Consider the following 61,544-nt stretch of genomic DNA (forward strand, 5'->3'; position numbering starts at 1 on the left):
ATGGGCTGTGTTTGAACAGCACAACTTAGGGACCACACTAGGCCTCTCTGTGACAATGGTCCCTGTCTTATCATAACGTTTGCCTGCCTTACAGCTGAGTCTTGTCACACCTGGGGATGTATGCCCTGAAGATCTCTAACTGGGTGTGGTTTTCTTTGGGCGGCAATGGTTTGTCATGATTACATAGACAGACACCCATTCACACCTGTTCGATTGATAGTTGCGTTGATTGGGGTGTCAACAGTGACACTCAAAAGCCAAACAGCTGTTTCTCTGACCCCGTATATTTAAATAACACTACTAAAAGTGGCTCTAAATCGACATATCGCATGTCTCAAGTACATTTACTTCAATAACTATTCGATCATCCCATCTGAAATAAACTTGTATGGACTAACACAGTGTCTATTAGGGTCTCTAAATGTAGTACAGTATCTGGTATAGATAGCTCTCTGTTGGTGGTAACCTAGGAACATACAGTAACAGCTCACAGATCTAGCCGTTGGCTGTGGTGGAGCTCCCTGGAGAACATGCAGGAGGAATATGCATCCAAGAATAGCACCTTAACCCAGTTAGCCTGCAGGCCATCTGGAACGCATGTGGATCATGATGCATCCTCATTGGGTCACCGGCCTGGAGAGGGAAGCCCTCTAATAAGACCAACTCTATGGATTTATCTTTTTGATTTCTCTCTCACACAATATATCTGTCCTAATTGTCTCTCTCTCTCTGTTTCTCATCTACTTCTCTCATTCCAGTTACAGCAACACAGAGAGAGAAAGAGTAGGGAAAACAAAAAACAACATTTTAAGTGATAAGTAGTCATTGGTCTGGAAATTCACATGAGCATCACAATGCCTACTCTACCCATGGTCTATCAGGGTTTCCCAGCACACAGCATTGAACTGTGGACAATATAGGAATAAGGTGGAGTCATGCTACACAGGCTCTGACATCCTCCCCATGTGGCAGGGGCTACAGTCCATTACGGATTACAAAGGAAGATCCAGACATGATCTGTTCCAGACGAACTCAATGCATTTTATGCACTCTTCGACAATAACAACACCATACTGTGCGTGAGTGCTGGGTGATCCAGAGGACTGGGTGATCTCGCTCTCCGAGGCCGACGTGAGTAAGGTCTTTAGTCAGGTCAACACTCGCAAGGTCGCGGGAACGGACGGTATTACAGGCCGCGTACTCAGAGCATGAGCAGATCATCTGGCAGGCATTTTCACTGTAACTCCTTCTTGTCCCAGTCGGTAATCCCCACATGTTTAAGGTGACCACCACCATTCCTGTTCCCAAGGAACATTCCTCTAAGGCTTCATGCCACAATGCAACCATGAAATGCCTTGAAACGCTGGTTATGGCACACATAATCTCAGACACCCTAGACCCATTCCAATTTGCATACCACCCCAACAGATCCATAGATGATGCAATAGCAATTGCGATCCACACTGCCCCCACCCACCTAGATAAGAGAAATACCTATGTGAGAATGCTTTTTATTGACTACAGGTCAGCATTCAACACCATTGTCCCCTCCACTCTTGTCACCAAGCTTAGGACCCTGGGACTGAACACCTCCCTCTGCAACTGGATCCTGGACTTCCTGAAGGGCCAACCCAAGGTGGTGAGGAAGGCAACATCCCCTCTGCCACGCTGACCCTCAACACAGGGGCCCCACAGGGGTGTGTGCTTAGTCCCCTCCTGTACTCACTGTTCACCCACGACTCTAACACCATCATCAACTTTGGTGACGAACCGACGGTGGTAGGCCTGATCACCGGCAATGATGAGACTGCCTACAGGGAGGAGGTCAGTGACCTGGCTGTGTGGTGCCGGGACAACAACCTCTCCCTCAACGTCAGTCAGACCAAGGAGCTGATCGTGGACTACAGAAAACGGGGTGGCGAGCACACCTCAGTCCACATCAAAAGGGCTGCAGTGGAGAAGTTTGAGAGCTTTGAGTTCCTCATGTCCAAATCACTAAGGACTTAAAATGGTCTACTCACACATCCCCAGTCAAGAAGAAGACATGACAGAGCCTCTTACCTCTCAGGAAGTTGAAAAGGTTTGGCATGGGACCTAAAATCCTCAAAAAGTTCTACAGCTGCAGCATTGGTATGGCAAACACCACCGCCTTCGATCACATGGCGCTACAGAGGATGGTGTGGACAGCCCAATATATCACTGGCCCGGTAAAGCTTTAAAGACTCCAATCACCCAAGTCATAGACTGTTCTCTCTGCTTCTGTGTGGCAAATGGTACTGGTGCACCAAAACTGACACCAACAGGATCCTGAACAGCTTCTATCTCCAAGCCATAAGACTGCTAAACAGCTAACAGAATGGCTACACAGACTATCTGAGTGGACCGTTTAAATATAAATTATATTTGTCCACTGTCTCTATGCACAGTCACAGGACTCTTCACACTCACGCACACTGACACTCCAACACACACATTTATACTGACTCTACACACACAAGAGCACACTCATGTACAAGCCTGCCTGTCCAAACAATGTTTCTCCCCCCCCCTGGCTGGACCATCGACACCACCTTCACTCAAGCTACTCCTGTACTGAACGCCATCATCATCCAGCTGTGGAAGACCATCTCCCATGAACTGACAGCTCCCTGAATTTGTTTGTTTGTTTTTCTAAAGCGATTTTGAGATGCTGTTTGCAAAGCACTATATGAAATAAAGCAATTATTATTATAGAATAATGTGTTAATAGAACATGACAGGGGATACATATGATCCTTGCATGGTATAATATGTCAAATGGTTCTATAGAACATGAACTCCTCAACCCAGGATTATTTTTTTTATTAGTCTGCAAGACATGAAAATAATGTTGTCATTCCCTTTACAAAATGAGAATTGCAGATCTGTAGTCTCTAGCTGTCTCGGTGTCCTGTCTTCCATCTTCTCTCTGGTAAATAGCCGTCTACTGTATGAATGACAGCTGCCTTTCAACTCCCCTGTTTCACTCAAAGGCCCTATGGGTACCAGCTGAGTCCCTGCCCTCCCAGTATGATCACAAGTCAGTCCCTCCATTCTGCCCAAGGCCCTCTGCTACTGGAATCTCACTGGAGACCAGTAAATAATGGTGGATTTACATTTGAAGTCGATGATATAAAGATCCAACACAGTCTTTGATCTGTGATCCCCCCCAGTCCAGCTAGAATCCTAGACTTATATTAATAAAGGCTTGGTGGGACATCCATCATATTGAAAACGTTGGTGGAGACATGCATCCCCGCTGTTGTCCAATATTGTGCATAGTGGCTGTTTAATGAAGGATAGGTGCTTTGGGGAATCTTTCAGGGAGAAGGAATAGCGTATTGTCTTGGGGTGGGAATGGGATTAGGACCACATTCTTTTAGGACATGTGAATGGATTCTTTTAAAATGGCCATATTCTCCTCTCAGACAGAGCCCAGTGAATGGAGAAGAAATTCCAGGAAAGAATAATGAAAAAGAATCTCCCAAAGAAACACCTGGATGTTCAAGATATTAAAGCACGCTAGAAATTATTAAAATGCATCAAGCAAAAACATTGTAAAGTGAATAAGGACTTTGCATTTCACATTATTGCATTGATGGTAACATATTAATGCCTACCTCTTCACCATTTTTTATCTTTATGTCCTGAATTTAAAAAAACACAAATATGAATACAACTTGTGACAGATTTTATTGAGCTACAGTTAACATAAGGACATTCATTTGTCCCTAATCTATGGATTTCACATGACTGGGAATACAGATATGCATCTGTTTGTCACAGATACCATAAAAACATAGGTAGTGGCACGAATTAGAAAACCAGTCAGCATCTGTTGTGAGCACCATTTGCCTCATGCAGCACGACACACCTCATTCACATTGAGTTGATCAGGCTGTTGATTGTGGCCTGTGGAATGTTGTCTCACTCCTCTTCAATGGCTGTGCAAAGTTGTTGGATATTGGAGGTAACTGGAACACGCTGTCGTACACGTCGATTCAGAACATCCCAAACCCGCTCAATGGGTGACATGTCTGTTTAGTATGCAGGCCATGGAAAAACTGGGCCACAACAAATTGCAATTTGTAGCACATCATACGTTTTGCAAATTGGTAACATATTGTACAAATAGCAAATCTTAACATTTCGAACAAATTGAAATTTGTAACTTAACATATGAATTGTAATTCATAACATATCATACTAAATGGATGATGGACATCCTCAAATTAATACACACCATACAAAACGTAACATATCATGCTAATTGGAGTCCTGGATTTAACTTTACCACGTATCCAGGTTCATCTCTCAGGATGCTCCACTGCAGGCTAAATTGGGCTGCAGGCTCCTCTGCCTCTGTCTGGGAAACTGGAGTTTAATCAGACTGCACCCGCAGAGATGTGTCACGACTTCTGCCGATGTCGTTGCCTCTCCTTGTTCGGGCGATGCTCGGCGTTCGACGTCACCGGTCTTCTAGCCATCATTGATCCATTTTTCATTTTCCATTGGTTTTGTCTTGTCTTCCCACACACCTGTTTTCAATCCCATTCATTGCCTGTTGTGTATTTAACCCTCTGTTTCCCCTCATGTCTTTGTCAGAGATTGTTTATCGTCAGTGTAGTGTTTTTGTATAGGTGCGCGTCGGGTCTTCGCATCCATATTTATTTTATTATTCATTTGTCTATTTAGTGTTATGGAGCATGTTACTTGGACTTTATTAAATGACTCCATTTTACACTCTGTTTGACTCTCCTGTTCCTGACTTCCCTGCCACCTATACACATATGCCTGACAAGATGCTACAAATCTAAATGCACAGACAGAAACATATACTCACCCCTGTGTAAAAGGGGAACAATGTTTGCCGTATTAGAGGTGATGTGTAACCAGAAATAAGGGATGTTTATGCCATATTTAAATGTGAAGTATTACATTTCCTTTCATCACTTATGAGCAAACCCACTCACATATTCTGCATATTACCACCATGACACATTGTTATAAACATTTGAATGTGGAATCTTTTTTTGACAAATGGGGTGGTTGAACAGTTAACTCAATAGCAGGTAATCATTCTTAGAAAATGTAATTCTCCATTTCTCCATATCTGGTGGTTTGACGGGTCCTCACAGGATGTGAGTTAGAGGTCAGGCTCGTTTAAAGGCAATCTGTTTTGTATGAAGGTTGTAGTGGAAAGTGGGAATAGTACTAGAGAAACTCTCCTGACCCGGTCAAGTCCTTAGACAGGACAGCGCGGCATATCCCATATTCTCCAGGGCTAGGTGGGTCCTCTGGCACTAGACTCACTCTGGCAGATAGAGGAGCTCTGGTCTGGAGCCCAGTCAAGTCATGTCATATAATGTCCTGCATTATGCAGACAAAGCAGTTATGTAAGGTATGTTAGATATGGAGTGAGATAATGGAGTGAGATAATGAGTCCATTGCAGCTGTGAGGGCCTGAAGGGTATTGTAAACCATGAAGAACTCTGAGGAATACACACAGATTCACTGAGTCAGCAGATACCACTAGTTGAGTTAGCCAAGTATGTCCAGAGGTTAAAGAGAAGGCAAGCGAGATGTGTTTACACACAGCCACAAAGTATTCATGTTTTAGTGTATGGCCCCTGATGACAGCAGTACTGCTGCCTTCTTTTAAATGTAATTTTCTTTGAAATGTTCACTCAAAGTACTTTACTTTTAATGAAGACTGTCAGGGAATCCTAACAGATTCCTAATGGTTTCGCTAAAAGAGTGGGGAGGGGGTAAAAGAGAGGAAAGAAAAGCAAAAAAACATTCAAAGAGGGGAAATTGGTTATTTCTATATTTCAAAACAAGCTGTGGACAGAAAGAGAACATTTTTCTTGGAGCAGCATCACTCAACTGAAAATATGACATCTGTAATCGGTCTTTTTAGTATGTTGAAAATTGCAGCCTGTATGAGTACTGTATGTGTGTTGATCTGGAAACAATCTATTCAACTTTTAACTAAATGCTAATTATTACAGTAGTATTTCATTACTAAATTCTTAATTAGTGTAAAGGTCCCAATGGCTAAAATTAAAGATTAAACTTTTTACTCCTAGGAAAAATTACTTTTCTCGTTTTCATATAAATGGAAATATAGAAGGTTTTCAAAGATCAAAGACAGCAGACACACATCAGCATTTCCTGAGGCCAAAAGGTTACTAATATCCCCTGAGAGGTGGACATTAATATTTCAAGGTTCACAACGCTCTCACTACCTGATGCTCTGTAGTGTATGCTTCCTGTATTTTGCCTGGAAGACCAATGGCACACTCTAATTTCCCATGAGCCTTAGCAGCCCTCAGACAGACTCCTGTCTTGCTCTCGGCCAATCCTCTACACATGATCTAGAGGATGCCTCAGAGAGGTTCACAAAGATCAACACACACGCACACTCACACACACACACACACACGCACACGCACACGCACATGCACACGCACACACACACACACACACACACGCACACACACACACACACACACACTGATGGAGGAACAGGACTAATTGGCTTATAATGTAACTGCAGTTAATGTGTTCCCTCTTCCTTTGAATAATTAAAGGAATATGCAGATAAGAGCCAAACTGATTATGGAGATTTCTTCTTCTGGTCTGTTGGTCACAAATTAACCTTATTTAGATAATGGCACACTATACACACATGCTGATAACTTCATTGGGCACACATCAACTAACGCAGTCTGAGGAATGTGACATGGCTGCACATTTTTTGTAACTCAGATAAGGCCCTAGGGAGCTGAAATGATTATATTACTCAAGCAATGATATGAATCAATCCTTAGATTGAATTTGGGTTTAATTATGCTGACTATTGTCCATGTCAATACTTCCAATCTACACACGTTAGATTGAACATGGCCTCGCTAGAGATGTTGCTCATAAGACTGATGAACCTGTTTGTCCCATGGAGGAAAGCCGTGATCGTCATTTGACAGTGGTGGTGAGCGATGTCATCACAGTGGTCCTGATGGAAAAAGCCCATTGTCTTGTCTTGCTTCCTAATGTAACAGCACAGAGGATGTTCTTATTGTCCTCTGTGGGACATGAATCAAACCATCGAAGTGCAGATCAGATGTCCCCAATGTCTCCCTGATAGTAGATAGTTGACGGAACAATAGGATACTTCATAACATGGGAAGCTATTCGCGTCTAACCTTCAACCCCCACCCTGCAATTGACCCTCTTAATTCTTGATTTTTCTCTTGGTGTTGCCATTGAGTATCTGTTTCCTGGTACGACATATAGATGCTATGGTATTGGAATAAATAGCTTGTATAAGCCAAATGTCTTGTCAAATACATTACAACGTGCTATGCACAGGAATTAAATGCCTTTTGAAATGGTTGTTCATCCAACAATTAATTCAAACACATAGGCTATTTATTTGTCGTTTTATATAGTCAAAACACACAATCTCACTCTGAGTAATTGTTGTGATGGTGGAAGGGCGTTATGTTACAGTAACCTCGTATTGGATTTCACTATTGATGCCATAAAACATTTGACCTTATGGAAAATGTCACAGCTCTGCTCTGTAGAAATTCACAGTTGACTGCCCCTATCTATTTACTCAGCCTGAATAGATCATGTAGGGGAATGTTGATTTCTCTACCATAATTGCCTCCTCCCCCTCTCAATAAACATTAAATTGGTACTTTTGTGGGTGGGCGTGTGCTTGACATGTGCAGTTTGAACACCCCTTTCCGCCAAATGTGTTTTCTTGAATCAATGCACAACATGCCATGATAACACTATAATTGCAATGCATATTTACTTTCGATAGCATCTGTGTGCTGTCATGTATTGAAAATCCATAATGCTGTGCACCATTGTCTGAGAGTGGACAAGGGGTTATGGGATTAATGAATCAATAGTCTTTCTCTGGGGTTAATCCCTGATTTGATGAACCTATTATACAAGCTGTGTGTTTTAAATGTAGCTGTCGACCTCTAAAAGTGTCACTGACTCGTTTATATTTAAGGATGCAATTTAGAATGGCAGTCTAGGGAAGAATCAAAAGCAAACATGTTACTGTAGGTCTCTGTTTAAGGATGGTGTTAGTCAATGTTTAGTCTGAAATCATACACCGGCTCCAACGCTCGTCGGATGTGGCTGGGCTTGCAAACTATTACAGACTACAAAGGGAAGCACAGCCGCGAGCTGCCCATTGACACGAGCCTACCAGACGAGATAAATCGCTTCTATGCTCTCTTTGAGGCAAGCAACACTGAGGCATGCATGAGAGATCAGCTGTTCCGGACAACTTTTTGATCACACTCTCCATAGCCATTGTCAGTAAGACCTTTAAACAGGTCAACACACACAAGGCTGCGGGGCCAGACGGATTACCAGGACGTGTGCTCCGGGCATGTGCTGACCAACTGGCAGGTGTCTTCACTGACATTTTCAACATGTCCCTGATTGAGTTTGTAATACCAACATGCTACAAGCAGACCACCATAGTCCCTGTGCCCAAGAACACAAAGGAAACCTGCCTAAATGACTACAGACCCGTGGCACTCACGTCCGTAGCCATGAAGTGCTTTGAAAGGCTGGTAATGACTCACATCAACACCATTATCCCAGAAAAGCTAGACCGACTCCAATTTGCATACCGCCCAAACAGATCCACAGATGATGCAATCTCTATTGCACTCCACACTGCCCTTTCCCACCTGGACAAAAGGAACACCTATGTGAGAATGCTGTTCATTGACTACAGCTCAGCGTTCAACACTATAGTACCCTCAATGCTCATCACCAAGCTAAGGATCCTGGGACTAAACACCTCCCACTGCAACCTGATCCTGGACCTCCTGACAGGCCACCCCCAGGTGGTGAGGGTAGGTAGCAACACATCTGCTACACTGATCCTCAACACTGGAGCTCCCCATGGGTGTGTGCTCAGTCCTCTCCTGTACTCCCTGTTCCTACCACAACTGCATGGTCAGGCACAACTCCAACACCATCATTAAGTTTGCTGATGACACAACAATGGTAAGCCTGATCACCGACAACGATGAGACAGCATATAGGGAAGGGGTCAGAGACCTGGCAGGGTGGTGCCAGAATAACAACCTATCCCTCAACGTAACCAAGACTAAGGAGATGATTGTGGACTACAGGAAAAGGAGCACCGAGCACGTCCCCATTCTCATCAAGGGGGCTGTAGTGGAGCAGGTTGAGACCATCAAATTCCTTGGTGTCCACATCAACAACAAACTAGATTGGTCCAAACACACCAAGACAGTCGTGAAGAGGGCACGACAAAGACTATTCTCCCTCAAGAAATGAAGATGTGGCATGGGTCCTGAGATCCTCAAAAGGTTCTACAGCTGCAACATCAAGAGCATCCTGACCGGTTGTATCACTGCCTGGTACGGCAATTGCTCGGCCTCCGACCGCAAGGCACTTCAGAGGTTAGTGCATACGGCCCAGTACATCACGGGGGCAATGCTGCCTGCCATCCAGGACCTCTACACCAATCGGTGTCAGAGGAAGGCCCTAAAAATTGTCAAAGACCCCAGCCACCCCAGTCATGGACTGTTCTCTCTACTACCGCATGGCAAGCGGTACCGGAGTGACAAGTCTAGGGCAAAAAGGCTTCTCAACAGTTTTTACCCCCAAGCCATAAGATTCCACTGGACTATTTGCATTGTGTGCCCCCACGCTGCTGCTACTCTCTGTTAATCACATATACATAGTCACTTTAACTATACATTCATGTACATACTACCTAAATTGGCCCGACCAACCAGTGCTCCCGCACATTGGCTAACCGGGCTATCTGCATTGTCTCCCACCACCCACCAAACCCTCTTTTTACGCTTCTGCTACTCTCTGTTCATCATATATGCATAGTCACTTTAACGATACCTACATGTACATACTACCTCAATACGCCTGACTAACCGGTGTCTGTATATAGCCTTGCTACTCTCTTTTCATTTGTCTTTTAACTGTTGTTTTATTTCTTTACTTACCTACCCACACACACACACACACACACACACACACACACACACACACACACACACACACACACACACACACACACACACACACACACACACACACACACACACACACATACCTTTATTTTTCCCGCTCCATTGGTTTGAGCCTGTAAGTAACCATTTCACTGTAAGGTCTACACCTGTTGTATTCGGCGCACGTGACAAATAAACTTTGATTTGATTTGATTGATTTGATTCTTATCAAAACTGCCATGGCTTGATTTTGATAGAGAGATCTAGTTACATAATCTATGAAAATGTTGATGATAATCTTGCTTTTTCTTTTTTTAAGGGTTGATGTGTTAAGGATTTATTTTTAATATCTTTCACATCTGCAAAATAGGATCTTTTATCCACAAGTCTGTTAGATTCTCAATCTGAAGAGCCTTTCAACTATACCCATCTCAAACATCTTGTTTCACAGAATTGTGCACTGCTTTTGATCAAGCGAGATTTCTAGATCTTGTCTGTTGGAGAATAGGGCTGTCATGCACCCTAAACATCTGAGGGGCACAAAGTATCTGAGGATAGGTAGAGGGTGGTCTGTATTGTGGATTTTTCAAACCGCTTGAAACAGCTTTTCCCTGCAGTCTAGAGCCATAACCATTATGCTTAATTCTATGTACAAATATGTCTTTTTTCTTTTTTTTTTTACATATCTAAGCATATCTATTGACCTGTCCCGCTGACTGGTGGTTATTTTTGTTTTTTTATAAACTAAATATGCTTCTCTGCTAAAATCTGCATAAAAGATTGAAAGGAATGGAATTCTTATTCAGTACATTTAATAATAAGAATCATTTATTACATTCCCATAGCACTTTTTGTAGAATCTCAAAGCGCTTCAAGAGAAAATAAACTAACAAGCAATATATCATGACATGTCAACCAATAGAGGCCCAAACTTTTGAAAGCTGCGTCCTCCGAAGATGGAGAGGGTCAGTTCGTGGCTTGAGAGAAGGGAGCTGTTCAGAGGATGGTAGATGATGGTGATGGAGTCTGCTGATGATCTTATAGAGTCTTAAATCCACTGGACTTCTCCTCTTCCTCTCTGTGTAGCAGCCACTTGGGTGATGCCTCAGCAGCTCGGGGCATCAGAAAGCCCACCACACAAAGTTCAGAATAGTAGCCAGTCATCCTCTCTACGAGCCCTCTGACTCAGCACTGCTGTATCCTCCATCTGCCATTCCTCTCACGCTTCAGGCGACTCCTCAAATGATGTTTTGTAAAGATCTGGAATTGGCAGCCAGGTGAAACAAAAAAGATGGTACTGTGTCCAGATGCCAAAAATGGTTAATCTGTCAGTCAATCTTCAAATCCGTGGCTCAAAAACGTGAGAAGTATACAATATTAAGTAAATATAACCAAAAACAAAAGAGCTGATTAAAAAACAGCAATTGAAAACACCTCAAATATTACTGAATATGTACACATTTGCAGGAGCTCTGTGCTTAGGCTGCTACTTTTTTTAATTTAACTATGGAAGTCAATTCAAATTCTTATTTACAATGACGGCCTAGGAACAATGGGTTAACTGCCTTGTTCAATATTTTTACCTTGTTAGCTCAGGTATTTGATCTAGCAACCTTTCAGTTACTGGCCCAAAGCTCTAACCACTAGGCTGCCTGCCACCCCCTACTAGGGTGCCATGGAAACTATATAACTATTTAGTTATTGCTTGCTTTTCTAAAGTCTATCAACCTTGCCAGCAGGCATGCCAGCTAAGATAGTTAGACAAGCTAGTTACTCTAACTTGATATCCTGAAATTGCTTTTTGGTAGCTAGTTATAAGGTTGGGAGATTGGGAATCTATCTGGGCTAGCTAGAGCCAACTTCATAAAATTGCTATGTGACTAGCAGTATTTATTTTTCATTTTTTAAACAGGACAAATTTGAGGGGGCATGTGCTCCTCTGCCCCCTATGGGCATGATGCCTCTGTGGAGAGGCATGGGGTGCTCAATGAAAAATTAATGGCTCTTGACTGGCTTATGATTGTAGTGGGTATTATCATGGAGTGCAGCAGTAGCCTATAGCAAAGCTTTTCAAACAGACTGCTAATGACATGGGAATGGCAGGTTTTATTGTTTGAGAGGGGCGGGAGATCGTGACCAGAATTTCAACACCCTGTCTGTCAACACATATATTATTATACACTGAGTGTACAAAACATTAAGAACACCTGCTCTTTCCGTGACAGTCTGACCAGGTGAATATAGGTGAAAGCTATGATCCCTTCACTTTTTAAATCCACTTCAATCAGTGTAGATGATGGAGAGAAGGATGTTTAAGCCTTGAGACAATTCTTACATGGATTGTGTATGTGTGCCATTCAGAGGGTGACTGGGAAAGACAAAATATTTAAGTGCCTTTGAACGGGTATGGTAGTAGGTGCCAGGCGCACCGGTTTGAGTGTGTCAAGGACTGCAACGCTGTTGGGTTTTTCATGCTCAACGATTTACCTTATGCTTCAGGAATTGTCCACCACCCAAAGGACATCCAGCCAACTTGACATAACTGTGGGAAGCATTGGAGTAAACATGGGTCAGCATCAATGTTCCCTATAATTAATGTCAGGTCTGCTGAGCACAAACTTGAATGTTGTGAAAATTCAGTGTAGACTGTACCCGCTATAAGCTACAGTTTTAACAGTAGCCATGTAGGCTACTGTGGCTATTTGATCATATTGTAGGCCTACGAGAGTGGCCTACCATCAAAAACAATGGAGAAAATGCATCTCATAACATTTTAACAGGGAAATATATGTTCTCTCATTCAGCCTACAGTAGAAGCAAATGTATGGTGTTCAATGTAGACCTACATTTCATGAGACTTTTGTAAAAAAACATGCAGGGCTTGACATTGACCTGTTTAACCCCTGGTCTTTCAGACAAGGACGTGACTGAACATGTTGTGTTTGATGCAGAAAACCACTTTACAAAATAAAATGCATTATACCATTATTACAGAGAATCAGAAAAATTATTCTACCCTCTGCTTATTGTCTACTTAGATTATTCAAGCCTGTCTCAAAATACAACATTGCCCCTTTAAGACAAAACAAAGCTCTCTACCTGACTTGTTTTTCAGAGATGCATAGAAATGTACACATGTTGTGCTCTTGTAGGAATCAATCACTCTCCTATTGCTGACTACAAATGATCTATAACTGAGCTAATAACTCACTAACTAGCAAAGGATATGAACAAAATGTGCTCATGTGGCTGCATGCAGCTCTTGCTTTGATCTCAAAACAAGCACACATACTCAAGTCCACAGCTGTAAACACAGTCCAGTTCAAAGTAAATGGCGCAGATCCATATATGGCAATGGTCTATTTGCATATAGGCCTACTGCAGCTCTGATTGGTTATGCTGTGCTGGTCTGTGTAGAGTACGGGAGTCATGCAATAGAATCCTGCTCTGATGCCTTCTGCCTCCAACAAAATATCTTGCGTAGTTTGCTTTGTTTCGGTATGTTGCATTTAACATTTAAAGGGGCTAATATTGGGTTGATTCCATCACAATTACCACAGTAAAGGGAAACATTGATAGTGCTAACTAACAGGGAAAACTCTAAAAAGTTGAGTGATGTTCAGTCTTGTGCTTCTCTCCTTGGGCTGATATTTCTTCTGCGCTCTGCATGGCGGTCCTGGGGGCAGCTAAGCTACTGCTGTGCCCAGTTTAGAGGGAACATGGGATTGAGGCTGTAGAAAGGTTTTCCTAATGTTTTGTACACTCAGTGAATATAAACTTCATCCACACGGTTTAAAGATGATCAGATAAAGTTTGACATGATGATATTTGATTGTACTACATCAAATTAGTGAGTTATTAAAACGTACTTATCATGAAACATCATTCATTCATATGGCAACAATAGACACCATCCAATGATAAAATCCCCAAAGTAAAAAATATATATATTTCAGTCATTAGTACATAAAAACATACACAAACATACCTGTGTGTGGTTTATCCCAAGGTGCATTTCCATGTCACTGTGTTATTTATCTACACCTCCCAGGTCTCCTTTAGCCTGGTCCCAGACCTGTACTGTATGAGCTTTAGCCAACTCCCATAAATATTATTGTCGTGTCATACAGCACATACAGATCTGGGGCCAGGCTGGAAGACTTCAGAGAACCTCAGAGCATTCAGTAAAAGCTGAATGTCTTTATGTTACAGAATGTGACAAGCAATTAGACAGAGCACCAACCAGGGAGAAATGGCCTGTTACTGTGCTGGAATTCTAATGCTGTCCAGTCAGAAAAATCTTATTTTCTCCAACAGATCATGTTTATATGACATATCTGGGTCTCCACTGTGGAAAAATGTCAGAATCGTCAACCCCACTACATTGCTACTGCAAATCTTTATTATAAAACCACCAAACATCAACTCAATTGATGTACTTTGGGATGTTTTAAGTTTAGGCCTTTTTCACAGAGATTTAGTTATTGTGCTCATATTTTGATATACAAACAGTCAAAAGTTTAGTATTGACAAAAACAGTGAAAAGGATCATTTAAATAGGATCATTTAAAAAGATGTAACAGATTTTTCAGGTTCACAATATCCATATATATTATTATTCATTTTTCTGCCTGTATAAATGAACTACACAATTTTTTCATGCCAGTGAATCTCAATTTCCTCCTAGATCCTCCTAAGACATGTTGATGACGGCAAACAAACTAAGTGGCCATTGACTGTTTGCACTTAAAGATCAGGAACCAAGTGAGCCTACAATGGTTTCACTTAGTGACAGACAGGCAGCCCCATTTATTTTGCCAGGGTGAATGGTGATGGGATCTGGCTTGTCCTTTTGATCCCCCAAGCAAGCATTCCATTTCCCCTATAATAGGGTCAGTCATTATAGGCAAACAAAGGGTTACCTCCAATTTGGGTGGCGAGTCAGATAAAGAGAGTTCATTATTTTATGTCAACAGAGATGGGAAAACAACCTGCCTTGGTCAACGATTTCAGACAACCTATTTTATTTCAGTGTCTTGGCTCAATCTTTTAAACAAAGGAAATCAATATTTATGCATTCTGGCAAGGAATTTTGTGAGCTAACAAAGCCAATAATGGAGGATAGGGGGAGCAAGTTGGCAGGTTCTCTAGGCAATTGATTTAATTGTGTTGTCTCTAAATAGATGAGATAAAACACCTACTTACTTAAGATATCCTTTATTCCCCTCTTTGCATTCCAGACTGAATCATACAGAATAAATACTCACTGTATCAAAATTACTGCAACCATTTTTGCTGAATTGGCAAAAGAAAATTCCGACCTGTGACGGTTGGTGGTTGGACCCACATTGTCAACAATAGTTAGATACATTTTATCACTATCTAATTCACCAAAAGCATCCCAGACCATTAGCTTAGAGGAATGTGTTCTGTTCACCGTAGATGGAGGTCATTGCATTTGCCTGACCAAGCAAACGCACATTCAGGGCATGGATGGCAGCCAGCATTCTTTATCAGATGAAATGTCACTGGAGGGACTATTGAACTGGAATTTTCCTTGCTCTGTTCTAGATACATATTACAATATGTTACTTCAACTCTAACGTGCAATTGAGTACTAACTGAAAAAAAGTGCAGATATTATGCACAAAACATGCATATACAGGTCAATAATGTACACAAGTGTAAGAGGAAGTTACTCCAGGATCGTTGTAGCAGTTACCAGTAAAGCAACCGATAAACAACATACACTCTTAGAAAATAGGGTTCCAAAAGAGTTCTTCAGCTGTCCCCATAGGAGAACCCATTTTGGTTCCAGCAAGAACCCTTTTGGGTTCCATATAGAACCCCCTATAGAAAGGGCTCTACATGGAACCCAAAAGGGTTCTACCTGGAACAAAAAAGTCTTCTTCAAATTATTCTCCTATGGGGACAGCCGAAGTACCCCTTTAGGTTCTACATAGCATTTTTTTGTAAGAGTATAATACTGTAGCTTAATGTAACACTCATCCGTACTGGTGTTAACTTGACACAACATTCACTGAGAGCTATTATACAGTTCTTGAGGGTATTAGACAACTCGTATGGTATGTCCTGAAGCTGATGTCAGCTCTCACTGACAGTTAATATACACCCTCACTCGATTTACAGGTCAATAGAATACAGTACAATGTCCTGAACCCACACAAACACACTGTTTTATTTCAAGTTATGATAACTCATGTCTACCGGTTTTATACCGTCAGCAGAGCTGGTTTTCAGAAATGCCTCTTCGTTCAGGCAGTTATTATGGTCTTGTATGTCAGGTAGTTACTGTATGTTGTGAATATTTTTTTTTTTCTTTATTTTAACAGGGGGTCAAGCATTGATGTCACACCCTGACCATAGAGAGCCCTTGGTTCTCTATGGAGTGGTAAGTCAGGGCGTGACTAGGGGGTGTTCTAGTTCAATATTTCTATGTTGGTGTTTTGTATGGTTCCCAATTAGAGGCAGCTGGTAATCGTTGCCTCTAATTGGGGATCATATTTAGGTAGCCATTTTCCCACCTGTGTTTGTGGGATATTATTTGTGTATGTGCTTGTAGCACCACTGAGGTTACGTTTCGTTGTTGGTTTATTGTTTTTTTGAGAAGTTTCACTGCAAATAAAGATGTGGAACTCAACACACGCTGCACCTTGGTCCCATCCTTATTATGAACATGACAATTGAGACCATGGTCTCTTTTGCAAGGTAGCCTTGCACATATAAAACAAACATATTCCTCAGCAAATAGTTCCCCAATCAATATTTGAAATCCAATTGCAGTGTGTTATGGCTATCAAATGCATAGCAGCAAATGCATAACACCTGGGGGATCTATGTGTGTTTGCCCACTATTGACTTTCTCTCTTATTGATTATGACAGTCATTTCTGATTCATGCCACCTCTATGGTCAAGGCTTAGCTTGCTGGTCCAAAAATGCTGTAGCCAACTATTTTATTGTTGCTACTTGTCATGCCATACATGACAGCAAATGAACACAGAGAACAGTTCAAACAGGCTGAAGCACAAACAGACTGGACCACCAGGCTTGTCAAGGTTATCTGATGCCCGATTTTGTGATAGAATTAAATGTGCCTTAATAATAACAAAATAATAACACAGAATGATAATGTGTACCAGTAAGTAATATGCTATTAATTTATCTGAATGTTGATAATAATCTGTGTTGTCTATTGATGTCTGATCTGAGTTTGATTGGTTATACCTAGGAATTCCTAAAAGGGTGCACGGCTCACAAGACATTCTGATCTACGAACTGAAACCTAAACAAGGAAAAGGACAGTCCAGAAACTTGCATTTCAACCTGCTCTTACCGTGTGACCACCTGCCTCTGGAAGTTTAAACACAGCAAAACTCCAAGCCAAAGAAAAGAGGAACAAACCAAAGTAACAGACAAATGAAAGAACTTGAACAGGACAAGCTTGTCTGTATCTTGTGAGGTGTGGAAACACTTTGTTGCTTTTATGAATTTTGTCTTGCTGCTTTTTGTTCTATGTTGCTCTGTCTGTATGCTACGTCTTGCTTGTCCTATGTTGCTCTGTCTGTATACTATGTCTTGCTTGTCCTATGTTGCTATGTCTTGCTTGTTCTATGTTGCTATTGTCTATATTGTAATCGTTTTTAATAACCTGCCCAGGGACTGCGGTTGAAAATTAGCCGGCTGGCTAAAACCGGCACTTTTACTGAAACGTTGATTAATGTGCACTGTCCCTGTAAAAATAAAAATAAACTCAAATAAACTCACAACGACGACAACGATGATAAAAACTACAGTTATGAAATACCATCGGCGTACCCAGAAAGAAGCAATAGTACTGCTGTGGAACCTGGAGAACACGCAGTTGACCTGAACAGGACACACATGTGGACAACCCAATGCCTCTGCCAGAAGAGAATGATGAAGTGGAACAATCAATAGACTTACCTGTGGATGAAGAAATAACAGCTCCTTTGTCATAAACTCAAAGTGACCGCAACAGTGAAGTAGAGCAAAAGTCTCAGTTGCCTAGGAGAGAACGCAGAACGGCAAAGTTCTTCATGTATGACAAGCTTGGAACTCTAACCTATTACAATGAAGGGCAAAAAAACAATGTCCTGTAACTGTACCAGCCTGTGCACTATGCAATCCCACAAGCAATGGCCTCAGTGACAACTTCTGTTCAACCATACCATTACCAGCACTATATCTATAGAATCTAAAAGAGAAAAGTATTGGCTAATACAGAAATAGGCTGTTTAGTAAGTAAAGCATATGAAAGTGCTCATGGACTTATATTAGGGCCGAGTACAGAAACAAATATATGATATAGTTGAGTACTACTGTAACTCCTTTATGAAAAAGTTCCTGTTGCTATGCGAGAGAGAGAGAAAAAAGTTCCTGCTGATATGTTTGGTTACGAGCCATACAAGACATAAGCATGTCTAAAGAGGCATATATAAGGAAAAAAAATTAAAGAGCCATATACGGTCAAATACTTACAAAAGAGCCATTCAAAGAATGTCAAAAAATAGTTCCTGAATGTAACGCATTCAAACAGAACTTAAGGTCAATGGTGTCGTTATTGAGGCGATAGCTAATTTTGAAGGGGAGTGTGTGACAGAATGAAATGTGTCTTAATAATAACGGAATAATAATACAGAATCATAATGTGTACCAGTAAGTAATATACTATTCATTTATCGGATTGCTATAATACGATCTGTGTACTCTAATGATGTCTGATCTGAGTTTGATTAGTTAAACCTAGGAATTCCTAGGTATGACCTACTCACTACAAGTGACTTGAAGCTGAAGCTACTGTACATCTCTGTGTGATGCATTAATATATTTCCCCTTTTTCATGGTCATGTTATTTCCACAGTGTTTTGAACACAATTAGCAACTGTCAGTCTTTGTTTTGTTTGTTTCTTCCCTTGACCTGGTAAAATTTGTATTTGTGTTGTGCTCACAGTTTCTCCCCTGTCACAAAGAGATGCCTCAGTATTGATTGTATTTTTATGAGCTGAAGTTTCTTATAAGGATGCACTCCTTGTCTTACCTTCCGACGGCTGCAGGGAGATTCTGCTCCTCTGTGGTGTTGCTGTTCATTCCCTCAGAGTGGAGGATTCCCTACTGAAATATAATCACTAACAGTCTCTTTGGTTTATGACATCAAACCTGCTTATATGAAACAGGGGGGAAGGGATGCAACTTCAGTCAGGAATTTGTGGCAAAGTTTCAACACAGAAGAAGACCCTTAGCAATTTAATGTACAGATATTTTGTATAATGCCAATTCCATGGTAACGGAATTGAGCTGAGGCTGTTTTTCACTTCAAATGTATACAAAACAAAAACCATTGATTTCAAAGTTTAATAAACCATATGCACAATGACTACTTTTAAGAATTTACACTGCACATTTGACAAAAACACATTTACTGGAAGTATTGTGCAGATGCAAAGTTTGGTAACAGAATTTCAGTAGAATCGTAAAAGTGTTTTATGTCAAAACAAATTGTCTAACATTGTCACATAGGTGTTCCTTTTGTCCAGGTGGGAAAGGACAGTGTGGAGTGCAATAGAGGTTGCGTCATCTGTGGATCTGTTAGGGCGGTATGCAAATTGGAATGGGTCTAGGATGATGGTGTTGATACAGACTTGAATGCAATGAGTCGGCAGTCCATTCAATTGCCAAAATTCCATTTCAGATTTTTCCCAGAAATTATGTTACCAATTTGGTATGTGTGTGCGTGTGTGTGTGTGTGCTTGCGTGTGTGTGCTTCCGTGTGTGTGTGTATGTGTGCATGTGTGTGTATGCTTGCGTGTGTGTGTGTGTGTGTGTGTGTGTGTGTGTGTGTGTGTGTGTGTGTGTGTGTGTGTGTGTGTGTGTGTGTGTGTGTGTGTGTGTGTGTGTGTGTGTGTGTGTGTGTGTGTGTGTGTGTGTGGAGATAGCCTCTCTGGTGTGTGTGTGTGTGTGTGTGCTTGTGTGTGTGCTTGCGTGTGTGTGCTTGCGTGTGTGTGCTTGTGTGTGTGTGTGTGTGCTTGTGTGTGTATGCTTGCGCGTGTGTGTGTGCTTGTGTGTGTATGCTTGCGTGTGTGTGCTTGCGTGTGTGTGCGTGTGTGTGTGTGTGTGTGTGTGTGTGTGTGTGTGTGTGTGTGTGTGTGTGTGTGTGTGTGTGTGTGTGTGTGTGTGTGTGTGTGTGTGTGTGTGTGTGTGTGTGTGTGTGTGTGTGTGTGCTGGTGCAGTCTGATTAAACTCAAGTTTCCCAGCCAGAGGAAGAGGAGCCTTCAGCCCTGCAGTGGAGGATCCTAGGAGATTTCACCAAAGCAGGGCAGTAAGGAAGAGAAAAGGTCCGGAGGGGTACAGTGAAGTGGAAATGTGTATTGGGTGGAATATCGCTGCATCCGTGCAAAATGCAGTTCAAATAAGATTATCTTTTCTCACATTACTGCTTTAATCATAGAATATATTATGGTTACTGCCAAGTGCCGGAGGCGGATGTTGTTGGGGAAAGCTGCTATAGTTACCAATTACTGAGAAGTGGCTGTGAAATTATGTACCCCCTGATCTGATTGACAGATTTATATGGCAACAGGAATTTGACACTAAGATGAGCTGGACTGTAAACTGCAAAAAGTAAAGTTTCTCATATAAATCAAATCCACTGTGATCTTTCACACCATCAAACTTTTCCAAGCAGATTATTAAATATAATTCTGGCACCAGAAATATTTGCACTATACCAGGTAAAGAATTAGCTTGTTACATAACATTTTTCCACGTTGAAACAAACAAACAAGAAATGAATTTGAGAATTCAGGTTATATCCTATCCCAACAGCCATCTTGGTTGTGTCTTGAGAAATCTGGGTGTGTCTGTGGGGGATTATTTTCTCTTCAGCCCAAACTGAATATTTCCCCATTCACTCAGCCAAGCCTATTCAGAGGAGAGCTCTCTTTTGTCCGAATCCATTCACACATCTCCCTTGATGGAATTTGAGCAGAGCGCTAGGTCTGATCGTCCGTTCTTCCATTTCGCTGACATGGGCCAAAGCTTTATGAGATGTGGTGTTGCTGTGTGAAACATCTGCTCACCAAATCTGAGTTCGTGATAGGTGGGCTGTGAAGCCAGGTGCGTTTTTTAAGGTTATGCAGTATAAGGTCATCATCACAAAACACTGGTGCAGCTTGTGAAGGACGCACCGTACCAGAACAAACAGCAAACCCAGGGTGTTACCAATGTATCTTCATCTAGTCATTATAACACACTATTGATACCTTTGTAGAGGGATCGATTTGTAAATACAATTGAATTAGGGGGTACAAATATCTGCAAACAAGCATTTTGTTTTTAAGAGGCTAATAAGCCTTATATCAGTAGGTCAAAATCGTGGTCTAGTGTTTTAATGAATCCTGCAATGGGGCGTGAAATTGCAAGCTGGCAGCCACTATATTTTTTTAATCACAAATACCTCTCGGTGATGATTCAGGTTCCATATTATTACTTTTCAAAGTAGGCCCTACCATTCATAATAATAGGAAATAAGGAAGATTCATGAGCATTCATTTAAACTTTCACTTGCTTTTAACGGACATTTTGATGTGGTTTAATCTCTCCAAGGCTGAGAAATGAATTGAACAGATACAAACCATAGCCATAGGTTTTATATGGCAACTCTATCATGTCAAGCAACCAAATGTTCTTCAGTTTATGTTATGGCACAAGTTAAAAGTTGGAATTCTGAAAAAACAGTCAAATTAACTCATTTGAATAAGCTTTTTAAAGATAGGCTATTTCACAATACTACTACAAGTATTGGAGTGTTGAAATAAAGCTTGCAATTTAAATTGGTGTGAGACAATCTCTTGCTATTACCCTGAATCAAACTGCAATGAATACAAAAGTGAGCATAAATGTCTTTTCACCATAATCTCCATAGCATTAAGGGGGATACCTAGTCAGTTGCCCAACTGAATATATTCATCTGAAATGTGTCTTCCACATTTAACCCAACCCCTCTGAATCAGAGAGGTGTGAGGGGCTGCCATAATCAACATCCACGTCTTTGGCGCCTGAGGAACAGTGGGTTAACTGCCTTGCTCAGGGGTAAAACAACAGTTTTTTACCTTGTCAGCTCGGGGATTCAATCCAGCAGCCTTCCCGTTACTGGCCCAACACTCTAACCAATAGGCTACCTGCCGCCCCATAGAATGGATCTTTACGCTCACAAAAGCCAAATGGGCCATTATATTTCAATGAAGCTGAAACGCTATACTCCATTAGGTATGCTGTAGCATAAAAATGGCCATCTCCTCCATATTACGCAGCACAGATTTCCCTGGGTCACCTTTCGTATCAATGAATGGGGCACTATTAGGGAGGTGGTCACACAAAGTACCACAACACCAGACCAATCCTGCCAAAATGCAGTGGCTCTGTGATGATGGAAGAACCAGTCTTGGATGTTACACGCTGAGCAATATGTTAGTTTTGTCCTGGTTATTGTAAACTGTTGTTCCGACAAATAACAGCAATACATTGTTTGTAAAATAAATAGCTAAGCTAAGGATCTCCCCATAATGACATCTTAATATGTCACATCTCAGAAGTCACCTGGATTCATATGCTAATGTATCCTTGTGGCAGCCACACTGAGTGTACAAAACATTAGGAACACCTGCTCTTTCCATGACATAGACTGACCAGGTGAATCCAGGTGAAAGTTATGATCCATTATTGATATCACAAGTTAAATCCACTTCAATCGGTGTAGATGAAGGGACGGAGACAGGTTAAAGAAGGATTTTCAAGCCTTGAGACAATTGACACATGGATTGTGTATGGGCTCCATTCAGAAGGTGAAGGGGCAAGACAATTTATTTAATTGCCTTTGAACGGCGTATGGTAGAAGGTGCCAGGCGCACCAGTTTGAGTATGTCAAGAACTGCAAAGCTGCTGGGTTTTTCACGCTCATTTAGTTTCCAGTGTGCATCAAGAATGGTCCACCACCCAAAGGACATCCAGCCAATGTGGCACAACTGTGGGAAGCATTGGAGTCAACATGGGCCAGCATCTCTGTGGAACGCTTTCGACACCTTGTAGAGTCCATGCCCTGATGAATTGAGGCTGTTCTGAGGGCAAAAGGGGGTTCAACTCAATATTAGGAAGGTGTTCCTAATGTGTTGTACACTCTGTGTATATTGTATTGTTGGGGAAGATTGGCCCATGTTTTGGCAGCTTCACCACAGGTCACATTTGATTTGATCAAGGTAATTGTTTCTCATTCATGTATATATTGTTTGTGTGTTTTCTCAGATTTCTCTTTGGAAGCAACATTAATATTATTCATAATTAACATACAAATATAGTCCAAACTACATGTTTGTTCTGGCATGGTGAGGGGTTTCTGAAGTAAAACTATTTAAAAAAGACCCAGATGTCAATGCAAAGCAGAAAGAAAGTGGAGACCAACTCTTAATGCCCCTAAAAGATTAATTATCCCTAAGAAGCTGACACAGTGTCTATGGAAACCTCCATCAAAAGAACTGTCATCAAAAGGGAATGGGTTAATAGGACAGAGAGACAGCTGAGCTGAGGGATAGTTAAGGTTCACCCAGAGTGTGTCATCATGTGACCAGACCTCGCACAGCGTGTGAACAGAGGAGAGGAGAGCGTGAAAGCCTTCAGCAAAGTCACAGCTCTGATAACAAGGATGGCGTGACAGGCAGAAAGAGCAGGATGTCACTCCCAGTAGATGTCTCTCTTCACTAACTAAATGACAAATCCTATCTTGTAACTTGTTTCACGGGAAAAAAACATGATCCAGAGAGTTCAACACTCTCTGGATCATGTGTGTCTACCGGAATTGACTGGGCTTCCATGGGCCTACATGTTCTTAACCCCTAGAACACGATATCCGCGCCCCTATGTAAATCCAAGTATCCTTAAAAAAACTCCATAAAAATATGTCAATTTAAGAAAGAAATATCTGTTTTTTGGGGGATTTGATGCAACTCAATCCATCCATTTGCCGATGTCTCACTTCACAATGGTGTTCTCCGTTTTGGGACTCGTCTGAAGTCGACACAGCCGATCTGCAAACTTTTGTCTGTAGCGTCCGAACAGTTTGGGCTACACACTAATATAACCCCTCTGTGGAAGGGTGAGACTCTCACAAATACATACATTTGCAAAAGGATGCCAACAGGCCTCACAAGACTCGTCTGAAGGTCCCCCGGTACCATTTGAAAACATTTATGGAAGTATATAGTTGTTGTCGGAAGTTTACATACACTTAGGTTGGGGTCATTAAAACTCGTTTTCAACCACTCCACAAATTTCTTGTTAACACACTATAGTTTTGGCAAGTCGGTTAGGATATCTACTTTGTGCACGACACAAGTCATTTTTCCAACAATTGTTTACAGACATAATATTTCAGTTATAATTCACTGTATCACAACTCCAGTGGGTCAGAAGTTTACATACACTAAGTTGACTGTGCCTTTAAACAGCTTGGAAAATTCCAGAAAATGATGGCATGGCTTTAGAAGCTAGGCCAATTGATAGGCTAATTGATATCATTTGAGTCAATTGGAGTTGGACCTGTGGATGTATTTCAAGGCCTACTTTCAAACTCAGTGTCTCTTTGTTTGACATCATGGGAAAATCAAAAGAAATCAGCCAAGTCCAAAATTGTAGACCTCCACAAATCTGGTTCATCCATAGGAGCAATTTCCAAATGCAATGAAGGTACCACGTTCATCTGTACAAACAATAGTATGCAAGTATAAACACCATGGGACCACTCAACCATCATACCACCCAGGAAGGAGATGTGTTCTGTCTCCAAGAGATGAGCGTACTTTGGTGCGAAAAGTGCAAATCAATCCCAGAACAACAGCAAAGGACCTTGTGAAGATGCTGGAGGAAGCATGTACACATGTATCTATTTCCACAGTAAAACGAGTCCGATATTGACATAACCTGAAAGGCCGCTCAAGCAAGGAAGAAGCCACTGCTCCAAAACCGCCATAAAAAAGCCAGACTACGGTTTGCAATTGAACATGGGGACAAAGATCGTACTTTTTGGAGAAATTTCCTCTGGTCTGATGAAACAAAAATATAACTGTTTGGCCATAATGAACATGGTTATGTTTGGAGGAAAAAGGGGGAGGCTTGCAAGCCGAAGAACACCATCTCAACCGTGAAGCACGGGGGTGGCAGCATCATGTTGTGAGGGTGCTTTGCTGCAGGAGGGACTGGTGCACTTCACAAAATAGATGGCATCATGAGGAAAGAAAATGATGTGGATAAATTGAAGCAACATCTCAAGACATTAGTCAGGAAGTTAAAGCTTCGTCGCAAATGGGTCTTCCAAATGGACAATGACCCCAAGCATACTTCCAAAGTTGTGGCAAAATGGCTTAAGGACAACAAAGTCAAGGTATTGGAGTGGCCATCACAAAGCCCTGACCTCAACACTATAGACAATTTGTGGGCAGAACTGAAAAAGCATGTGTGAGCAAGGAGGCCTACAAACCTGACCCAGTTGTACCAGCTCTGTCAGGAGGAATGGGACAAAATTCACCCAACTTATTGTGGGAAGCTTGTGGAAGGCTACCCGACACGTTTGATCCAAGTTAAACAATTTAAAGGTAATGCTACCAAATACTAATTGAGTGTATGTAAACTTCTGACCCACTGGGAATGTAATGAAATAAATTCTCTCTACTATTGTTCTGACATTTCACATTCTTAAAATAAAGTGGTGATCCTAACTGACCTAAAACAGGGAATATTTACTGGGATTAAATGTCAGGAATTGTGAAAAACTGAGTTAAATGTATTTGGCTAAGGTGTATGTAAACTCCGACTTCAACTGTATATGCCGACTGTTTGAGTGACAACAATACATGTACATTTTTATATAATAACAAATGTTTCCTGATCTGTCTTATATCTCTCAGATATAGTACAGACACTTCAGAACAAACTTCTTTTAGATTTTCGGGGGGGAACTATCTGTTCCATGTAGTGAATCTCTTATTCAATGCGTTTGTATGGGCTAATAGCAGTAAGGCCAAATACACACAACCGTTCAAAAGGGGTCACTTAAAAATGTCCCTGTTTTTGAAAGAAAAGCACATTTCTTTGTCCATTAAAATAACATCAAATTAATCAGAAATACAGTGTAGACATTATTAATGTTGTAAATGACTATTGTAGCTTGAAATGGCAAATATTTTATGGAATATCTACATAGGTGTACGGAGGGCCATTATCAGCAACCATCAATCCTGTGTTCCAATGGCACGTTATGTTAGCTAATCCAAGTTCATCATTTTAAAAGGCTAATTGATCATTAGAAAACCTTTTTGCAATAATGTTAGCACAACTGAAAACTCTTGTTCTGATTAAAGAAGCAAAAAAACTGTCCTTTAGACTAGTTGAGTATCTGGAGCATAAGCATTTGTGGGTTCAATTACAGGCTCAAAATGGCCAGAAACTTTTTTTCTGAAACTCATCAGTCTATTATTTTTCTGAGAAATGAAGGCTATTCCATGCAAGAAATTGCCAAGAAACTGAAGATCTCGTAAAACGCTGTGTACTACTCCCTTCACAGAAAAGCTCAAACTGGCTCTAGCCAGAATAGAAAGGGGTGTGGGAGGCCCCGGTGCACAACTGAGGAAGAGGTCATTATATTAGAGTGTCTAGTTTGAGAAACAAATGCCTCACAAGTCCTCAACTGGCAGCTTCATTAAATAGTACCCCCAAAACGTCAACAGTGAAGAGGTGACTCCGGATGCTGGCCTTTTAGGAAGAGTTGCAAAGAAAAAGCCATATCTCAGACTGGCCAATAAAAATAAAAGATTAAGATGGGCAATAGAACACAGACAGAGGAACTCTGCCTTGAAGGCCAACATCCCGGAGTCGCCTCTTCACAGGTTTTTCCTTCAAATGCAGGAAATCTCTCTACACTCCATGGCAAAATGTGTAGAATTGCAGGAAATAACATTTAAAGCTGCAATATGTAACTTTTGGGCGACCCAACCAAATTCACATAGAAATGTGAGTTACAGATCAAGAGAGGGGCACTAAAACTTTAGGCAAGGTCGGGGGGGGGGGGCTCCCAACCAAATTTCACTTATTGCCCCTATAATCTTGCACAGTAATAGTTCTAATAAGCCTAAATAGGAGAATTTAGTTTGAATATGTGTACTTCCCATAAGTCAATAAAAGCTGCATTGAGGCATCAATGATGGGCTTGTACATTTATAAGCATCAAATCTAACCTTTACTACATTTGCATGAGTACAGTACATTTAAACATGGGAAATTGACAGTTCTGAAATGAACTATTTTGTCATTGTTTTAGAATAAATCTCAGAGTAACTTAGAATTAACAGATCTAGAAAACAAATTTTGAGAAAGGAAGGAGTAGCCTAAAGGGTGACACACGACACATGACATTCAGGAGCCTTCAACAGCATGGATTGGAGAACGGGTAACAGTATCCTAATTATCATCAGGGCTTCTCAGAACATTACACACAAACTTATCTCATATCGTTCACTGTCTCTCCCCCAAACTATTTTGCTTGCTTTTAAGAACATAAGATCCGAAACACTGCTACCTCGAACACTTCTGAAAATGAAGCTTTTCAATCATCAGGATTCTACAACCCTGCCTGCATTCTCCACCATGGTATTCCAGTTCAAACTGAGAATTTAAGTACAGCTCTTTTGTGTCATTTCAGTGGAATTCCCCAGAGAGTTTATGAACAAAGTCCAAGATACATTTTCTCAGATTCTGTGGCATCAAGTCACTAACACCAGTCAGTTCTTATTGACTGATAAATCCCAGTTAACTCCAGGTGAATATATCCAGTTCATGTAAGTACATTGACTACTTGGTGTTATGCCTCATTTAACTTGTAAAAAGGCAGGGTACAACCACAGATACCGTACATAACATACCACAGCATAGTTGCTGCCGCTACCTAAACACCATCTCTCATTCAGTTGGCAAAAGCTGTGGAGATCGATAGTCTTCTAATAGTGCACAAAGCCCTTCATAGTTATCCAAAGATTATATGCTCATTATAATGTCCTTCAATCCAAGATTCCAATCACAGCCCATGCAGTCACATAACAGCACAGGTCTTGGCTTTGGTCTTCTGGAAGTCTGATACCACTGTAGGCAGGTCAGGTCTGCTGTGTGAGATCCTCTTGGTGCTCCTGGAGGGCTTGTTGCATTTGACGTTCTTGTTGCTCTTGTTGACGCAGGCCAGCGTGGCCACGTGGAAGATGTCTCTGACGCTGTTCTCAGACTGCAGGGATGAACACTCGATATAGGGAGCACTGATCTGCTTGGCCATGTTGGAGCCCTGAGATGGAGAGAGAGAGAGAGAATAACACAAAGATATCAGTCTGGAGAGCTGTCTAGTACAAATTGTTCCCAGCACTTTTAACACATGATTATGTTTAAGCTCATGATTTTAAATTAAATTCAGAAAGACACGACACCCACCTGATCATAGGACACTGGCGTATGTCCACTGTTAGATTTGGTAAAGAGGTCTGTGCGGAGGTCTGACTTGCATCCCACCAGCAGCATCTTGGTGTTGGGACAGAATTCCTGAATCTCTCCTTTCCACTATATGGGTGAAAGAAAAGGGAGAGATAAACATTAGTCTAGAATTGGAACCCTTTGGAGGGGGATTAAAGAGAGAAAAAGCCTGGTGATTATGCTCTCTTCAGAGGAAGGATCACTCCCCCTCTCACTGGACCACACTCCTCTCAGCTGGCACAATACTGAGCCTAAGTGACATCCCAGGTCAAAGGGCACAGAGTCACACAATGGCCATGTCTTGGAGACCACATGTGAACAAGGCCTGTTAGACTACTTCTAAGCCTCACGTGAGTTTGTTTTCACAATCCTCCCCCGCTCTCATTGGTGCTGCCCTAGTATTAGACCCCTCTCTCATTGATACAGCCTTAGTTTTCAGCAGAATAGGGATTTTCAAAGGCCACTTCCCCCAGAAACACAAATGGAGGCCTTTTCAGAAAGGGTCATGGGTCAAGGGGACTGAGTGAAAATGTCATTGGGACAGGCCACTATAGCTTCACGGACAAGAGTAGGCTATATCACCACATAACACTCACCTTCTTCAGTACACTGTCCAGGGTGTCTGGTCTGCTGATGTCAAAACAGATGAGGACTGCATCAGCATCAGGGTAGGAGAGAGGCCTCACATTGTCATAGTATGCAGAGCCTGCAAAAAAACATCACCATGTTGTTGTCAAGTGAAAGTGGATCTATGGGGTAAGTGAGTCACAGTTCTTCCTCAAATCCCTGCAACTTACTGTAAGTTAACAAACATTTCCCATTCCACAGATGCATTGACTCAAACAATGACAAGGTTATTTGCAGAGCAGGGTCAGATTGCAGTGGTTTCCATTCCAAACAGGATAAGTGAAAATTATTTTATAATATAAACTTGTGACATACTGAGTCTACACTAAACATCTTAAACATAACTCTATGGCAGTGATCATTTTGACACTCTTTGTTTTAGATTTAGTCTAGTCTTAGTCACATTTTTGTCTTTTGAATAATGATTTTGTCTAGTTATTGTGAAAATGACGAAAACAGTGGGCCCTTTTAGTCAACTAAATGTTCTCTCATTTTAGTCACATTACATTTGTATTGCCTCATTAACCTATAGTAAACATGTATCACTGACTTCCATGTGCACAAACATACATTGCCTTGTCTTACCAACAAAGTTTTCTGCATCACATTCTCTTCCTAACAGCAGAAACATGACAAACATATGTAAAAAAAAATTGTTTTACTAATTCCATGTAAATTCCATAATCAGCCTAGATAGATATTGTACATCACATACAAAACAAACCTACAACACACGAGAGAGAGAGAGAGAGAGAGAGAGAGAGAGAGAGAGAGAGAATCTACAAATTATTGGCAAAGCAGTATGGGTTGAACCTCCATCACTCAGTCACGTCATTGCCATTGTTATCAACGTTCCACAGACGCGGCAGCCACATTGAGGTCCAAAAGTACAACGGGGGCTAATGACTTTGACTGTTTTGCCGAGTGATGTAGTCGAGTCACTACACCTCAAGTCCGAATTGAGTCCACTGTGCTCGAGTCCAAGTCACCAATAGTCGAGTCACGAGTCCCTATGGCTGGAGTTCGAGTCCCAGTGCTCGAGTCCTGGTCCAAGTGCTCAAGTCTGAGTCACTGTGTCCACTTTAACTCAAAATAAAGTTAGATATAGCATAATGGCAAGACGAATTTAGTCAATAAATTGTTTTCTATCCCTTTTCCTTTCTTTCCAAATGTTTGCATATGTTTGCATATAGGTACCTGTAATGTTACAAGGGCCACGTTCAGTTGGAAAAACGTTATCGGACGTTGCAGAAAAAATCTATGAATAGAGCCGACGTTATTCCTTATTCTGCATGTCAGAGAGGTATGTTTGTTCTACACTGAACAAACATATAAACTCAACATGCAACAATTTTAAAGATTTTACTGAGTTACAGTTAATATAAGGAAATCAGTCAATTGAAATAAATTAATTAGGCCCTACTCTATGGATTTCACATGACTGAAAATACAGCATATGCATCTTTTGGTCACAGATACCTTTAAAAAAAATAGGGGAATGGATCAGAGAACCAGTCAGTATCTGGTGTAACATGTCTGGTGAGTATGCAGGCCATAGAAGTTCTGGGACATTTTCAGCTTCCAGGAATTGTGTAGAGATCCTTGCGAAATGGGGCTGTGCATTATCATGCTGAAATGTGAGGTAATGGCGGTGAATGAATGGCACGACATGGCACGACAATGGCACGACATGGGCCTCAGGATCAAAAATGCAATTGTGTTCGTTGTACGTAGATAAATGCCTGCCCATACCATAACCCCACTGCCACCATGGGGCACTTTGTTCAAAACGTTGACATCAGCAAACCGCTCGGCACACACAATGCCATACATGCTGTCTGCCATCTGCTCACTGAAATCGGTTACAACGCCGAACTGCAGTCAGGTCAAGACTCTTGTGAGGACGACGAGCACGCAGATGAGCTTCCCTGAGACGGTTTCTGACAGTTTATGCAGAAATTCTCAGTTTGTGCAAACCCAGTTACATCGGATCCTGCAGGTGAAGAACCCAAATGTGGAGGTCCTGGGCTGGCATGGTTACACATAATCTGCGGTAGAGGCCAGTTGGACGTACTGCCAAATTTTCTAAAACTACCTTTGGAGGCGGCTTATGGTAGAGAAATGAACATTCAATGCTCTGGCAACAGTTCTGGTGGACATTCCTGCAGTCGGCATTCCAATTGCACTCTCCCTCAAAACTTGAGACATCTGTGGCATTATGTTGTGTGACAAAACTGCACATTTTAGAGTGGCCTTTTATTGTCCCCAACACAAGGTGCCTGTGGAATATTCATGCTGTTAAATCTGTTTCTTGATATGCCACACCTGTCAAGTGGATGGATTATCTTGGCAAGGGAGAAATACTCACTAACACCGATGTAAACAAATTTGTGCACAACTTTTGCCAGAAATAAGCTTTTTGTGAGCATGAAACATTTCTGGGATCGTTTATTTCAGCTCATGAAACATGGGACTAACACTTTACACATTGAGTTTATATTTTTGTTTAGTATACATAACCTGTTTCTATCTGAACGTTCCAAAATGTTTCGTCCTGCTGAACAAGGTGTGGCCTAAACAAATGGTTAATGGTCCGGTCCGCAAGTAGCCTGGTTTTAGAACGGCCCTCAATATGTTTTATAAAAGTAAAATATGGCCCGCCTATGCACAATATAAAGAACAAAACGTAGCGCTGTTATTATGGGTCATGTCTTTTGAACGGTAGCCAAAGGGCTAGATTCAAGATGTTTTCTCTGTAGAAAAGAGGGAGACTTGGCTACATTGGCTGCAGAACCTGTATATGAAATGCAGTGGGAAAAGTGGGAGGGTTGAGCGAGACTACAAATTCCAAGGCAGACTACTTTTCTATAGCCTACTCAACTGAGAGAAAAACACAGCGAGACTGTTGTTTTACTATTAAACTCAATGCTGCTATTGTTATTAATTTTGAAAATCAGCTTGTGTCAAAGGGTAGCTAACTAGAAGGCTGGAGTCGCCTGCGCAATATGTATAATCGGAGGCGGAGGGGACCCTGTCTGCACACATTCATCACCTGCTCCCCCGCAGGTCACCAGCTGACGTATTCCCACTGCTGAACAGAACTGTGCTGTGCATCTGTGCTGCTAATATTAATTGTGCTTAACACTGAAACACTCTCAAACTCTCCAAAAACTCTTGTCCAGTCCACTTAGTAGTCCAATTTTAGTCACAGAGATAATTTAGTTATAGTTTTTTCTTGGGTATATTTAGTCAGCTATAGTCTCGTTAATTGGCACTGAAAAATAGGTTTTTGACTAATATTTTAGTCACTATTTTTGTTGACGAAATGAACACTGCCGTACGGCGACCTCAGTGTTTTCTTTGGTAGTAGTGGGTGTACTATGGAAAACAGAGAAGCCTTGGGGCCGTTATGTGGTGGACTGGGTCACGTTGCATCAAGGTAAAGAAACCAAACCAACACCAATGTCAGGAAACTCCCCTCTCCCCATTGTCCCTCTGTGAGAAATGGGGAGGATTTTCTAGTTTCCCAAGGTACAGTGATCTACAGTGGGAGGGGTCTTCCTTCACCCACATTAAATACTGCTTAAATACTGTCTTTAATCCATACTGTCTAGGGAGGAAACCGTCATATCTCGCACATACTTCAAACAGTGTATATGCTTTCCAGAATCATTGGGATGTCCCTACCCCATTGAGGTTGAAATGTAAAATGGTTACGGTTAGGGTTATGGTTAGGTAAGGGTTATGGTTATGGTTATGTTACGGTTAGCATAGGGATTAAGGTTAGGGTTTAGGGTAGGGATGTTCCAAAGATTCCGGATATCATAGACCTTTCAAACAGTCTCCATTGTAGAAAACAGTTCCTCATTCTGAAGAGATATTTGTGTCATTCTCTATAAGCTCCATGCCAAAGGGACTTTACTTTAGAATACAAAGCAGTGTAGAATAACTTGGTTCTTGAATTGTGCCATTGAATTCTAAAGAATGTAGCGGCAATTATGCTATTTCACATCATGACAAGAAATCATAACAATCCCTCAAAACCGGATCCACTACTTCTGAAGCTGGCTTTACAACGAACGACCCCACCCAAACCAGAAATATGTTTTGATTCACAAATGGAATCCAGATGATCTCAATGTGGACCAGTATAAGGACTGAAACACCAAGGACACCATCACCATCTGTCTTTTTTAATTTGAACTTTTAATTTACCTAAACACAATTATACCCAGTTTGAATTCCCAGGAGTAAACTTCTATACAAGTGGGCCCATTTGGATATTTGAGTAGAATGCCTATGAAGCATACGCTGTGGTCTGACACAGACTACCACTTCCCTGAATGATTTTCACAAACAAATCCGCACCAGCAGATGTAAACAATTATGAAATACTTTCAGGTATTGTGAAGCAGATCCTGTAGGTTTAACAAACAGTCACAAGATCCCTATGTTCATAGCCTAAACTACAAGTCTTATAAACGGCTCGACCAGGATGCGTGAGAGATGTGGAATGTCTAACTTCTGGTATGAATGATTTTCTATGGAAACATTAAAATAGTGTTGTAGGATTGAGCTGATGGAAATGGGGGATTTACAGTTACACAGTAACCTACTACACAGACTGTTAGAAATGGGCATTTCAGAGCTGGAGGAAAGTATACAAAGAGATACAGTTGTATCTGTCACTGTGAGACAAATAATGAACAGTGTAACAATGGCAATCAACGTAACGAAGACATCTCTCGTCATTCAACATACGGCTTATCTATCAGTGAGGTGGGTTAGGGGGATATACTTTAGTACCTATCTAATAGAACACTGCCTTCAGAAAGTATTCAGACCCCTTGAGTTACAGCCTCATTCCAAAACGGGTAAAACATTTTCCTCAGCAATCTATACAGAACACCCCATAATGACAAACCGAAAACAGAAATTCCTTATTTACATAAGTATTCAGACCCTTTGCTATGAGACTCATATCAAACATCTAAAATCGAAAATCAAATCAAGAGTCGGCTTTCTATTCCGCAACAAAGCCTCCTTCAATCACGCCGCCAAACTTACCCTAGTAAAACTGACTATCCTACCGATCCTCGACTTTGGCGACGTCATCTACAAAATAGCTTCCAACACTCTACTCAGCAAACTGGATGCAGTTTATCACAGAGCCATCCGTTTTGTCACTAAAGCACCTTATACCACCCACCACTGCGACCTGTATGCTCTAGTCGGCTGGCCCTCGCTACATATTCGTTGCCAGACCCACTGGTTCCAGGTCATCTACAAGTCCATCCTAGGTAAAGCTCCGCCTTATCACAGTTCACTGGTCACGATGGCAACACCCACCCGTAGCACGCGCTCCAGCAGGTGTATCTCACTGATCATCCCTAAAGCCAACACCTCATTTGGCCGCCTTTCGTTCCAGTTCTCTGCTGCCTATGACTGGAACGAATTGCAAAAATTGCTGAAGTTGGAGACTTTTATCTCCCTCACCAACTTCAAACATCTGCTATCTGAGCAGCTAACCGATAGCTGCAGCTGTACATAGTCTTATCGGTAAATAGCCCACCCAATTTTACCTACCTCATCCCCATACTGTTTTTATTTATTTACTTTTCTGCTCTTTCGCACACCAATATCTCTACCTGTACATGACCATCTGATCATTTATCACTCCAGTGTTAATCTGCAAAATTGTAATTATTTGCCTACCTCCTCATGCCTTTTGCACACAATGTATATAGACTCTCTTTTTTTTCTACTGTGTTATTGACTTGTTTATTGTTTACTCCATGTGTAACTCTGTGTTGTCTGTTCACACTGCTATGCTTTATCTTGGCCAGGTCACAGTTGCAAATGAGAACTTGTTCTCAACTAGCCTACCTGGTAAAATAAAGGTGAAATAAAAAAATAAAAAATAAAAACTTGAAATTGAGCTCAGGTGCATCCTGTTTCCATTGATCATCCTTGAGATGTTTCTACAACTTCTTTGGAGTCCACCTGTGGTAAATTCAATTGATTGGACATGATTTGGAAAGGCACACACCTGTCTACATAAGGTCCCACAGTTGACAGCGCATTGTCAGAGTAAAAACCAAGCCATGAGGTCGAAGGAATTGTCTGCAGAGCTCCGAGACAGGATTGTGTTAAGGCACAGATCTGGGGAAGATTACCAAAAAATGTCTGCAGCATTGAAGGTCCCCAAGAACACAGTGGCCTCCATCATTCTTAAATGGAAGAAGTTTGGAACCTCCAGGAATCTTCCTAGAACTGGCCGTCTGGCCAAACTGAGCAATCGGGGGAGAAGGGTCTCAGTCAGGGAGGTGACCAAGAAGCCGATGATCACTCTGAAAAAAGATCCAGAGTTCCTCTGTGGAGATGGGAGAACCTTCAAGAAGGATAACCATATCTGATGCACTCCACCAATTAGATGCCCTGAATGCCAAGCATCTCATCTGGAAGAAACCTGGCACCATTCTTACGGTGAAACATGGTGGTGGCAGCAACATGCTGTGGGGATGTTTTTCAGCGGCAGGGACTGGGAGACTAGTCAGGATTGAGGGAAGGATGAATGGAGCAAAGTACAGAGAGATCCTTGATGAAAACCTGCTCAGAGTACTCAGGACCTCAGACTGGGGTGAAGGTTCACCTTCCAAAAGGACAGCAACCCTAAGCACACAGCCAAAACAACGCAGGAGTGGCTCCTGGACAAGTCTCTGAAGGCCCTTTAGTGGCCCAGTCAGAGCCAGAACCCGATCAAACATCTCTGGAGAGAAAGAAAAATAGCTGTGCAGCGACGCTGAAAATAGCTGTGCAGCGACGCTCCCCATCCAACCTGACAGAGTTTGAGAGGATCTGCAGAGAATGGGAGAAACTCCCCAAATACAGGTGTGCCAAGCTTGTAGCATCATGCAAGACTCGAGGCAGTGATCGCTGCCAAAGGTGCTTCCTCAAATTACTAAGTAAAGAGTCGGAATACTTATGTAAAAATCTAAATATGATATTTCAGTTTATTTTTATTTTTTATACATTTGCAAAAATGTATGAAAAGGGTCCATGCTATTTGTTTAACTATTTAACCAACAATTTAGCAGTCTTATGGCATGGGGGTAGAAGCTGTCCTTTTGGTTCCAGATTTGGTGCAACGGCAGCACTTATGTGATTGCAGATTGAACAATTCATAACATGAGTGGCTGGAGTCTTTGACCATTTTTAGGGCCTTCCTCTTACACCACCTGGTATATAGGTCCAGGATGGCAGGGAGCTCGGCCCCAATGATGCACTAGGCCAAACGATTACCCTCTGTAGCACCTTGTGGATGGATGCCATGCAGTTCCCATACCAAGCGGTGATGCAGCCAGTCAAGATGCAGCTGTAGAACTTTTTGAGGATCTGAAGGCCCATGCCAAATCTTTTCAGCCTCCTGAAGGGGAAGAGGCGTTGTCGCGCCCTATTCACGACTGTGTTGGTGTGTGTGGACCATGATAGATCCTTAGTGATGTAGACACCGAGGAACTTGAAGCTCTTGACCCGCTCCACTGCAGACCATCGATGTGAAAGGGGACGTGCTCGGCCCTCCGTTTCCTGTCATCCACGATCAGCTCCTTTGTCTAGCTGACTTTGAAGGAGAGGTTGTTCCTCTGGCACCACAATGCAAGGTCTCTGACCTCCCTTTAGGCTGTCTCATCGTCGTTGGGGATCAGGCCTACCACCGTCATGTCATCAGCAAACTTAATGAGGCTGCTGCTTGCATGTAGGTTGGGTTGCCACAGTCAATTACTGGAAGTGTTGCTTGAACAATATTCCCTTTCAAAAGTGAGACAGGATTTATTTCTATAAAAGAAACCAATCTTTACCTGCAACTTTTTAGTCAGTTTATCAATGTGTGTTTTAAAACTTCTTCGGGATTGGTGTCCCTTCGACTGGACGGATCAGCTAACGTTAGGCTAATGCGATTAGCATGAGGTTGTAAGTAACAAGAACATTTCCCAGGACATAGACATACCTGATATTGATAGAAAGCTTAAATTCTTGTTAATCTAACTGCACTGTCCAATTTACAGTAGCTATAACAGTGAAAGAATGCCATGCTATTGTTTGAGGAGAGTGCACAATATTGAACATGAAAAGTAATTAATAAACAAATTAGGCACATTTGGGCAGTCTTGATACAACATTTTGAACAGAAATGCAATAGTTGATTGAATCAGTCTAAAATGTTGCACATACACTGATGCCATGTAGTGGGCAAAATCTAAATTAGATCTGGGCTGAAATAATACATTATGGCCCTTCTCTTGCATTCCAAAGATGATGGTACAAAAGAATGCAAACAAACGGTTGTTTTTTTTCTTTGTATTATCTTTTACCAGATCTATTGTGTTATATTCTTCTACATTCCTTTCACATTTCCAAAAACTTCAAAGTGTTTTCTTTCAAATGGTGCCAAGAATATGCATATCCTTGCTTTGGGGACTGAGCTACAAGCAGTTAGATTTGGTATGTCATTTTAGGCGAAAATTGAAAAGAAGGGGGTAATCCTTAAGAGGACAAAGGACAGTTTATCATCAATCCAAATACCCAGATACTTATAATTGGGGACTAGCTCAATCTGGGCTCCTCTCAAGGTACAGATACACAGGTCTTGATTTTATCACCATTTAGCACTAATTTAAGATTGCTGAGCAATTATTGAACTGAATCAAAGCCAAGCTGAAGATCGTGAATGACCTGTTACAGTGAGGGAGCACAGGAATAAATAACTGTGTCATCCGCATAGAGATGTAAGCCCCAGTTATTATTATTCAGGGACAGACCAACATTATAATTGTAAAGATTGAACAGTAAAGGGCCTAGTATTGAGCCTTGTGGGACTCCTTTAGTTTTGTTAAGAAAATTTGACTGAACTCCATCAGCAGATATACATTGACTTCTGTCGTGCAGATAATATACTTTTTTCTTATAAGTGTCCAGATTAGTGTCCCACTCCTTGAAGTGGCAGCACTAGCCTTTAGCTCAGTGCGTATGTTGGCTGTAATCCATGGCTTCTGTTTGGGGTATGTATGTACGGTCACTGTGGGAACGACATCGTCGATGCACTTATTCATTATGCCGGTGACTGATGTGGTAAACTTCTCAATGCCATCAGATAAATCCTGAAACATATTCCAGTCTGTGCTAGATAAACAGTCCTGTAGCTTAGCATCCGCTTCATCGGACCACTTCCGTATTGAGCGCGTCACTTGTACTTCTTGTTTGAGTTTTTGCTTGTAAACAAAAATTAGGAAGATAGAGTTATGGTCAGATTTGCCAAATGGAGGGCAAGGGAGAGCTTTGTATGCGTTTCTGTATGTGGAGTAAATGTGATCTACTGTTTTGTCTCCTGTAGTTGCACAGGTGACATGCTGGTAAAAATGAAGTAAAACTGATTTAAGTTTCCCTGCATTAAAATCACCGGCCACTAGGAGCGCCGCCTCTGGATGAAAACTTTCTTGTTTGCTTATGGCCCTATACAGCTTGTTGAGTGCAGTCTTAGTTCCAGCATAGGTTTGTGGTGGTAAATAGACAGCTATGAAAAATATAGAAGAAAACTCTCTTGGTAAATAGTATGGTCTAGAACTTATCATGAGGTATTCTAACTCAGGTGAGCAGAACCTTGAGACTTCCTTAATATTAGAGATTGCGCACCAGGTGTTGTTAACAAAGACACACACCTCCCCCTTGAGTTTACCCAATGCTGCTGTTTGATCCAGTCATTGCATAGAAAAAACAGCTAGATGTATATTATCCATGTCCTTGTTTAGCCACGATGCTGAGAAACAGGATATTACAGTTCTTTAGGTCCAGTTGATAGGTTAATCTCGAACAGAGTTCATCCAGTTTGTTCTCCAGTGTATGTACGTCCGCCAATAGAACATAGGGTAGAGGCGGATTGTTTATTCGCCAACGTAGTTTCGTCAAGGTGCCCGCACGTCGGTCTCTCATATGCCATCTTTTCCTTTTCCAAGTCTCTGGGATTAGGGCCTGGTCTGGGGTGAGCAGTATGTCCTGCCCCGGCGACTCATTGAAATAGAAATCTTCATCCAAATAGAGGTTAGTGATCCCTGTTCTGATGTCTTTCGGTCATAGGAAACGATGGCGGCAACATTATGTACAAAAAAAGTTAAGATCAGTGCACAAAAACAGAAAATAGCCAGGAGCCAGTAAAACGTCAGCTATCCATTGCAGCGCCATATACAGTACTTGTGGTACTCCAATTTCCACATGAGACTCATTTGTGATAACAATAAACAACACTATCATATAGCTCAAAACGTGCCACGCTATCCACAAGGTTATCAAAACAATTCCAACAAATCAACATTATCACACCATCATGTTGTGACTAGAGAGGGGGCTGCCGGTTCAGTGGAAGTCCTTAGAGGTGTGTCAGCCCTGGTGTATGTGGTGAGGTCTGGTGTGTGTGTGTAATGCAACCTTCCATGGTGTATCCAAGGTGGTCCCCACAAGGAACAATAGATGAGTGTGTCAGTCAGCCCTGGTGTGTGTGGTGATCTCAGCTTTTCTTGAAGCTGTGGTGTAATCACTGAGTCGTGTCCTGGACAAACCCAAGGGATGTGCCACAATCAGCTGGAAGTCACAGAGCAGATGAGAGGCATCCCAGAACAGTCTCTCACTCTCCCCACTACTACCCCTTTAACACCACACTGCACAGAGGCAGCCCAAAACACTCCCTCATCCCACCGCTACCCCCTCTCTAGACCCCCTTCTTCACCCTTCGACCCCTCTCCACCCTACAGAGGCAGCCCAAAACACTCCCACATCCCACTGCTACCCCCTCTCTAGACCCCCCTCTCTACCCTACAGAGGCAGCCCAAAACACTCCCTCATCCCACCGCTACCCCCTCTCTAGACCCCCCTCTCCACCCTACAGAGGCAACCCAAAACACTCCCTCATCCCACCGCTAACCCCTCTCTAGACCCCCCTCTCCACCCTACAGAGGCAACCCAAAACACTCCCTCATCCCACTGCTACCCCCTCTCTAGACCCCCCTCTCCACCCTACAGAGGCAGCCCAAAGCACTACCTCACCCTTTACTAACCACTCTCCACCCCACTGGAGCCACACAATCACCCAGCCAGACTGGAGGGCTTTGAGGCTGTAGTATAGAAGGTAATTACCTCCAGACCTGGGGCTGGAAGGAGATCCCACAGGGACCTCTATATGGGATTCCTGTTGTGTGTCAGGCTGTGAGGGGGAGCGGCTTATTAAACAAGTAATGCAAGCTCTCGGATTGAAAATCTGTGTATGTTGGCCAGGGGAAAATAAGTGTCTTATTTTGTTACCGCCCTTTAGCGTCAGCTTTTCTCCTAATAGACAGCTGAAAGAATATATCACAAATCTACCCATGTAGTGGCATACAAAACAGGCGCCAATGCAAGGTTTGCCATTACCTCGGAGTGCAGATGACAAAAATAAATGTCAGAAAGTAGCCTAATAGATGGTGATTTCCCAAGACTGATGTACAATTTTATACAGTCAACACCAGTGTCTGAGTTCCCACATTATCAGTCTTACATGTTCAAGGGTGTGAGGGTAGGTGGTTTCAGATGTAGGCTACAGAATGCTGGTGGTGTACACAAGGTTTCCATAACTGTTATCTGACTCCCTATCTAACCCTCTCCCTCACATTCCAGAAAGGCAGCATCGGATTTTCCCCTCAGAGTGAATGACAGTTACTGTAAAGCATATAATGTGGCCAGTACTGCATATCAGGATTTCATGCTTGTCTTCTGATGTCGAAAACTCTCGATTTTTCATGGTATTTAGTAGCTACAGCAGGAATGACAGTGACGCACGTTTTCAGATCGCGAATAATGCGCAAAGGGTCCTTACCTGAAGTGTCCCACAGACGGAGTTCAACTCTCTGCGTATCGATTTCAAAACTGGCCGTGTAGTTCTCAAACACCGTGGGAATGTAGCCCTACAAATGAAAGACAATATCCATTGTCAACATCAATGCAGTTTAGACATGTTAAAAAGTTGCGAGCTGATTGATAACGCGCAATTATCATGCCAATAAATAGAAAAATATGTCACATAAAACTCACCTCTGGAAAGGAATCTTTTGCAAACACATTTAGTAGAGCGGTTTTTCCACATTCACTATCCCCAACGACCACTATTTTACATTTTATGCTTGGATTTAAATCCATTTTGGAACGGTGTGGGATATGGCTCGCCTTCTTTCCATAAAATATAAAGAAGAATGAAGTCGGGATCAAAAGAAAATCCGAAGGTTGTATGATTCCCAAAATGTATGAGCGGACTGCATCAGTCAGCTGCACAGAAGAATCTATTCTGAAATGAGAACGTATCGACGGCACAGAAATTAAAAAATTGTCAAAATAGAAAACCTTTAAATAATTAACATGATCCCTTAGGAGAGTGAAATACTGTGAATTCCAAGGGTCGTAGCCAGTCCGGTATACGAGAGCTCCAGACCAGTTATGAGACGCAACGGTCCACAGACAGTGTAAGTTTGAAGGAGTTTGAGGAGAGTCATTCCTATTTCAAGTCAGGGAGGGCGTTGCGCAAGTAAGCTATTTAGCCCATTATGCATCAGACCAAGTCTCTCATGTATTTCAGATGAGAAGCTAACGCAGCTGCAGTGGTGGGAAAAGTACGCAAATGTCATACTTGAGTAAAAGTAAAGATACCTTAATAGAAAATGACGATATATACTAAAGTATCAAAAGTAAATGTAATTGCTAAAATATACTTAAGTATCAAAAGTAAAAGTATAAATTATTTAAAATTACTTATATCTTTAGGGATGTAGTAAAGTAAGAGTAAAAGTTGTCAAAAGTATAAATAGTGAAGTGAAGTACAGATACCCAAAAACTACTTAAGTAATAATTGAAAGTATTTTTACTTAAGTACTTTACACCATTTATGAGAAATAATATTAAAGGACCTATTGTAATTGCAATGTTTTTTGATGTTTTTTAACAGTAAATCAAAGGATAATCTAAAATGCTAAAAAATAATATAATTTTGGGATCCTTTGGAACTTATAATCTATTCCTGTTAGTTTCATTTCTGTTCATTGGACTTTGAATGAGCTGTCTGGATTAGCCTCAATACTTTGATTTCTTTGCTTTTTATGTTTATAACCACTTTAAAGGGGTTGAAGGGTTGCACTTTCTTTCACTGACTGTAGTGCTGAAGCCACTGTGATGTTTGCCTGCAATGCATATCAATAACCTTGAGAGCGATGAATACAGCTGAAGTTGTGCATGCCTGCTGAGAGAGGAGCGCCTCCCTCACTATGCTCCCATATTGTCCTGAAGCAAACACAACAGGAGACTCAGCAGACTCATCTTAATCCCGACCTGAAAGGAATTATAATCAGCGCTGGGGTATCTGTGGTAGCAGGTATTAAAGATGATATCTCTCCTTGAAGAAGTGCAACATGTAGGGCAAGTACAGTAGAGTACACTGTGTACAGTAGCTACATAATGCTATGTTATGAGTCCTTTATGATAATACAGTATCTCGAAATAACAAATATCACTCAATAACATTATTCAGGTGTGGTGATGGAGTGTTGCTGTATTAGCGAATGTATTAGCAAAGGGCCCGATGCTGTACGTTTCTTTCTATGGCGGTCTTCACTGTAAAGAAACATGGTCTTGCATAGTAATGGGGTGACTTCAAACACAGTCAGCTAGATAAGAGTGAGTTAAACTGTTTCTTTCTCTGAGGAAAGCTATGACTCAAGCTTCTTTCACACTCTGATTGCTTTTCTGTCAGTCTACATAGTAGGCCTTGCCAAAAAATCAGATCCTTTCAATTACAGATTCTTGAAGTTTCTTCCTCCCCGAGAGCCTCCATTGTGGTCGGAACACATTCTGTGGAACACACAGGGATTCTGACACAGAATAGTCTTTGTTGTCATCTGTAACCTAGCTCGAAGGTGGCTGTTTGAGACAGCATCTCGGGGCCTACCAAGATAGAGGACACCATTGTAGTTTATGGAAACAATGGCTAACTCTCTCTTACTCTAATAACAGATATTCAGTGCAGTTTTAATGAGTCAAGCATTTACATATTGTTAGTCACATGTTACCTTATATTTATAAAAGTTTGTGGACACCCCATCAAAATAATGTGTGTGCATGTGTGTGTGCATATATTTGTGTGTGTGTGTCTGTGTGGGTTCGCGTTAATGCATATGTAGTGTATGTGAATCTGTATGGGTTTTGTGTGAGAGTGCAAATGTTGTGTGTGCGTCAGCATGTATATATAGTCTTGTGCATAGAATCAGTGCAAGATCGGGTAACCATTAATCAGCTATTTAGCAGTCTTACGGCTATTTAGCAGTCTTATGGCTTGGGGATAGACGCTGTCTCTGAGCCTGTTGGTCTGATAGCTGATGCTCCGGGACCGTTTTCCAGACGGTAGCAGAGTGAACAGTCTATGGATTGGATGGCTGGAGTCTTTGGCAACATGACTGTAGTGTAGTATTTACTGTACTGTTTTTGCGCATATTACTGTTGTATACTATAGTATTTACTGTAGTGTTTTGCTGACATTACTGTAGTATTTACTGTAGTGTTTTTGTTTTATTATCTTTGACATAGTGGGCAAAGCGGATCTTTCTCCTTGAGGAAACGTACCGCACAAATATAAAAATAGCACATTTTCCATAACCTGTAGGTAGGTAGGACCAGACTCTGAATGGATACTGAAAGATCCTATAGTAAGCACTACATAATCAAGGGATACTACAGTATATAATATAGTATTCCACAGTATACTACAAAATGCTATAGTAAGCAATACACGATCAAGAGATACTACATTGTGGAGTTTAGTATTCTACAGTACACTCATAGAAAAAATAGGTACTATCTGGGACCTAAAAGGGTTCTTCAGCTGTTCCTGTAGGATAAACCTTTTTGGTTCCAGGCAGAACCCTTTTGGTTCCATGTAGAACCCTTTACACAGAGGGTTCTACATGGAACCCAAAATAGTTCTACCCGGAACCAAAAAGGGTTCTCCTATGGGAACAGCCGAAGAAGCCTTTTCAAGTGTATACTGCAATATTCTAAAGTAAGCACTACATAATCAATGGATACTACAGTGTGTAGTATAATATTCTACAGTATACACTGTAGAATATATCTATATTCTACAGTAAGCACTACACGGTCAAGGGATAATATTCTACAGTATACTGCAAGATTCTATAGTAAGCACTACACGGTCAAGGGATACTACAAAATTCTACTATACAAGTACTACACATGATCTCGGGCTACTAGAGTGTGGATTATAGTATTCTATAGTATACTACCGTTTACTGCAGAATTCTATAGTAACTGTAAAAAAAAATGACGTGGGCTGTGGTACAATTTTGTACCAATTTTGCTTTAAAGTTGATAAACCAGTGGATTCTGTGTTTTATTAAGGGATGCAGTGTGACTTTGCAAAGTTTCATAAAGGTTTTGTTCCCAGGTGGAGTGAGTTATTCCCAACATCTTTCTGTTTTCCATTTTCAATTGAAAGTGTGACAATGGGAGAGGTTGTTCACTCACAGATAAATGTTTTATTTTTTAAAATTGAACTAGGCAAGACAGTTAAGAACCCATTCCTATTTACAATGATGTCATACACCGGCCAAACCCGGACAGTGCTGGGCCAATTGTGTGCCACCCTATGGGACTCCCAATCACGGCCGTTTGTGATACAGCCTGGAATCAAACCCGGGTGTCTGTAATGACATCTCCAGCACTGAGATGCAGTGCCTTAGACCACTGCACCACTCAGGAGCCCAACAGATACACATGACTTTGATAACACTGGCACCAGGAATTATTCCCAACCTGTATTAAAGCCGACCTGCTACCAATGTCAGCCACCTAAATTTGCAAAAATATAGCCGCAAAGGCATAAAATGTCAAAGGAAAAGTTGTTTGTGAGCACGTGCCTCCTTTGTGGGCAGACCTTTCTTCACATTAAAAAACTGCTGTCAATTTGGATTTTGCAGGTGAGCAGCATCGGGTATCTGCTTAGTTGATTTTCCAGCAATCACTTCCTCAGACGAGTGAGATCCTTTCTTTGTCTTTGCCCCAAATGGCACTATATTCCCTATGAAGTGCACTACTTCCAACCAGAGCCCAATGGGCCTTGGTCAAAAGTAATGCACTATACAAGGAATAGGGTGCCATTGAGGACAAATACTTTTTTGTCTTGGTTCTCTGTTTGATGCCAGGACCAGGCTAGGAAGCAGATCAATATGGAGGACCCACCTTCAACAGGCACCTAGCTGAGTCCATACCAAGCAGCCTGTGCTGACACCTCCCAGACAAAGAGAAAAATATGATTTCCTGTTTAACCTGTGTGCAAACAGAGATGCTGGATGCTGACTACAGCTTGTACTTCCACCGAAATGGCCCTGGGAAGGTTGCTCTGATACAGACAATCACAGTTCGGATTGTACAATGTCATGTTTATTTTGATCGTTGATTGAGGGTAAATACAGACTTCGTAATGAAGATTTGGCTCCACTGACTTGAAATGTTTGGCTTAAAACGAAAAGTCACAGCCAGCTAAGGGATCCTACCTAGTATGTATGCTAATTGTGTATTCATTTGAATTAAATAACGATTGATTTTTCCCCCAAGGTTTTGCAAGCTCTTCATGCCATATTGTTGAAGAAAGAAAATGTCAGAACCAGACTCAGAAGTTATTCTTTACACGACAGTGTTCTTGTGCTTGTATAACACCCAACTCACAGTCATCTATTGTACTGACAGAGAGTGTTGGGTGTGAGAGTGTTGAAGAGACATCAGTGGAAGCTGATATAGTGTATGTTCTCTCTTACATTTGACTTGTGAAACACCTCAAGAACACAACCTCACTGGACTGTGATTTCATAAGTTTTTACAGTTTTTGTAGAGCATTTAATTTAAGAATGTCAGACTAATAAGAATGTTACACCACACATTTTACATTTACATTTTAGTAATTTAGCAGACGCTCTCATCCAGAGTGACTTACAGTAGCGATTTTGTTGTTGTTGTTGTTGACACTCAAACTGCTCAGTCCACATGAGTTCACCCAGCTACAGAACCATGAATACAACATTTCAGAAACCTAAGGGGCAACGTGTTCTTATAGTCATGCATTCTAATTGGTGAATTAAACATTGCCTTGTGTTTGGATGCAATGACTCTGTTGTGAGAAAAGGAGAACAGCGCTCTGCCTTTCCTTTTTTCTCTATCATTCAAAGAGAGAAGGTGGGCCTCTCGAGTGCACAGCAGTCTAAGGCACTGCATCGCAGTGTTTGAGGCGTCACTACCCGGGTTTGATCCAAGGCTGTGTCACAGCCGGCCCTGACTGGGAGACCCATGAGGCAGTGCACAATTGGCCCAGCGTCGTCTGGGTTAGGGGAGGGTTTGGCCGGCCGGGATTTCCTTGTCCCATTGTGCTCTAGTGACTCCTTGTGGTGGGCCTGGCGCCTGCAAGCTGACTTCGGTTGCCAGCTGGACAGTGTTTCCTCCGACACATTGATGCAGCTGGCTTCTGTGTTAAGTGAGCAGTGTGTCAAGAATCAATGAGGCTTGGCAGGGTTGTGTTTCTGAGGATGCATGGCTCTCGACATACGCCTCTCCTGAGTCCGTAGGGGAGTTGCAGTGTCGGGACAAGTCTGTAACTACCAATTGGGGAGAAAAAAGGGGTAAGAGTAAAAAAAATCTATAGAGAAATGGAACCACTGCAAATGTAGGTAATTACAATGTACCATTGTTATTAACAATATCCTGACCTGATAGTCAGAGCATTTCATTTTCACAGTATGACATTCAGTGATCTTAACCTTGTTCTAAAGACTACCACACAATTATACAGTTAAACCACCACTGTCACCCCTCACCACCACAGTGGCACGCTATGTCAGCTGACCAGCCTAGCTGCCAGCCAACCCAAGCAAGGCTGTGCTGGGAAGTTAAAGAAAAATGGGATGAAAAAGAAAAATGACATTTCTGTGGGCACCAATTCTAGGATTCCCACCATGCTGTCAGGCTGCATCTCCGTCACTCAGCCCCAGTTAAGGTTGTGAAGTCACAGTATACTGTAGAGGTGCTGGGGGCGGGCACAGCGAGACTTTACAGGCGTAACTTCTGTCACCTCGTGTGCCCCAAGCCTGTGCTCCTGTGGTGGATTCCCAGCTAGAGAGTATTCTGGTGGAAGGGGAATGAACACTGAATGCTTAAAATCATCGGGAGGTGGACCTCTTTTGATTGATAGTCTGAATTTGTGGGGTGTTTTGTGGCATGTGAATGTTGTTTCATGTTATCACAAGTGCACGTGTTGTTGTTTATGTTCACACCGTTAATCCTCACATCCTTAATATTTTCCCTTTTTCTCCTGTTTCTTTTTGGTTCAGGTATTGCAATCTTATCTAACTCTAATGAACCATTATGGATTCCCTTTTGTGCGCAATTGACCTTGAAACTCATTCATATTCAGTATTTCCAGCTCAGTTCACTTGGTTATTAGGCTAATGCTCATGTTGTACTGGTTGTACACTGATGAACTACTTTACCATGATTAGCATTCATAACGAAAATACTAAGCAATAATAATTTTATATTTCCCCCTTCTGTAACCATTGTACTTTGTGCCACAAAAGTAGCAAACCTGGAACTGGAAGGTGAAATAGCAAAGCAACAGTTTCAATAACAACATGTAAGCACAAATCTAAATGTGTGAACAGATATAACAAAAGTGAACAGGTACATTATTTGATGATGCCAGCTTGTATTTACTGTACAAATCTCCGAGGTGATGAATTTCTGTGTTACTCCATGACTCCCTATGGACCTAGCGTGATGTTGATGTTGTGCCATGTAATGTGGCAGGTCCTGAGACACCGTCACTGATGGGAGAGTCATGCAGACATGGGGATCTGCAAGTGTTGTGTGTCTTGACAAGTACCCGTGTGCTCATGTTATCTCGCACCTCAGCTGTGGGTCACTGTCCAGTGAATAAGCCGACCTACACCGTCACCTTCCTAACACCAATCCGTACCCAACACTGCTAAAAAAAAATGTTTCTGTGGTACTGGTGACATTTGTATTTAAGTCAGAAGAAACGGCTGAGGTTTTACCAGCTGCTTTTACAGTAGCATAAAAAAAAACATTTAAAAAACTAACAAACCATAGCTGCATGCATACACAGCCAATAAATATTATACATACAAGCATGGGCTAATTAACACGTTATTTTAAAAATCAACTATATATACATTTTGTGGTGGCTGCTTATCACTGGCCACATAGCATTTCGTTCTCCATATACCACGTTTCGCAATCTTCTCGTGAATTGTTTATTTCCAGTACCCCTAATCATTTTTGCTTCTTTCAGGAAGCAGAGACAACTTGTTTAGTTGAAATACGGCTTCCCCATTCTAAGTAGAGTAAAGAATTACACTCCGAAGAGTCGTTTCTTCGTCCACTTATTACCCAGGGTTTCAGGTTAAACAGCAGACCTGCTCCTCTAATTCCCCAAGCAGCAATTACCTATCGAACGACAACCATGTTTCTATTTCTGGAAAGCTTTACAGCTCTATTCATCCCTTACTCATTTATGGGATAATGAGGTGATGATTCAGCCAATTCCGTTCAACCACAGCAGCACATCTGGAGTCACTTCCATTCACTTGCATCTATTTCTGTGGAATAAAGTCACACAGTATTTCGTGGTTTAAAAAAAATTGAATGAAGAAAAGCTCCTTCATAATAATCACATAAGAAGGATCGTTCTTCAATTAAGTAAATGTTTTGATGCTGACAGAAAAATCAATTAGTTCACTATATCAAAACATTACAGCACCAAACCCCAGTCAATGCATAACCTCCAGTTGCACCCTGTGACCTTGTCAGTCTTTGAGGAGACAGGAGAGATCACAGCCAGGTTCATAGTCAGCAGTGCTGCTCCTTCAGCCTTGATCCTGTACCACGGAGGCCATGAAAGAGAATCTCTAAGCAACACTCTTAGTTCTCTTGCTCTCTCATTCTCTGTCACACTCATAGACATGAATTCTTGATTGGGATATTTCACTTTTTCCACTGATTTCTAATTCTGAAGGGGGAAAAAACAGTCAGAGCTCATGGTACCGCAGACATTGGCTCCAGTCTTGCCATGTCAAAGTCTTGATTCAGCCTTGGGCCACTCAGAGGGAAAATAATGTCATAAATCAACAGGGGAGAGAAATCCTCGAAACAAAATGGTTGACAGAAACTCACTCTAGGGTTGCCTCCATGGCAACCAATCACGATCCCTCCCATTGCTGTGGGTAATCAAACATGAACGTTACTACTGACAGGGAGCTGGAACTACCCTATCATTAGTAAAATCCTGTGTTGTTCCCCTTTTAATTTGATTTTAGATGACAACAGAGTGTTCTGTATGGGGCACACAACACATTTCAGACATGTCATATCCTCAGACGTACCAGAGGAAACATACCAGAAAGTGGTCTAACATACTCCACTCTCAGTTCAGCTGATTGCCAGCTGTAAGTGTATAATAGTTAGCATCAGATAGGCCAGTTGTGATGGACCCCTTTCGTATCATGCCAAGAATAACCTGGAAGTATGGTCAATTACAACATAGTGGTCAGCCTTTTGGACTGCTGGGTTAACCCAGATGAATGCTACAGTACCACTACACTCAATTTGTAGCAACATTACCGAGACAAAGCACCATCTCTCTCTCCACATTGATACAAAGTTGGCTAGCCTATCTAGACAGGCCAAATATAAATGTTCAATCATGGGACAATATAATAATGCTGTAGAGTAGGCCTCCAGTAAATCAATGCCAAGGCTTACAGAGTTATCACAGGCCTTCCAGACTAGCTTTATCACCACCATGGGTCCTTCCCAAATGGCACCCTGTTTGCTATATAGTGCACTACTTTTGACCAGCGCCCTGTACCCTATATAGTGCACTACTTTTCAGCAGGGCCCATAGGGACCAGGTCAAATGTAGTGTACTATATAGGGAATAGGGTGCCAGGAACAGGGTGCCATTTGTGAGTCAACCTGAATGTCAGCACATTCCCATCAAGCTGAGGCTGCTGTTCTATCAAACACAGGGGCCAGGCTATCCGATGTGGTTAAAATGAAGTTACTCTGGTGATGATTGTCTATTGAATGGGAGCATACATTTCGAGATGTAAAGATAAATCAGTAGGCTAGGCTACCTCGGCCTTCTCAATGTCTTTCTATTCCTGAAATAATACTCTATGTTTCTGAGACGAATGAAGCTTAGCAAGGGACTAACATAGAGACCTTGAACTGGTTTGTCCAGAAATCTTACATGAAGTCTAGATGAATACACAATACATAAATTAAACACTCAGCTGATACAGTAAATTACAACACATTGAGCTCATAATTAGGTTAGACATAGACATACAGGATCTATAAAACCTTCACACAAATGCTCCTTTAATTAAACTGCTGTCACAGTGACAGAGATTGGCCTGAATAAATATGCATTAGAAACAGAGCTTTACAGCAGAAGAGATGACAAGTGACAGGAAATTAGAAAAGATGGCAACAAAACCCGTCTGTTATGTCTACAAGCAGATGTTTTATCACCAGCTGGGCCAAGTGAAGTAATATTCCTCTATTCATCTCATCCCCCACTTGTCTCTATCTATCCACAGACAAATCACAGATCAGTTATGATATGCTGAGAGTCAGTGAATGACAGTAATCGTATATCAGCAACACTTTGAAGTTACACTAAAACACCATTCAGAAATGCTGTTATGTCATACAAACACTACAGATTCAGTGGAGCATGTAAACACAATCATACTGACTGTGATTTTCAGAAGTGTTTGTGTCCCTGTCCGCCCGTCATTGTAAATTATATTGCAGGTGTGTGTGGAGCCTTGAGAAATGGTGGTTGAGCATCTCTAAGGATGCAAAATGTCTGTCTGAAGTGTACATGAACGTTCTTTGTTTTCAAACACGGTTAGTGATACGGTATCAAAGAGGGTGCCTGATACATTAACACACTTCCATTTTTCTCTGGCTCTCTACTGTGAGCTTTCTGTTGTTGTCATCAGTTCAATAACATCTGATACTCTCATCAGGAAGATAGTGAGGTAAGACCAACAATAGTTACTCTACAGGACATGTACTCTCGTGACAGCCTTGCTGTGGTGAGAAACGTTTGAATAATTTGAGGTGACCAGTCTCACTGTTTCTACATTTGCTGTGTGAATAAGAAGATATTGAATGCTCCTTTGATGCTTAAGTATCAACTTGCCACGGTATCTTCTTGCCTCCAGAGAGAGAGAATGAAAGAAAGAGAGAGAATGAATGAAAGAAAGAGAGAATGAAAGAAAGAGAGCGCTTAAACAAGTTAGTTAATGTGGTTTCCATGCATGTAGTTGTTTGTTTTGGGTCTTAGACAATTCCGAGTGCCCGTGAGGTTTCTTTGATAATTTATTTTACAGTAAGCTGACTTGGAACCAGTTAGCCAGCCAGATAAGTCATCAAGGAAGTGTTAAAGTTGTTGCTCTCATTGCAGTTCTTTCATGCCATTGGCCAACTTTAGCAGCTACACAAAAAAAAGGCTTGTTCTAATGGTCGGCAGCTCACAGTCTTGGGAAACTTAAGCGAAACTTTGGAGTCTAGACTGCTCAGAGACGCTTTCAACTTTATTATGAGCTCACAGTGGAGACTGCAGTAGCTTTGACATAACTTGTTCCAGGGAAAATATACAGGATTAAATCATTTTTAGAGAAAACCAGGCAGTGCACGCGCCGTGAAAAAAATCAATTCCATCAATCCCTGTGAAACAAGTCAGAACTGATCTCGTATGCTGCAGCTGATAAATGTATAGAATTTCAGCACTTTAAAGTGATGCTCCCTTTGATGAGTGAAATCAAACGCACTTGCATATAGAATGGAATTTGCAGGAGTGCTGTGAAGATTAAACCTGTGATAACAGTTGAGTGAAACATATGGTTAGCCATCAGCAGAATCACAAACTAGAAAGAACTAAAAAAATCATGTTCTTTCAATTTTAATTGAATGCTAGACTAGAGTAAAGCTGTACCCAGATAGCACACATACAGTGCATTCAGAAGGTATTCAGGCCGCTTGACTTTTTCACATTTTGTTACATTACAGCCTTATTCTAAAATGGATTAATTAACTTGTTTTTATTTTATCATCCATCTACACACAATACCCCATTATGACAAAGCAAAAACAGTTCTTAAATTTTTTGCACAATTAAACAAAATAAAAAACAGAAATATCACACTTACATAAGTATTCAGACCCTTAACTCAGTACTTTGTTGAAGTACCTTTGGCAGCGATTACAGCCTTGGGTATGACGCTACAAGCTTGGCACACCGGTATTTGGGGAATTTATCCCATTCTTCTCTGCAGATCCTCTCAAGCTCTGTCAGGTTGGTTGGGGAGTGTCGCTGCACAGCTATTTTCAGGTCTCACCAGAGATGTTTGATCGGGTTCAAGTTCAGGCTCTGGCTGGGCCACTCAAGGACATTCAGAGGCTTGTCCCGAAGTCACTCCTGCATTGTCTTGGCTGTGTGCTTAGTGTCTTTGTCCTGTTGGAAGGTGAACCTTCGCCCCCAGTCTGAGGTCCTGAGTGCTCTGGAGCAGGTTTTCATCAAGGATCTCTCTGTACTTTGCTCTGTTCATCTTTCCTTCAATTCTGACTGGTCCCTGCCGCTGAAAAACATCCCCGCAGCACGATGCTGCAACCACCATGCTTCACCATAGGGAAGGTGCCAGGCTTCCTCCAGATGTGATGCTTGGCATTTAGGCCAAAGTGTTCAATCTTGGTTTCATCAGACCAGAGAATCTTGTTTCTCATGGTCTGAGAGCCTTTTGGCAAACTCCAAGCGGGCTGTCATGTGCCTTCTGTCTGGCCACTCCACCATAAAGGACTGATTGGGGGAGTGCTACAGAGATGATTGTCCTTCTGGAAGGTTCTCCCGTTTCTACAGAGGAACTCTGGAGCTCTGTCAGAGTGACCATCGGATTCTTGGTCACCTCCCTGGCGAAGGCCCTTCTCCCCTGATTGCTCAGTTTGGCCGGGCGGCCAGCTCTAGGAAAAGTCTTGGTGGTTCCAAACTTCAATTTAAGAATGATGGAGGCCACTGTGTTCTTGGGGCACTTCAAAGCTGCAGACATTGTTTGGTAACCTACCCCAGATCTGTGCCTCGACACAATCCTGTCTCGGACCTCTATAGACAATTCCTTCGACCTCATGGGTTGATTTTTGCTCTGACATGTATTATCAACTGTGGGACCTTACATATACAGGTTTGTGCCTTTCAAAATCATGTCCAATCAATTGAATTTGCCCCAGGTGGACTCCAATCAAGTTGTGGAAACATCTCAAGGATGATCAATGGAAACTCGATGCACCTGAGCTCAATTTCATATATCATAGCAAAGGGTAAATACGGGATTTCTGTTTTTTGTTTTTAATAGATCTTTTTTTAAGTTTGCTTCGTCATTATTGTGTTTTGTGTGATGAGGATTTATATTTATTTAATCCATTTTAGAATAAGGCTGTAACTTAACAAAATGTGGAAAAAGTCAAAGGGTCTGAATACTTTCCGAATGCACTGTGCATTGTGTCGATGTCGGCCCCATCTTTACATGGTACATCAGGCCGATTTAGTATGGAGAGTGTTTGTACATTGGCAAGATGTCGCCGAGATGTCGGCATTAGATCCCATTCGCCCTTCAGTCGCTGTTTGGACGATGCATGTCAAAGCTGCATGCTCCCTAGTCACTCTAGAGACAAAATAAAATGTTTATGGCCCATCAGTTTCATAGTTTTGAAAGCCTAAACATTTATTTAGATTGGCATGGGACAAGTACTGGTTTCAGAAAATGCGATTTTATTCATTTATTTAAGCCTATAGGCTTTAAACATATTTTCTGCTCAAAATTATTGCCAACCCCAAAAAAATTTTACCAGGTAAGTTGACTGAGAACACGTTCTCATTTACAGCAACGACCTGGGGAATAGTTACCGGGGAGAGGAGGGGGATGAATGAGCCAATTATAAGCTGGGGATGATTAGGTGACCATGATGGTATGAGGGACAGCTTGGGAATTTAGTCAGGACACCGGGGTTAACACCCCTACTCTTACAATAAGTGCCATGGGATCTTTAATGACCTCAGAGAGTCAGGACACCCGTTTAACGTCCCATCCGAAAGACCGCACCCTACACAGAGCAGTGTCCCCAATCACTGCCCTGGGGCATTGGAATATTTTTTAGACCAGAGGAAAGAGTGCCTCTTACTGGCCCTCCAACACCACTTCCCACAGCATCTGGTCTCCCATCCAGGGACCAACCAGGACCAACCCTGCTTAGCTTCAAAAGCAAGCCAGTGATGCAGGGTGGTAATGCTGCTGGCTAAGCCAAGCTGAAAATGTTTGACGATCCATTGGTAGGCTATGCCTAAAATATGTGAAACTTGCCCCTGCGGGTGAGGAATGATTATGCATCGAGAGAAGGCAACTATTCAAGCGTTGTGACACTTGTCCCAATGTCGATGTCTACACCATCTAAGGCCGACTGTGATGCTGAGCGGCCATGTAACAACGCAGCGCGCATGCATTTCGACCTCCCACACTCACAGCCAACCTCCCGCCGACATTCTAAATGGAACACGGTATGTGTGCTGTCTGGGTATACATGTAGTCCCAGCTTTATTTCATTTGAAATCTTTTCATTGGGATTCAATGCCTCTTTTTCTGCCACTGACATTAATTTTCCCTAAAGAGGAATGAAGTCATAGACAATTAGTCTGCAGCTTTTTATACTCACAGGGGTGTTCAGCAGCGGTAGACCTTGAGCTCTGTGAAAGTGACCTCCCTACGGTGACACTCCTTACCCATTCCTCTCCACACCTCCCGCCCTCCGGCCCTCTCTTCTCTTCCTCCCTCTCGCTCTATATCGGTGTGTGAAATGCCACAGACTCCCTCAGGGTTGCTTTACACACGCAACCACATCTACGCACACATACACAGACACACACTCCCCAACACACAAACACTCAACACCAACTACACAGAGTAACACACAGAACAGAGGTCATCTGCCACCAAATTCAAGCAAGAGCCCCAAACCCCCATTGACTCTTCCTCCTCAACCCTCCTATACCCCGGGTGGATGTGAGTCTGGGCTAAGACATGCTCCAGGCTCCAGGGAGCAGAGCAGCTCTGACTCGACCCTCGCTGCTGACCTCTCCTTCTGTGTTATTCACCAGCTCCCAGAGAGAACCGGAGAGGAGAGCAAACATCATTAATCCTGAGACACCCACCATGTCTGTTCAGGATCTTTAGAAGATCTCTTCTCTCTCTGTCCAAGAGAGAATTAGTTGGAGGACGGAGAGGGGGGCAAACTTGCTTGCATTTAATGGCTGCGGAGAAGGACTGCTTTGAATACCAGTGGCTCATTCTATAGATTGTGTTAGCAGGGCAGTAGTGTGAGTCAAACTTTCTATACTGTACATTCTGTAACTCCATCCATTGTTGTTGTATTGTTATTTGCTGCCTCAAAAACATTGCTGACATTGTTTCCGACAAGGGGTGAAATAGCATATTACAAAACAGGAACAAAGAATCGGATCTGTTGCTAACAAAGGGAATGTCCTTGATGATGTTGTCAACATGTCATCATCAATTCCAGCAGATAAAAAGGCGGTTTCCTTTGTTATGATCATGCCAACGTGGGATAGCTGAGTTCAGTAGTACTTCCATGATAACAGAAACTGCCTTTATACTCCTTCACCAGGGTATATACTCACCCAATGAATACATTTACATTAATGAATGCTGCTATACCTCTATAGAGATGAAAGATATAGGGCACCTTTCTGAAATGCCAACTGCTGTCATACTAAATGTCATCCAATTGTTGTGGAGTCATTTCCCAGTGATAATATTTGCCTAGAGAGTCACGGTTAGCAGCTATGGTTGGTGCATATTTGCATTTATATTACATACAGGTTGACTTGGCAGGCTAAATCAGACCACCTGTTTACTTCATAGATCTGGTTTGTCAACCTATTCACCTGACTCAACCCTGCTGTATTTGACAGCATCAGCAGTTGGATGATAGGGTTATTTGGATTAGATTCAAATAAATAAGACATTGAAGAGACTGAAGAGAATGCTAATGTTAAGTAAAACATGCAAATGTCCCTGTTATACACATTTATGGTCACACAGAGCATCTTGTGGTTAAAGTGCAGACAGACCATCAAGCCAATTAAGTGATTATGAAAACTCCCCCGTGTTGGCAACATGCCAAGTGCCTACACAACTGTTTGTCTCGTCTCCTCCTTATTTCAAGCCCAGACATGCTTTTTCAACACACCATACCTGAGACTATGCCAATAGAAACAATGTTATTTTCACAGACTTTCATACTTTTGAATGTGACTCATTCTCCATTCTATTGGAGTTTGTACTACACTGAGGAAAGTTTTGTTGTTGCATTTTTTTTACTCTAAGTTAACTCTTGCTCACACAGGAATGAGGAAGGTGGGTGGTTAAATTACAGTTTGACAGAAATTGAAAATAATGTTTGGTTACTTTATAAAAGTGTTTGTTTCAACAGGGTCCCTGTTCCCAAGCTTTTGTGAATAATGACTACCAGTATTTCTCCACAGCAGAGACCCAGATATGTCAAGTACTGTCAATGTGAGCCATTGACCAAAAGTTAATTTTCTCGTAGCAGAATTCTCTCTCATTTCTCCCTGGGTGATTCTAAGGGACTTGTCACATTGTGTAGGCATGAAGGATGTTTTCCCCTGGAGACTGGTGCCTCTGTGGTGCCAGGACAGGGAGGTTTCCTAGGAGGGGCTGGATGCTGATAATGTCACAGCGACTCAGGAGTGTATCAATGGTGTCAAGGGACACGAGGTGAAGTCATCTAAAAGTGTCTGTCACACTGGGATGCCTGACACCTCCCAGTTCTATGTTGATTGAAAAATACGAACGAAAGAACGAATAAACAAATGATTAAAAAATCATCTGATCCACCTCTATAATGGATGAACCAAGCAAGTAGGCCTTATTCTTAGATGTGTATCCTTTTGTCCCAGTTGCTCCAGACAGATACTGCTGCAGTGTTTAAGCCTGGGCTGGGAGAACACAGTGGTGTTGTTTGTGAATCTAATAATATATTTTGGACTGCCCTTGAAGTTTTGTTCTGTTTTTCTGCCAACGTGCAGGCAATAAGACCAGAACCAGAAGAGATTGTATGTGTGTGTGTGTGTGTGTGTGTGTGTGTGTGTGTGTGTGTGTGTGTGTGTGTGTGTGTGTGTGTGTGTGTGTGTGTGTGTGTGTGTGTGTGTGTGTGTGTGTGTGTGTGTGTGTGTGTGTGTGTGTGTGTGTGTGTGTGTGTGTGTGTGTGTGTGTGTTTCCTCTCCGACAGCTTGCAAGTCTTAGAACTGAGTAAACAGGGTTTTCAATTTAATTTTTTTTTCACTCTTCTTATCACCACAAACAGGTTTGAATAGGACATATTGTACTGTCTGAACATGTGACATGAGAGGAAAACAAGGGAGGTATATGTGGTATGGATATGGTATGGATATATGTGTGGTATGACATGGAAAACTAATCGATGGAATCTTAGGCCAATCTTTTCCCGGTCAATTCAGAATTACTCAGAATGTATTCAAAAGTGTGCCAAAGTCTTTCAGATTTTAATCTAAAACACCTGACTGAGTAGCAAATAACACAAGACCTGTGAGAAGTTAAAATAGAATGCAAAAATACCCATGATTTTGCTACTGAAATCTGTGAGCCATAGACCTACTTTAGCAGCTTGGAAAATAAGAAAACATTTCCTGTCTTGTGTTGTGGTTTTCCTTCATACATATTTTGGGATTAACATTGATGAATAAGTGTATATTTTTCCAGTCTAGTAATATTCTTGGAACGTTTCAAGGACCATTTTTTTGAGCTGTGTTCAAGTGCTTTGAGGCAGCAGGGATTTAGGAAAAGTTTCTCAGTGTTGCCGAGTTGAAATATAAACAATGCCTCGGGACAAGAAACACAGCAGGTGGATTTTTATCGACGTGCAGAACAGCTCAACATTGACTCCCACCCCAGGTCTTATTGTGAGCCTGCTAATTGACAGTTGCAAACAGTTCTCTTCTCATTTATTCACACACTATCCAGTGTGAACTAACCTAGGCCTTTGTAGTCTTTTCAAGTAAGACTTTCCTTTTGTTCAACACATGGTTGACCTATTAACAACGCATTTGTTTCGGTTTTTAAAGAACAGGTGACAAGATCGCCAGAGAAAATGGGTCATTGCATACTGATATGAAGGCAAAACAAATCTTTATTGATGCTATCGCAGCCCAACACCAATGTCACACATTTATCAGATTTTTTATAGAGCACACCACACGTGCTGAACCCTTTGCCAATGTGTGCCACGGGGGTCCACTGCAGCTCTAGGAATAACCTTTTTTTACAGCAGCAACATCATTTAATCCATGTGAGTCCTTTCCCCCTGAAGCAGCTGTCTTATCTTGAGATGAAAGACCAGTATCAGTGTAGACACTGCAGTGCTATCAAACACATCAAACAGACACCACAAACAATAATTATGCGCTTTGCTGAAGTCAAATTTCCATTCCTTGTTTATGTGGAGGCAGGAGCTCACTTTGGAAGCTCAGAAAGCAGGTAATGCCCACCAAGTGTGGCATCAGGCTAACCGGTTTAATTAGTGAAACACACCCTCAGGTGTTGATGCACCTGCGGTCAACACTGTCTGTCGTGACACACACTAACACACACAACACAGTTTTCATATACTTGGAAACAAACGTACCTCAAAGCTCTTGGGGCTGTCCTGGCAAACAGTACATATCACCATCCAAGCAGTGCATTCGAAAAGTATTCAGACTCGGGAAAGGGCTGAAAATAACCCTGCTTAGCCTTAGAAATAAGGTGCATGAAATCAATAACTTGTTAACATCAGATAATAGTCATGTTTTAGCCATTTCTGAGACTCACTTAGATAATTCATTTGTTGAAAGAGCAGTAGCAATACAAAGATATAACATCTATAGAAAAGACAGAAATGCTTATGGGGGAGGTGTTGCTGTATATATTCAGAGCCATATCCTTGTAATGCTGAGAGAATATCTTATGTCAAGTGTTGTGGTTGCAGGTTCACTTGGCACATCTAAAGCCTTTTCTTTTGGGGTGTTGATATGGGCCACCAAATGCGAACAATCAGTATCTAATTAATATGTGAGAAATGCTTAATAGTGTATGTGATGTAAACAGAGAGTTCTACTTTCTTGGGGACCTGAATATTGACTGGCTTTCATCAAGCTGTCTGCTCAACAGGAAGTTTCTTACTGTAACCAGTGCATTTAATTTGGTTCATGTTATTAATCAACCTACCAGGGTGTTTACAAACACTACAGGAACAACTTTACAGAAACATTTAAATAAAGGTTAAATCCAGAATATTTTTTTTAAACAAGATCATCCACATTTTTACTAATACTGTAGAACTTTGTTCCTAAGCTGTATCCGTACCCATTGGATGCAGTGATCACAATATAGTGGCTATATCCAGGAAAGCCAAAGTTCCAACAGCTGGGCCTAAAATAGTGTATAAGAGATCATACAAAAGATTTTTGCTGTGACTCTTATGTGGATGATTTTAAAAAGATTTATCGGTCTGATGTGATTAATGAGGAGCATCCAGACGCTGCACTTGACGAATTTATGAAATTGCTTCTTCCAGTTATTGATAAACATGCACCTGTCAAGAAACTGACTGTTAGAACTGTTAAGGCTCCATGGATTGATGAGGAATTGAAAAACAGCATGGTTGAAAGAGATGGGAGCAAAAGGAGAGGCTAATAAGTCTGGCTGCACATCTGACTGGCTGACTTACTGCAAATTGAGAAATGATGTGACTAAACTCAACAAAAAGAAGAAGAAGAAACTGTGTTTAGGAAGCCAAGATCAATGATATAAAGAATGATGGGAAAAAAACTTTGGAGTACTTCAAATGGAATTATGGGCAGAAAGACTAATTCAACTCCATCTTTCATCCAATCAGATGGCTTATTCATCGCAAAACTATTTGATGTTGCCAATTCTTTTAATGATTACTTCATTGGCAAAGTGGGCAAACTTAGGCAGGAAATTACAACAACAAACAGTGAGCCATCGTATTCATGCATAAAAAAACTAATAATGAAAGAAAAGCATTGCATGTTTAAATTCTGTAAAGTTAGTGTGGGTGAGGTGGAAAAATTGTTGTTCAAATTATTGACAAACCTCCTAGCATTGACAACTTAGATGGAAAGCTACTGAGGATGGTAGCTGACTATATAGCCACTCCTATCTGTCATATCTTTAATCTGAGCCTAGAGGAAAGTCTTTGTCCTCAGGCCTGGAGGGAAGCCAATTAATTTTGATACCCAAGAGTGGTAAAGCGGCCTTTATTGGTTCTAACAGCAGACCTATAAGCTTGCTGTCAGCGCTTAGCAAACTGGTGTTTGGCCAAATTCAATGCTGTTTCTCTGTAAATAAATTAACAACAGACTTTCAGCATGCTTATAGAGAAGGGCAGTCAACATGTACTGCACTCATACAAATGACTGATGGTTGGTTGAAAGAAATTGATAATAAGAAAATTGTGGGAGCTGTACTGTTAGATTTCAGTGCATCCTTTGATATCATTGACCATAACCTGTTGTTGAAAAAATATATGTGTTATGGCTTTTCATCCTCTGCCATATTGTGGATTCAAAGCTATCTATCTAATAGAACTCAAAGGGTTTTCTTTAATGGAAGCTTCTTTAATGTCAAACATATAAAGTGTGATGTACCGCAGGGCAGCTCTCTAGGCCCTCTACTCTTTTCTATTTTCACCAATGACCTGCCACTGGCATTAAACAAAGCATGATGATTCAACCATATATGCATCAGCAACCACAGCTAATGAAGACACTGAAACCCTTAAAGTTGCAGTCTGTTTTGAATGGGTGGCCAGTAATAAACTGATCCTGAACATCTCTAAAACTAAGAACAATTCATCCCTTAAGTTCTAGACCTCAGCTGAATCTGGTAATGAATGGTGGGGCTGTTGAACAAGTTGAGGAGACTAAATGACTTGG

The 61,544-nt window shown here is 41.7% G+C and overlaps 1 protein-coding gene across 1 annotated transcript; it reads right to left on the bottom strand.

Moving 5' to 3' along the window:
- Nucleotides 1–27,348: 27,348 nt before the first annotated feature.
- Nucleotides 27,349–41,840, bottom strand: LOC135519388 (rho-related GTP-binding protein RhoE-like). Its single transcript, XM_064944580.1, has 5 exons — nt 41,396–41,840; nt 41,181–41,268; nt 29,251–29,360; nt 28,616–28,741; nt 27,349–28,472 (listed from the first exon to the last, which is right to left on the bottom strand). The coding sequence occupies exons 1-5, from the start codon at nt 41,498–41,500 to the stop codon at nt 28,230–28,232; spliced, it is 672 nt and encodes a 223-aa protein (XP_064800652.1). The 5' UTR covers nt 41,501–41,840; the 3' UTR covers nt 27,349–28,229.
- Nucleotides 41,841–61,544: the final 19,704 nt, after the last annotated feature.

Source organism: Oncorhynchus masou, chromosome 29 (genome assembly GCF_036934945.1).
Source record: "Oncorhynchus masou masou isolate Uvic2021 chromosome 29, UVic_Omas_1.1, whole genome shotgun sequence".
In the NCBI taxonomy this organism is placed as follows: Eukaryota; Metazoa; Chordata; class Actinopteri; order Salmoniformes; family Salmonidae; genus Oncorhynchus; species Oncorhynchus masou.

What these genes read in the sequence shown, in the direction of transcription:
- LOC135519388 (XM_064944580.1), bottom strand. Translation starts at nt 41,500, where the DNA reads ATGGATTTAAATCCAAGCATAAAATGTAAAATAGTGGTCGTTGGGGAT. An exon ending in CCGTCTGTGGGACACTTCAG is followed by an intron (nt 29,361 to 41,180) that starts GTAAGGACCCTT and finishes GTTTTTTTGCAG; the next exon opens with GCTCTGCATACTATGACAAT. An exon ending in TGGACAGTGTACTGAAGAAG is followed by an intron (nt 28,742 to 29,250) that starts GTGAGTGTTATG and finishes TCACCCATATAG; the next exon opens with TGGAAAGGAGAGATTCAGGA.